Source organism: Rattus norvegicus, chromosome 4, assembly GCF_036323735.1.
Source record: "Rattus norvegicus strain BN/NHsdMcwi chromosome 4, GRCr8, whole genome shotgun sequence".
Classification (NCBI taxonomy): Eukaryota; Metazoa; Chordata; class Mammalia; order Rodentia; family Muridae; genus Rattus; species Rattus norvegicus.
This window is the reverse complement of record NC_086022.1, coordinates 27,294-99,382: the sequence shown is the minus strand read 5'-3', so window position 1 is coordinate 99,382 and position 72,089 is coordinate 27,294. Positions and strand designations below refer to the sequence as shown.

Genomic DNA, 72,089 nt, shown 5'->3' with positions numbered 1-72,089 from the left:
AATGTATATGATGGACACTTGTGTCAACTTGGATTTAGATGCCTCTAAATCTGGAGGGGTTTGTCTCCTATTGAGAAGGCAAAATGTTGTTCCCCTTCAGAAATTTGAAGTAGATTGAATAATTTTACCCTCTTTGTCCTAGTTAAAAAAAAATAAGGCCAGAAAATAATTTAAATTGTAAACATGTGTGTGTGGGGTATGTCTTTATTAAATTATGTGTGAATATTTGCATGCATAGGGTTGCCTGTGGAGGCTAGAAAAGGAAGGGTATTGGGTCCCTGAAACTGAAATTACCAGTGATTATGAATCATCTTGTTCTTTGAATCTAACATGGGTCTTCTTCAAAAGTAGTACATGTTCTTAACTTCTCCGTCATCTCTCCAGTCTCCTGTAAAAATAAGTTAAAAAAATGATTTCTGTTGCCTAAAGACAAGGAGGCTGAATGAATATAATGATTCTGAGGTTATTTTTAAAGATGAAATTCATTATGATAGACAATGGGCATAATATATCTAAAACTAAGAAAAGATAAAGTGCAAACAATAAGGAACAGTGTGCTGTATGAGAGATGTTGCAGGGTAAAAAATGACATGAAACTTTCGAAAGAGACTTGAATCTGCTTATAAGGTCGCAGTATTTTGTGTGTACATGTTTGTGTGGGTGTACATGTGTCTGCAGGTGCATGTCCACAGGTGGGAATAAGGAGGTCAAAGGTCAATACTGGGTATCATTCTCAGCCACTCTCTACTGTATTGAATTTGTGACATGGTCTCAAGCTGACCATGGAATTACCAATTTAGCTAGACTGGGGCTCTGTCAAGCAACAGAGTTTCTTTCTTTTCCATTGCACAGGCACCAGGATGATTAGCTTGGAACACAGTCCCATGACTTTTACATGTTCTCTGGAGACCGCACTCAGATCCTCATGCATGTATTAGAAATAATTTAAAAGAGGTGCTACCTCTTTCTGGCAGTGGCCATGTAGCTGCTGCAAGGAATAGCATATGAGTGCTTCAGTGACAGGATTCTACTGTGGTAAGTCCATTTAAACCACTTCTCATTGACAAGGTAAATTTGGTGGCCTTTATATTTAGTACCAAGTTGGCATGCCCTACAAGCTCTCCTTTCCTTCATTGTACTGCATATAGTCATTATCAAAATTGTAGCACTTCATCAGTCATGGACAAGGCCATCTGGAGTCACACAGGCTAAGTCACTATGGACGATTCTACATCTTTCTCAAAACTCTCTCAAGGGATAAAATGTTCTTCACCTCTTTTTGTATCTATCAATCCTCCAGATGTTACCATAAATCCTGGGAATTTGAGACTTATAATCATATCTTTAGAGAAGTACCCAGTCACACTGAGCAAGTCTGTGTCAGTTGTGGAGAGAGGTAGGTCCTGCTTACATAACTGTTTTTAAGGAGCTATATCTGACCAGTAGAGACATGGAAAATGCAGAGATTATGTGGGATTGATAGAGACTTGAAACTGGCTCTTAGAATGATTACATCTTACAAAGATCTATATATTAGAAAGATGTCTAGAAGATCTGCTTTGTAAAATGAACTTGTCTGTCTGCAATTAAAAGAGAATAATGATAGGAGATAATAACTAGGTATAATTTACCAACAAATGTTTAATTCGGCCTCTCACCATGCATAACTATGTAAGCATGTTTGGCACCAGACCACTATGTCTTCCTGTTTACAGCACAAGCCTGGCCAGACATCTCTTTTGTCTTGCTGAAATTGTGCTTTTTAATGCAAAATAAGTTTAGGTGGTGATTGATCCAAGGAATGGAAGAAGGAGGTAGGAGAACTATTGGGGACTTTGTGTAAAGATAGAGCTTTTGAAATGTGGATATTATGATTTCTTTTAATAATGTAAGCAATGATATCACTGCTTGGGTAAGCACAATTGTCATTGTATAAATATAGAAGGCTCAAGTTATTTGTGGCCACTTGCCTGAAAATCAAAAGGTGGTCAGTGTCTTCAATTTTGTTAACTCCCCTTCTCCATCTCAGGACCTAAACATTATAGCTAGAACTGGCATTGGCATCTTCTTGGTCCCTAATTTTTAATTTTTAAAAATTTTTATTAGATATATTTCTTTACTTACATTTCAAACATTATTCCCCTTCCCAGTTTCCTGTATATGAGCCCCATTCCCTCCCATCCCCCTCCCCTACACAGGTATTCCCCCTACACATCCACTTTATCCACCCCCCCCCCATATTTCCCTGCACTGGCGGTCCAACCTTGGCAAGACCAGGGGCTTCCCCTTCCCCTGGTGCCCCAACAAGTCTATTCTCTGCTATATATGCGGTTGGAGTCCTGGATTATTCCATGTATAGTCTTTCAGAACTGGTTTAGGCCCTGGAAGCTCTGTTTGGTTGGCATTGTTGTTTTGATGGGGTTGCATGCTCCTTCAACTCTTTCAATATTTTGTCTAATTCCCTCCAAGGGTCTTGTTCTCAGATCAGTGGTTTGCTGCTACCATTGACTTCTGTATTGGACATGCTCTGGATGTGTCTCTCAGGAGAGATCTATATCCGGTTCCTTTCAAGATGCATTTTATAACTTCATCAATCTTATCTAGTATACATATATATATATATACATATACATACATATATACATATACATATAATATACCCCCTTTTAAGAAGGAGTGGGAGCATCTGAACTTTGGTCATCTTTCTTCTTGAGCTTCCTGTGGTCTGTGGATTGCATCCTGGGTAATTCGACCTTTTTGGCTAATATTCACTTATCAATGAGTGCATACCAAGTGTGTTTTCATGTGATTGATAAACCTCACTCAGGATGATATTTTCTAGTTCATTCCATTTGCCTATGAATTTCATTACGTCATTGTTTTTGATAGCTGAGTAGTACTCCACTGTGTAGATGTACCATTTTTGGAATCCATTCCTCTGTTGAAGGGCATATGGGTTCATTCCAGCTTCTGGCTATTATAAACAAGGCTGATATGAACATAGTGGAGCATGTGTCTTTGTTGTATGTTGGAGTATCTTTTGGGTATATGCCCAAGAGAGGTATAGCTGGGTTCTCAGGTAGTGCAATCTCTAATTCTCTGAGGAAACTCCAGACTGATTTCCAAAGTGGTTGTACCAGTTTGCAATCCCACCAACAATGGAAGAGTGTTCCTCTTTCTCCCCATCCTCCTCAGCATCTGCTGTCAACTGAGTTTTTTATTTTAGCTTTTCTGAATGGTGTGAGTTAGAATTTCAGGGATGTTTTGATTTGCATTACTGTGTTGGTGCTGGCTCCAACAGATATCTTCTGTTCTAATGTGGTCTTTATCTGGGTGACTGTTTTAACAACTACCTCTAAGGAAAGATCTCCTTAGTTGGATGTGGGGAGGTGGAGTAAGGACAGAGGCAGGTGGAAGCTCCTTTGTTTTCTTAATGGAGTCCTGCCCTGGGGGGAGAGGAAGGAGCAGACAGTCTGTTTAGTGTCTCCTTTGAAGCCTTGGGAGTGTTCTGTATCAGCTCTGCCGCAGGGCACATCCCCTAGGTGATACAGGACTTAGAAGTTTGAGCACACTTACCCCACACTGCCACAGAGTGGGTGTAGGGCTGTGGAAAGCTGCAAGAACACTACCGGTGGGGGGGTGGGGGTGGGGGTGGGGGTGGGGGTGGGGGTGAGAGGTAGGGCGGGTGCAGGAACTGAGGAAATTTTTTTTAATATTGTGTTTTCCTGTGTGTCAGTGAACTGTCACAGGAAAGAGGAGAAACGGTTTGTCCAATGGGAACATTCCCTTGGCCTATCAGCTTTGGGGGATTCCACAGAAGTCCAAAACATTAAGCCTTTCTGCAGATTAAAGAACTAGGTGCCCTGTGGCTTTAAGTGTCTGCTGCTTTACCAGGTTAGATAGGGAGTCTGCCAAAACCAATTGCAGGCTGTTTTGCAGGCTGTCAGGATTTAGACAGGGGCTAGAGGGACCTTCAGCCAACCCCAGAGAGTAGCTTTGGCCAGGAGCCTTCGTGCCCCTTCAGCTTGACCTAAGCTTGAGATGGTGCTGACTGAAAACTCAGCAGGAAAAGATATGTTGCTAGTCTCCAGAGTTGGGGGAGGCGACTCACCTTCCTGCACTTCAGTTTTGTTGATCATTGTTCGAGCACTACATTTTAGGGCTCTGGTGCCCGAGTGCTCTCTGCAGTGATCTCTGACCAGGCTGGCTAGTTGTGTGGGTACAGGTAAAGGGAGAAAGATCTCAGGCAGGGAGGAGGAACATTTTTTTGCCACCTCAAGTGCCTGTCCTTCTCCTTACCCCCACTGCCTGCCACTTTGGGCTGAACCAGCAGGGGACTGACTAGCCAGTGAGGAGTGCAAGGGAGATTCTGGCAGTGATGATTTCCAGAGAGCAGATCTCATCTCCAAGTGGCTCTTATAACAGAAGCTCATAGACAATGGAATAATTCCTGCACGCCTTTCCTTGTGCTTAAATAGTTTAGTGAATGGGTCAGTGTCTGACAGAAGGTACTTCCTATTGGTTTGTCCTGAGAGCTTGGGAAGACCTCCTCATATACTTATTTGTAGGTGTGATCCTGGTTCTACCTCTGATCTGTCTTGAGCCTACATGACCTGTGGTGAAGGGGCTTGCAGCATTGCCCTACATGACTGGTCTGTCTCAAACCTCTGTAAAGGGGTCTTTGGGGGGAACTGATATCCTGGGAAATTGGGAAGGTACCAGCAGTCCCATTTAAGTGTCCTGGGGATTCAAGCTATCTCCGGCAGGAATCAGGGTACCTTTCATTGCCTGCCCCTCTAGTGAATTACATTGATGGATTTCCATATATTGAACCATCTCTGCATCCTTGGGATGAAATCTACTTCATCATGATGGATTATCATTTTGATGGTTGCTTGGATTTGGTTTGTAAGAATTTTATTGAGTATTTATGCTTTGATATTCATAAGGGAAATTGCTCTGAAGTTCTCTTTCTTTCTTGGTTTTTTGTGTGGTTTAGGTATAAGCATTGTTGGTATCAAGTGTTGCCTTTAGCTGTAACACCATACATTCCCAGAAGACCTTTTGGCTCAAGTCTCACCTCCACCTGGGCATCTTTACCTCACAGTACAAATAAAAGCAGACTCCCTCCACCCTCACTCTCTTTTCTGTTCTTTCTCTGGTCCCTTCCCCTTGTATTTAATAAGGGAATTATTAAATCTCACCACATGGAACCGTGTTGGTATTGGTTTGGTGTGCTCTTTCTGGTCGGGCGGAGCCAATATTTAATAGCAACAAGCATAATTATGGTTTCATAGAAGGAATTGGCTAGTGTTCCTTCTTTTTCTATTTTGTGGAATAGTTTGCATCATATTGGTATGACAACTTCTATGAAGGTCTCATAGAATTCTGCACTAAACACATCTGGTCCTGGGCTTTATTTGGTTGGGAGACTTTTAATAACCGCTTCTATTTCTTTAGTTGTTATGGGACTGTTTAGATGCTTTGTGTGATCCTGACTTGACTTTGGTACCTGGTATCTGTCTAGAAAATTATCCATTCAATACAGATTTTCCTGTATTGTTGAATAAAAGCTTTGTAGTAGGGTCTGATTATTTTCTGAATTTCCTCAGATTCTCTTGTTATGTCTTACTTTTCATTTCTGATTTGTTAATTTGGATACCCTGTGCCCTCCGGTTAGCCAGGCTAAGGGTTTATTATCTATCTTGTTGATTTTCTCAAAAAACCAGCTCCCACTTTTGTGGATTCTTTGTATATTCCTTTTTTTGTTTCTACTTGGTTGATTTCAGCCCTGAGTTTAATCCAATTTCCTGCCTTCTACTCTTCTTGGGTGCATTTGCTTCTTTTAGTTCTAGAGGTTTTAGGTGTTCTGTCAAGGTGCTAATGTATGCTCTCTCTCCAATTTCTTTTTGAGCTGTGAGTTTTCCTCTTAGCACTGCTTTCATTGTGTTCCATAAGTTTGGGTACATTGTACCTTTATTTTCATTAAATCCAAAAAAGTCTTTAATTTATTTCTTTATTTTTTCCATGACCAAGTTATCATTGAGTAGAATGTCATTCAGCTTCCATGTATACGTGAGCTTTCTGTCACTATTGTTGTTATTGAAAACAAGCCTTAGTCCATGGTAATCTGATAGGATGCATGCAATTATTTCAATCTTATATCTGTTGAGGTCTATTTTGTGATCAATTATATGGTCAGTTCTGGAGAAGGTACCATGAGGTTGTAAGAAGGTATATTCTTTTGTTTTAGGATGAAATGTTCTATTAATATCTGTTAAGTCCATTTGGTTCGTAACTTAGGTTAGTTTCTCTATGTCTCTGTTTAAGTTCTGTTTCTATGAGCTGTCCATTGATGAAAGTGGGGTGTTGAAATCTCCCACTGTTATTGTGTGACATGCAATATATGCTTTGAACTTTAGTAAGGTTTCTTTTATGAATGCAAGTGCCCTTGCATTTGGAGCATAGATATTCAGGACTGAGAGTTCATCTTGTTGGACTTTTCCTTCGATGAATATAAAGTGTCCTTCCTTATCTTTTCTGAAAACTTTTAGTTGAAAGTAGATTTTATTCGATATGAGAATGGCTACTCCAGCTTTTTTCTTTGGACCATTTGCTTGGGAAATTATTTTCCAGCAATTTACTCTGAGGTAATGTCTGTCATTGTCACTTATGCGGGTTTCCTGTTTGCAGCAAATGCTGAGTCCTCTTTAAGTATCCACTCTGTTTGTCCATGTCTTTTTATTAGAGAAGTGAGTCCATTGATATTAAGAGATATTAAAGAATAGGATTGTTGTTTCCTGTTATTTTTTGTTGTTTGAGGTGGAATTATATTTGTGTATTTCTCTTCCTTTGTTTGTTGCTTTTTCTGTGCTTTTCCTTGGGTTAGTTTTCCTCCTTGTGTTTGAGTTTTCAATCTATTATTCTTTGTAGGACATAAATACCTATCTTAAAGAAATACAGCACAACACAGGTAAGGAATAGAAGCCCTTAAGAAGGAAACACAGAAATCTCCTGAAGAACTACAGGAAAGCACAAACTAACAGGTAAAGGAATTGAACAAAGTCATCCAGGAATTAAAAATGGAAATGGAAACAATAAAGAAAGCACAAAGGGTGACAACCCTGGAGATGGAAAAAGAAGGAAGGAGATCAGGTGTCAGAAACACAAGTATTTTCAATCAGAAATCAAGAGATATAGGGGAGAATCTCATCGGCAGAAGATAACAGAAAACACTGACACAACCATCAAAGATAATGTAAAACGCAAAAAGCTCCTAACCCAAAACATTGAGGAAATCCAAGACACAATGAAAAGATCAACCCTAAGGATAGTAGGTATAGAAGAGAGCTAAGATTTCCAACATAAATGTCCAGTAAATGTCTTCAACAAAATTATAGAAGGAAACTTCCCTAAAGAAAAGAAAGCCATGCCCATAAACATACAAGAAGTTTACCGAACTCCAAATAGATTGACCAGAAAGGAAATCTGTGCCATCACATAACAGTCAAAATACCAAATGCACAAAACAAAGAAAGAATATTAAAGCAGTAAGGGAAAATATCAAGTAACATATAGGGAGACCTATCAGAATTACACCAGACTTCTCACCAGAGACTATTAAAGCCAGAAGATCCTTGGCAGATGTCATACAGACCCTAAGAGAACACAAATCCAGGCTACTCTATCCAGCAAAACTGTCAATTAACAAAGATGGAGAATCCAATATACTCCATGACAAAACCAAATATACAAAGAACCTATGCATTTATTATGTGTATCTAACTGTGTGTCAGACAGACATCTATATACACATGTAAATAAGTTACATATTTACTAAATTACTCAAAAACATTTTACAATATTCAAGTAGACATATGTACACACATGCCTACATATATACACATATACAAGTGTGGCTGGTATATACCCACGGGTTAGGTGTCTTTTTTGCACATCTGTCTTTATAAATGTGTGTGGTCTGTGTGTGTGTGTGTGTGTGTGTGGCATGTGTGTGTGTTTGTGTGTGTGTGTGTGTGGCATGTGTGTGATGTGTACATATTTATGTGTGAATGCACACCCTTTTGTGTGGAAACACATGTGAAAGTCAGAGGAAAAGTTCATGTGTAGGTTCTCACCCCTTACCTTGTCCTGGGTAGCCTCTATTGCTACTACCACTGAGTAGTCAAGGCTACCTTGATCAGAAGCATCCAAGACTTATCTTCTTTTCTCTTTCCACCTTACCATGTGACCTGTGGTATCCACATCAACCATGCCCATGCTTATTACATATGGATTAGTTTTTGATATGGTGGCTGTTTGCGGCAAGGTCTTTTCCTTAATGAATAAAGATTTCAGGGCACCAATCACTGGACATATACTTCCAGGTTAGACTTCCAGGTTGGAGGGAGAAAGAGAGGATGAGAAAAGGGACCTGTGGATTGTTGGATTGTGGGAGAACTTGGGGTAGGTGATATAATGAACGAGAGCCTCCCACTTAGATTTCCAATCAGTCAGGATCAGCCACTGAAGGATTTCATTTACTATGGCTTACTAATAAGGAATGTTAGTAGTTGTACTCAATATCCTGTTGATTCTAAACTAAGTTTGCGTTGTGTTTGCCTTCACACAGCTTCTCAACTGTTTTCCAGGGATAGGTACAGCCCCACTCCCACCCCCACCCCCCAGCCAGCCAATAAATTTGGATGCTCGAGTCTGGGGTTTGTCATGGTAGTGACTTTCTAAGGTGACATAGCTAATTGGGTGAAGAGATTTCTGGAGCTACAGGCCAGAAAGTCTGTCAAGATGAGAACAGCCCACCAGGGCCAAATGACCCATTGGTGCCATGTGACCTGCTGGTACATGGGGTAATATGGGATGGTGCCCTCTTCGGTATTTCACGCTGCAGGTGTTCAAATTCAGTTTGAACCAAAATGAGTACTTTAGTATTAAAGCCTAAGTTTTAACCAATAACAATATTCCAGCACTGACATTATATTTCATAGCATAAAGCATCCTATGGGATCTGTACGGTTCAGAATGAGTTCTCTGTATTTGATCTTTTCACAAGATTCAACCCAACTCCCAGCTCCTTTGGAGGTCACCAACTATACTATAGGCTGTTCTCCTATGGCACCAAACCTGGGCATAAAATGTAAAATGTTATCAGGTTGATTGAATTCCCATGAATCCATTTCCTTTCACTTTCTTCTTTGTTCAGCCACTGATGGCTTTTGGTTGTCTTTTTAAGTAACCATACACATACCACGTTTTACATTGTCTTTTACAGAGAGGCTCTATGGCTCATGTCTGGACAAACCACACCAGGCCAACAGGGCTCCACGTGGAGAGGTTTATTGGAATGGTAGAGACAAAGGCCAAGGGGTGAAGAGAGGTAGGAGAGAAAGAGAGGAGAAAAAGGGAAGAGAGGAGAGACAAGTGGAAGAGGGCAGAAAGGATCTGTCTTTTATGTGAAATGTGGTGTAACTGTAACATGAAATGTATGCCGGAAATGGATGACCGTTGCCTTGACAACAGATGCTCAGGTGACCAGATGACATCATTGCTGGAGGCAAAAGCAGTTCCTGATACCAACATTTGGAAATTTCGGTCACCAACTGGGACCCTCCTTTGTACCTGTAGCATACCTGTCAAAAAAACTAGATCTAACCATGCAGGGATGGCACCTTGTGTTTGTACCTTAGCAGCTGCTAAACTCCATATTCTAGAATAAGAAAAACTAACATTTGGGTTGCCTATAATGGTCTTCTCCTCTTATAACATGTCACAGCTCCTACCTTTCAAAGGTTTACAGAATCTACCTCCCTCCAAGGTTCTTTCTCTTCAGGTAGCACTAATAGAAGACTCCACACTAACCTTTCAATCACACCCACCTTTCCAATCTTCTTTCTCCACCAAATACTAACCACTCCTTATCTCACCCCTGCACTAAAAACTTAGAGGAATTATTACCTCACCCTTCACACATACAGGAGGGCAATTTGCCTCAGACCGTCTATACCTGGTATACAGATGGAAGCTCCTTTCTACATGAAGGAGCCATAAGAGCCAGCTACCCCATAGTGTCAGACACTGAGGCATAGGCCTTCCTGCTCATACCACCAATCAACAGGCTGAAGTAGTAGTCCTTACCCATGCCTTTCAACTGGCACAGGGACAAACCCTCAACATCTACACAGATTCTAAACATGCTTTCCATATCATCCTGACCCATGCCATTAACTGGAAGGAGCATGGGGTACTTATGACTAAAGGAGGATCAGTAACTAATGCAAACCAAATTATGGCCATGCTAAAGGCCTCCCATCTCCACACAGCTATTGGATTTGTCCACTGCAGATCCCACCTGACAAATGACTCTATTGTCTCCAAGGGAAACAAGGGAGCTGAAGAGGCAGCCAGAGCTGAGGCCCTTAGGGGCCTACACATGTAGCACTCTCCCCAGGACATTCTTATACTGCAACCCACATCCCCACTGTCACTCCCTAACACTCATCAAACTCTGTCCTATCTTCGCAACATCTTTCATCCTAATAGCAAGACATTGTCTTATTTTGTTAAAACCCACCTGAAGCCTACTCCTAAGGACTTAAGTTTCTTAAAATCCATCACTGCCTCTTCCAAAGTCTGTCAAGTGTCAGATTTCAACCTCTGGTATTGTAGCACCCCTTTTTCTACCCATCAGGCCAGAGGTTCCCTTCCTGGAACTGACTGGCAACTTGTCTTTACCCACATGCCAAATGTGCCAAGTACCTCCTAGTTTTGATTGACACATTCTCGGGGTGGGTGGAGGCATATCCCACAACTAACAAAAGGGTTCAGACAGTTTCTGAGCTCCTCTTCCAAGAGATCATCCTCAATTTTGTGTCTCAGCCTCCCTTCAGTGAGACAATGGTCCCGAATTTACTTCCCAAATTTCTCAAATTCTGTCTAAGGCCCTAGACACCACTTGGCATTTTCATATTCCATACCACCCTCAATCTTCAGGTAAGATAGAAAGTGAAAGATCCCACGCAGAGAGACCCTTACTCAAGTCTTGGGAAATCGCGGACCCAAGACACAGAGAGACCATTTTGGATGTAATAAGGAAAGGCAAGGTTTATTACAGAGACGTATTACAGAGATCTCCGGGCCGACACCTATCCCACGCAGGAGATAGAGGTGTCGACCCCGAAACTCAAAAGTCAGAGGGTTATATAGAGAAGGCTAGGGGGTTTTGGCGTGGTTACATACAATAGGCTCATTCAAACATAGCAGTGAGAACAAAGCAGAAAGAGTAGTGTTAGAAGTCAGGGGCTTATCAGGGTCTGGAAGATGGCCCTGAATGAGCTGGGGGGAGATGTCTTCCTGCCAGACGTCCCATGAATCAGTCCCATTAACCAGGCTGGTTCCTGCATTCCTTTTCTTTATGGCTTGCCAGTCCTGCCTGGACAGTGTTTCCTGTGCTCCTTTATCTTTATGGCCTGCTAGTCCTTGCTGCAGGGCTTAGCCCTGGGTCTGTGGCCTTTTGGGGTTTATTCTTTTAATTTTTATATTTCTAAACCTAGAATTCGTATAATTCTCTTTTCAAAAGAACTAACTGCTCCCTAAAAACCACTCTTGTCAAACTGTCACAGGAACTTCGATTGGGCAAAACTCCTACCTCTGGCTCATTTAAGGCTACAAGCTCTCCCCAAGTGACCTGTTTTGTCTCACCTTTCAAACTCATGTATGGATGTCAGTACTAACTCCTGGTCTTTCAAGTAAATGCGCTCCCCTCCTAGACCATTGACTTACCCCATTACTTTGTCACCCCCTTTCTCTCCTATGGAACTCTACTGACCACCACTGACTAAGGCCACACGCTGTCTCCTGTCCACTACCTATCAACATTTGAGACCAAGTTCTTCTGTCCCCTCCAGATCAGCAGCTCTTAGCTGTCTCTCCTAAATGGTAGGGCCCTTCATGGACCCTGCTCTCTTAAGCTCCACAAGATGTTGAGATCACCCACCTTGTCCCCAATCCCAGAAGAATGAGACTCCACTCTAGCATCTGCGTTCCACTCCACTGGATTAGACCTGGGCTTCTCATCTGATCGTTTCCATCCATGGTATCACTTACATCTAGAGATTCGAGGTTCAAGGAATCCCCACTGATAACAAACAGACTTTCCCAAGAGGATCAGGAAACCACTCCATGCTGGGAGCCAATCCAAATTGCTGTCATCCCTATATCTGTCATTCCTTCTACATATTATGTTCTCTTTGTCTGCTTCCTCTTTGACCAGACAAAAGATGATTGCATAAATGGCCAGACAAATATGGGGGCTGCCCATATTGGTCGTTCCAGATACATATGTTAGGATCAAGGACCAATCACTTCCGTCAGCAATGCAAGACCCTGTTCTTCTATATACCAGACCCATGGAATCCCAGGTAGAAAACAGGAGTTGTTGGTAAGCTCTAATGTGAAAACCAAGCAGGGTCTCCAGTGAGTACTATCCACATGCAGAGAAATTTTGTACAATTTCCCAAATCTAGATATTGGAAAAATAGGAGAAATAATCAAACACTCCTCCAGGATCCTTACGTCCTTGACATCCCCCCTCACAAATGGTACTAACTTGTCATTTAGCCTTTTGATTCAGACCCTGACCTTGGTGTACCAACTCCTTATGGCACCCAACCTGGTCACTTTAAAGACTGCTAGCTACGCAGTACCCCCCTGAAACTAATTCACAATTGCCAATTACAGCCTCTCTAGTGATCCTGCCCAATGACATTACCTCAGCTTTTATCAGCAGCCCTGACTCTGATGATGCCATCGCCCCATACTTTTTTATATCCCTCTTATTGGTTTGACAGTTTTATGACATCCAGGACATGTTCTGAAGGGAAACTCAGTTCCCTAGACTGCAATAGATCCACCATCCTTGATACCCCATCTCTGCTGCAGTGCCGTGCAGTCCAAAACACGTCAATTCGCTGTGTCACTGATATATATCATCACCTACCTGCCAGCTGGTCAGGAAGAGTTTGCACACTGGTGTTCCTTCCCTGAACTAGGAGTAATACATGGCAAAGAATCTCTACCAATTCCAGTTTTTGACATTCCTGTCCAGCATAAGAGGGCACTGCAGGTTGTGCCATTCCTGGTTGCTGCAGGAGTAGCTACAGGTGCTGGCACTGGAACAGCAGGGCCAAAGACTTCTCTAACCCTATACAAGAAGTTCTTATCCCAGCTTGACAACGGTTTCCAAGGAATGTATGAAACCATGCTCATCATCCAGAAAAAGATCGATTCGTTGGCAGCAGTTGTGCTTCAGAACTGACAGGGACTAGAATTCCTGACAGCTAAAGAAGGTGGTCTTTGTCTGTTTCACCAGGAAGAATGCTGTTTCTATGTCAACGAATCTGGGGCAGTAAGAAATACATTCCATCAGCTGCAATCAGACATCCAGAAATGCAGGGAACAGCATGGGGCCTCCAATTCCTGGGTTTTTCAAAACCCTAAATGGAAATAGCATACTGCCCTTCTTACTGCCTCTTCTCCCCATTTTCCTGGACCTACTATTTCCTCCCTGCCTCATTAATCTTGTTTCCACATTCCTTCAAAGACAAATTCAAAATATTATAACCAAAAAGTCAAACAGTTCCTTTTACAGAACTATCAAGTGGGCCTGGATGGTGAAAGTCAGCTACATCCCAAAACTGATAATGCTCCTAGACAGCAGGGAGCAGTTTAAGAGGTCTAAAGCCCCTATTTCCCTTTTAGCATTGGCTTCCCCTGTTTCCCTTTTTTCTTCTCTCTATGATAAGAAAAAGGGAGGTATGTTATCATCAGAAGTGGTTTACAGCTAGCCTCTGAATCCAGCAATGACATCATCCTTAGGTAACAAAGACTTGCTTGCTTCTGTTGCCACAGCAACCGCCACACTCTCAAGGCACATGCCTCACTCACATTAAAAGTACACACACACACACACACACACACACATATTCACACACACACACAAATGAGTATTTACAAACAGATAAGTAAGGTAGAGTACACTATTCTTTGTATTATTTTACACTATCATCTGTATTTATAACTATGCTCACATAAAGAAAAACTATTATAAGTAACTAAACATCATTTACAAGATGGTAAGAAGTAATACATATCTATATAAGCAATGGAAATGGAGAAAAGTACACAATTACAGTGAGAAATTATCTCTTTTTAAATTGTTTTAATGAGTTTTTAAATAACCATACTACTAACTTTCAATTTAAGTCCCTAGGAATTAAATTCCTAAAGCATATTGTACCATAACTGACATGGATAAATCCTACCTCATAGTAACTAGTACTTTTTTAAATAGGCAAAGACATATTTGTATCCATGAAAATACATTGTTTCAGGTAGCACAATTTAAATTTTCAATCTCCTCCTTCCTCTCCAGCCTGTCAACAGCCTTATTTTCAAATGTTTTCCTATTTCCCATCCTTTCCTTTTCACTTCCTCAGTCAGGTTCTTCCAATGAAATTTAGGTCTGATACACAGTATTCCTGCTTGGCATAATCTTCTATGAATATGTAAGAGATATACTCCTTTCCATGGTCCTTCCTCTTATGTTCATTAATGGACCTGGCGAAATTCAATAAAAACACACTAAGAAGTGAAATAAATGGTATAGTGACTTGTTTTCATATAAATCAAGGATGTAATTACAAAATATTAATTTTAAATTAATAGGCTAAATAACAGTTTTGTGTTACAACAAATAAAAGCAGTTTTTCAAAAAACAAAACAAAACAAACAAACAAAAAGCAAAAACAGGGTATGTTGCAAAACAAAGCAGGTGAGCCCTAAACTATGACATTTAGGAAGCAGATTTTGTTCTGAAAATATTTCTGCCTATAGTAATGGAACCAAGATCATACATGGTTCAGAACGAAGAAGTATACCTTTTAAGTGTGCACAGTATTGTACTCTGTATTGACAATAAATCAATATTACTTCCTGAATCCTATTTGAGCCAATATAAAGGTAGGGGAAGAAAAGTATGAAAAGGGCGGCCACCACATTCTCAAAGTTGAAAAGGTAAGATATTCCAAAAACAGTTAGAAAACATTTACTGGGAGTCTAATCCTGATGCTGAAACCAAAGAACCGGAAAAGAAAGTCATACACCAACATCTCTGATGACCATACGTGCACAAGGCATTAATAAAATACGTGTAAACGAAATGCAGTAACACAAACAGATTTCCCATTAGGCTTAAGGCAACTTCATCCCAGAGATGGAGGAAAGTGTCAATCCATGAGAATTAGCATAATCTACCACATAAGTACAAGTACCACCCTATTGCAAACATAAAAGACCTTTGATAAAATACAGCCTCCATTTGTGAGGAAAGTCTTGCAGAGAATAGTGATACAAGGGATTTATCTCAACTTAATAAAGGCAATATACAGCAAAAGTCTCCCAAAAGAGAGAATAATTCAAAGTATATGTGTTGGAATCAAGACCAAGACAAGGATGTTCACTCTTCTCACTTCTCAACATACTTCTTACAGTGTTACGTCAAGCAATTAAACAAGTCAAGGTAATGAAGCAAATACAAATGAGAAGGGAAGGAATCAATATATGTTTATTTTCAGGTTTTAAGATTCTATACATAAAAACTAAATCATAAAAAAAAACTCCTAGAGCTGATAAATATTGATAAAAGTTGAAAAACACAGAGTTAAAGCACAGGAATCAGTATCCTTTTTAATATACAAAAGACAAACACAGAAAGCAAGGGGACAATACTACTCTCAATAAACTAAATCAAAACAAAACAACAACAAAATACTTGAACTAAATATGACAAAGGAATGTGTGCCATGAAAACTGTAAAACACTAAAGAAATTCACTGAACATATTCCTGCTTAAGAAACAGCTACAGGTGTTTCCTGCCCTCTTGCTAAGAGCAGAAGAATAAATAATACTCTGTTAGTACTCAGTGGCTTCTGGGATTTTCTTAACATTCACATCACCACAGAGAACTACAAACAAATAAGAAACCTCTTAAGTTATTGAGAAGCAAATCCCAAGCTCCATGCATTTTTCATGTAAATAAAATAAACTATTTATCAACTTTAAAATGGAGATAGGATCTAGTATGCACCCTCTCCCTCACGCCCCCCTCCCCCCCCCATTTCCACAGTCATGTGTATGTTACTCAGTGTGACAGCTCCAAGGACTATGTGTCCTGAGAGCTATGTGTCCTGAGGACTTGATGCTGTTATGGAGTTCTGTTCTGTTCACTGCCAGCGTGTTCCTCATAATCTAAGAATTATGGGAAAACTTCAAGGTGCCTCAAATCACTCACTGGCTAACATCTCTGGCACTAACAATTGATTTCTTATGCACATTTTTGCCCTCAGCTTCCTGATGAGATTTATTAAGAATTGCTCTTGAATAGATACTCATTCTGAGGATTTAAAGTAGATATGACAGATTTTTATATAAGTGGTTAGATCTGTGAGTCTTCTAAGAATACTTTTTAAGGATAAATAATGAAATAATTACTCCTGCCTTTGTCTAGAAGAAAACTAAAACAATTACATTGCGACTTAATGATGCTTCAAAGATTTGGCTGGGACATATAAGTGATGGAACAAAGAATAAAGCACAACGGTTAGGGCATCCAAAAACTATGTGTATCTGTTAAGGCTTGTGTATTATGGGCTGGAACACTGTTCCTTCTACCATCAACTCTGTGTGTGTGGGGGGGGGGGTGTGTGCGTGTGTGTGAGTGTGTGTGTGTGTGTGTGTGTGTGTATGTGTGTGTGAATTTTCTCTCTTCCCTGGTCTTTCTCACTGACCCCAAGGAGTTAAGAGTTCATAGGTTTTTCGCTGATCAGAGAGAGTGCCAACCCCCCAGTAACTTAAGCTTTGCTCCCTCAGAAAACTGTCTGTTGAGTAACATCTCTGGTCGCCGGCTGCCTGTGGCAGCATCCCCATAGGTGTCTGGATCCACCCCAATCAATAGCTTTAAGCACTGACCCCCAAAGGCTGCAGGCCTCATTTTACCCACCACACAGATGCCAACATTGGTCATCAGCAATGGTAAAAAATCGTTTACTTTTAATTTAGAAGGAAATCAAGTTTCAGCTTAATTTTCTGTGTGTTTTCTTGAATGTATGTGACTGTGTCCGTGAGGAGACATACTGCCCAGAAGGGCAGTTATGAACAGTTGTGAGGCGAGTTTTTCTTATTTGTAAAGACTGACTAATAAGGCCTTGCCAATGCCATTCAAATAAAAAAAGAAAAAGAAAAAGACAAATGTAGCTTTCAATTTCTTACCATTTTATACCGGATGGAAGATAAACATGACAATGCCTATTCTTATTCTTCTTCTTATTGTTATTAATATAATTATTATTCTTATTTAGGATTTCACTGGAGGATCACTAGGGACTATTATGTTATTTAAAATTCTTTACATGGTAGTATAGATGAAAGACTCTGACTAAAATATTTCCTCTGTAATATATATTTCATAAGTGGAAATTGTAGAACTGACTTGCGAGGCTTTATCTTTCTAAAAATATAAAAAAAAAAAACAACTATCCATTAAGAAATAGAACTCACTTAGCTTCTCCATACCTGCCTTCATAACCACAAGAAGCAATTTCATCTCTTGAAAAAAACAGAATCAATTCAATTTCTTTGCGTAGAATCGGGATTCTTACTGATGAATCTGATATTAGGTCTGCATTAAAATAAGAGCACCAGTGGAAGGGGAAGCCCTGGGTCCTGCTAAGACTGAACCCCCAGTGAACTAGTCTATGGGGGGAGGGCGGCAATTGGGGGAGGGTTGGGAGGGGAACACCCATAAGGAAGGGGAGGGGGGAGGGGGATGTTTGCCCGGAAACCGGGAAAGGGAATAACACTTGAAATGTATATAAGAAATACTCAAGTTAATAAAAAAAAAAAAAAGAAATAGAACTCACTTAGCTTCTCCATACCTGCCTTCATAACCACAAGAAGCAATTTCATCTCTTGAAAAAAACAGAATCAATTCAATTTCTTTGCGTAGAATCGGGATTCTTACTCACTGATGAATCTGATATTAGGTCTGCATTAAAATAAGATTTAATCATTATGTTAAAATATATTTTCCTTAAATTTTATTAAGGAAATATGGTTTCTATTATTTTCAGGTGAAAATATTTAGGTTCCAAACACCTGCACGAATGGCCATTATTTCTATACTTAGTACAAAAACTAGTAAAATTGTTTTTTTATTCTTCAGCAGTGTTCAGACAAAAACGTGTCACAATAAACTCACGGTATCATGTTTTAATAAATGTAATCCATTCTGTTACCTTGTCAGACAGTCCCTGGGGTATGCAAGGGTGAAAGAGGTAAGGAGGATGAAGTCCACCTCCTTGCTTAGGAGAACTATGCAGCTCACTATAATAGGAAAAACAGAAAAGAAGTTTCTTGGAATGGTTATTTTTTCTTTCCTAAAAGAACTTTCTATAGAGCTTACAGCTAATATGTTAAAGAAATTTCAAGTTTCTGCCAGCCGTTTAATTAAACAAAAACTTACTAATCATTTTTAGAAAGTTTGGATTCCATCAAATGGAAAAAAGATAGCATTTTCAGCAAATGGTGCTGGTTCAACTGGAGGTCAACATGTAGAAGAATGCAGATCGATCCAGGCTTATCACCCTGTACAAAGCTTAAGTCAAGTGGATCAAGGACCTCCGCATCAAACCAGACACACTCAAAGTAACAGAAGAAAAACTAGGGAAGCATCTGGAACACATGGGCACTGGAAAAATTTCCTAAACAAAACACCAATGGCTTACGCTCTAAGATCAAGAATCAACAAATGGGATCTCATAAAACTGCAAAGCTTCTGTAAGGCAAAGGACACTGTGGTTAGGACAAAACGGCAACCAACAGATTGGGAAAAGATCTTTACCAATCCTACAACAGATAGAGGCCTTATATCCAAAATATACAAAGAACTCAAGAAGTTAGACCACAGGGAAACAAATAACCCTATTGAAAAATGGGGTTCAGAGCTAAACAAAGAATTCACAGCTGAGGAATGCCGAATGGCTGAGAAACACCTAAAGAAATGTTCAACATCTTTAGTCATAAGGGAAATCAAAACAACCCTGAGATTTCACCTCACACCAGTGAGAATGGCTAAGATCAAAAACTCAGGGAACAAAAGATGCTGGCGAGGATGTGGAGAAAGAGGAACACTCCTCCATTGTTGGTGGGATTGCATACTGGTACAACCATTCTGGAAATCAGTCTGGAGGATCCTCAGAAAATTGGACATTGAACTGCCTGAGGATCAAGCTATACCTCTCTTGGGCATATACCCAAAAGACGCCCCAACATATAAAAAAGACACGTGCTCCACTATGTTCATTGCAGCCTTATTTATAATAGCTTGAAGCTGGAAAGAACCCAGATGCCCTTCAACAGAGGAATGGATACAGAAAATGTGGTACATCTACACAATGGAATATTACTCAGCTATCAAAAAACAACGACTTTATGAAATTCGTAGGCAAATGGTTGGAACAGGAAAATATCATCCTGAGTGAGCTAACCCAATCACAGAAAGACATACATGGTATGCACTCATTGATAAGTGGCTATTAGCCAAAATGCTTGAATTACCCTAGATGCCTAGAACAAATAAAACTCAAGACGGATGATCAAAATGTGAATGCTTCACTCCTTCTTTAAAAGGGGAACAAGAATACCCTTGGCAGGGAAGAGAGAGGCAAAGTTTAAACAGAGACTGAAGGAACACCCATTCAGAGCCTGCCCCACATGTGGCCCATACATATACAGCCACCCAATTAGACAAGATGGATGAAGCAAAGAAGTGCAGACCGACAGGAGCTGGATGTAGATCGCTCCTGAAAGACCCAGCCAGAATACAGCAAATACAGAGGCGAATGCCAGCAGCAAACCACTGAACTGAGAATAGGTCCCCCGTTGAAGGAATCAGAGAAAGAACTGGAAGAGCTTGAAGGGGCTCGAGACCCCATATTTACAACAATGCCAAGCAACCAGAGCTTCCAGGGACTAAGCCACTACCTAAAGACTATACATGGACTGACCCTGGACTCTGACCTCATAGGTAGCAATGAATATCCTAGTAAGAGCACCAGTGGAAGGGGAAGCCCTGGGTCCTGCTAAGACTGAACCCCCAGTGAACTAGACTGGTGGGGGGAGGGCGGCAATGGGGGGAGGGTTGGGAGGGAAACACCCATTAGGAAGGGGAGGGGAGAGGGGGACGTTTGCCCGGATACCGGGAAAGGGAATAACACTCGAAATGTATATAAGAAATACTCAAGTTAATAAAAAAAAAAAAAAGAAAGGAAGTTTGGTTTCCTGTTTCCCATATCCAGAAACTAAGTCAGTGTAGCTTGATGATCTCATCTATACACTACATCCATACATACATGCGTGTATGCGCACACACACACACACACACACACACACACACACACAAATATATGCACATTATATAAACATTTTTATATACTATAATGACACTTTATCTTAAACATTAAAGTTTTTCTTTTACGCACAGGTAAAAACAGTCTAACAGCATTATTTTCTACTTGTCATGAAACAAGTGCACCTTCAACTAAAAAACCTGAGCTCAATATTTGTCAGTAGTAACTGCTTTACAGAACATAATTCCAGTATCGATAGAAAAACAGCTTACCAGCATTTGTAATATGCAAACCAAATTTGCAATCTCACCCAGATGTATAAATGTTCCCGGCACCTGAACCATAAAGAAGTCAATTAATAATGGATAAGTATATTAAAGAAATTGGCCATTGTCTCTGGATAATACTATTAGGTTAAGCATGATGTGTGCTGTTATAGAACTTTTTCTGCTACAAACAACACTGTTAGTAAAGCAAGACCCAAACATATCACTTTAGCGAATTCCAAACAAAGCTATTCTGTGTACACTGCAGTAGCACATAGTTTAAAAAACTACTCACTGCCTCTTTTTCACACATATTGAAACACCTCAATGCTCTATGAAAAACAGCAAAGTTATTGTACCACCAGAAATACACAGTACAATATCTAACTTCATTTCAGTAGAGCATGAGACTTAATCTCTGGGTCAAAGGAACCAATTATAAAAGGAAATAAACACTCTAACTAGTCCAAATAAAAGACACACAATCCAGGTACTTTATTTACAAGTCATAAGCCTAATTGGACAGGTATACCGCTATACTAACCTATTTCCATGCCATAATGCCCCTTGTTACTTGCTGTTTTTCCAGGCCATATGCTCAGGGTCCATCTCCTCACATGGTGGCTTCCTCCTCCCTTGGTCTCCTCTCTTGTTCACCCTTCTCCTCCCTCTTGAGACCCTCCACTCCATCCTCAATCCCACCTTTCTTCTTCTATTGCCTAATCACAGACTCTATCCATTTTTGATGAGTTAAACTAAGAAGCAAAGTTTACAAAGCATCACTTGGGGTACTTGAGGATCTGCTTCTCAGGGCTTCCAGGTCTTGGGAGCCAGTATGGAGGGAGCATTTAAATACAAGCAGCACCACGCCAACCTCACCAATAACTTTTCCTTATCTGACCAATAACCATCAACATCTTTACCTAATACACAGCCCATACAGATATTTTCAGATCCTAGCACCCATAGCTATGGCTTCTGGTAAAATGTAAGTACAGGTCACATTCTTACAAACTCAAGACAAACTGAGCAGATTATCCAGTGTTTTCACAACAGTCCCCTATTTAATCTGCAAGAATCTAAGGGTCATCAATAACAAACCAACAGAAAATGCCACTAAACGAAGACAACAGCCATGATATATTATATTCCAAAGTTACAACATGAATTAACCTTTAAAAGGAAGTTACATAACCTTTATATTTTAAAGACTTTTAAAATAAGAATCTCACTTGGAAATTATGCAAAGTTCATCTTTGAATATTGAGTGTGGGCCATGCACCCCCACTGCCCTGGCCTGAGAGGCAACACCAGAGTGTTCCTCTTCACTGGGCTAGCTGACCTGTTCCAAAGTGCAGCAGAGTACATGGGTCTCTCCACAAACAGAGTGAGCTACTCTATGTGAGATCCGTGGAAATGCAATGATATACAGTCTTCACTGGAGGGCAAACTAGACAAGCACATGGAGAAAGGATGTGGAGGAATAGTTGGAGATATCAAAGACACAAGATAGTGAAAGAGAAATAGCTGAGAGACAGTATGTGACTAATAGAATTTAAATTGTTGCTCTTGTAGAATGAAAAGTAAAGTTGCTAAAAGGGTAGAAAACATCTGCATCCTCAGAATCCAGGAAGGGTTTGTAAAAGGCCCCAAACATGTGCAGAGATTAAATAGCTCTAAACAGAATCATCAAAGAGATGATTCAGGAAACAGCACACAAAGGAAGTCACAGATGGATCAAATGCTCTGGTTACATTGACCTAATTTCTTAATATAAGGAACAAGAAATCAGTTTCCAAAAAACACGAAAGATGCTTCATCTAACAATACAAGTCAATATTAGACCTAATTTTTATAGAGCTAATGTGTAGAAGTCAAAGATACTAACTTCTAAAATGACTCTTAGTACGTTTAATTTTTGTGCAATGTCTAATAATGACTCAGAGAATGTGATATTGGAAAAAAGTAGAAGAAAGGCATTGGAAAAGGAGTTTTAGGCACAGGTTTGGCTGTAAATTTAGTAAAAGACAATCTAGTCATTTTATATCTAGCAAATACTTTTACAGGCTCCAAATGGGTCAAAGACCTTAAGATACAAAAATGAATGTCATAAAGTTAAAACAAGAATATAGTATCAAGGTATTATGACCACTTTTTTAAAGGAAAGGAATATTTCATTTTGTGGAACTTAAACATTTCCTCTAATATTTGACTTCTGGTGGCCCATCCAAAAGAAATGAAAAAGATATGAATTATAAAAGGATGTTAAATATTTTAAAAATCCAGTGGCTAATAAGATGCAGCTAATTAAGTAAGCAAAGAAAATATTCTGCTGCAAAACCATGCTTGGCCAGACAGTGATGGAAAGCAAGACAAAAGTAGATTAGTTTCCTGTTAATTTCAAAGAACAAGAACCTACCCAGGTCAAAATCTAGATGCAGACTACTAAAACAAGCAGCTGACTTGGCTTCCACCCACCAGACTGAGCGACAAAGGAACTTAGAAACACCACCAAACATGCACAACTGTTTTTTTCCCTCATTTTGACAGATGTTCACTCAGTATTTTCTTAGTTTTCAGCATGGGACACGTACTGTGTACTTCCTTCAGTTACACATCCCTTGCTTTCTAGAACTTAAATTTTTATCTATTTAATAATACAATGTAGGAAATTCAGAAAGAAAAGGCAACATGGTACACAAGTATGCTGAAGAAATTGACCACAAGCAATGAAACAAAGACTCAACAAGCTCAGGAAGTTATCCCAAGATCTACTGACACAAATCACTAATCTCAAAATTTTCTGAAAACATTTAACAGCTAATAATAACCCTAGAAAACTTGAAAAACTGATACACATATGAATTATAAATGTGTGTCTACAATCACCCTTCCTGGTGCACCGTGTAAGCAGATGATGGCAACTAAGAAAGACTAATTCCTGAAAAGAAATCCAGATGACCAGATTCTGTTTTGCCTCAACAGGGTCGTTTCTAAAATAACCATTGTTTTTTCTTAAATCTGACAAAACAGGAAACAGAAGAAACTGGGATAGAACCAAAATCTAGATCCTTTCTACTGTGCTATATGTCTTTCTTCTCATTTATGTGTTCCTAAAACAATGATTTTTTTTAATATTTGTGGTTTTACAATTTATTCTACAAGGAAACCAATGGGAAAGACTTGCCAATTTCTTTGGACTGTAATGCAGGGTAGTAAAACAAATGAAGATCTTGTGATTGTAAAGAGACTAATTTTCCAAGACAGTTATGGAAATATTTTTTCTAAGAATCCAACTCACTCAAATGAGGCAGATAGACTCTGGTTACAAGTGGTTGTGTCCTTCCTTGAGTCAGAGTTCCCTGCTCTGTAGCCTTCCCTTGAATGTTCTGTTCTCTTGATGTCATCTCCTGAAAGCCGAGCTTAGGTACAATGGTGTCTGCTTTTAAGTTCTAAAAAATACTGAAAAACATAAACTTCAGTGTCTGCACGGTGGCATAAGCCACATCGCTCATCTAGTTAATATGAAAAAACCATGCTTTCACTCCCAACCTAAGTTGGGATTGAGTTCCAGGTGAACATCATCCTCCAGTTTCAGAAATCAAAACTTATACACTGGTCATTGCTCAGATTTAGATTTTGTTTGGATTCATGTTGTCACTTGTAGAAGTTTGGACCTGGTTCTTCCTCCTAGACCCATGCTCCCAGAAATAAGACAGAGACTCAACATATATTAACAAATACCTTGGCCATAGAGCTAGACTCTTCTCTGACAAATTCTAACCCACTTACTCAAATCTACATTCCGCCCTGTGGCTCATTACCTGTGCTCAGGAACCACGAGTCTGTCTGGTCATATTTCCAGGGCAATTCTCTCTGACCTGGATCTATCCCAGAATTCTTTCTGCCTCCCGGATGCCCCACCTTCTATTCTATCCTTTCCTATAGGCCATAATTTTTTTTAACTGAAAGGTGATATATCCAAACAAATACACAAGATACTCTCTCTACAGTCACTAGCATTCTTAAAGTCTTCAAATAGCTAATTATTCCAATTCTACTTTTACTTCTAATGCACCAACACCAACACCAACATTCAGACGACATCCATGGGAGGACTATTGCTTTAAAGAACTTATGTGCACCTGCTTTTCCTTTCAGTTTATTCTGGTAATAATGCCACTCCAGCTGGGGGATAGCATCAGGATGAAAAGGTGTTCTATGTAGACCAGGCTGGCCGGGAACTCATAGAAGTTCACCTGCTAGGATTAAAAGCTTGCTCCACCAAACAAGGCTCTGATGAACTAACTCAATCTAACAGCAGCAGAGTCAGTTTTCTGTGGCCTTTGATTTCTTACAATGAAAAACAGGCAACTCAGATTCCAGGTTCAGATTGTAGGAGGAGAAAATGAGACAAAAAACTACAATAAGAATTTTGTAATTCTGGTATAAGTAGGTATAAATAGGTTTAGAGAGCAGGGGGCTCAGAACAAAGAGACATATAACACACAAGCTCTCCTGCCTCACTACATAAGCCAGACAAAAGTACACTACACCAGAAGGTAAGTGTCCCTACCCTAAAATCAATTCCTTTACATTCAAAAAATCCCTTTCAGAGCTGAGTCAAAACTACCTAGAACAAAAAAAAGCCTTGTTGGGAATCTAGAATTTTCTAGTATTTTCACATAAGAGAAAAACTGACTTTCAAACGAAACTGCAAATATAGCTATGTTGTCCAGAAAGAACTAAAGAAAAATGCTAAATAAATGCTTCTAATACTAGTAAGTAGTACACACATAAACCTGAAATTTCATTTGCAAAACAGACTACCCAGTTGACTCAACTCAATGATACAGAATTATCCAAAACCCAGAAGTTAGTATGTTTACCTACATTAAGGGAGGAGTTATTTGAACAGAAGAGAAAGTCTGAAGACACAGTATCGCAGAAATTTCCCTTAATGAGCAATAAAAAGATATAGAAAATATCCAGAAACTCTCATCTATGTGAGATAACAGAGTCCTCAATTTAACATACTCTTCTCTGTATATTTCAACGTACACTAAAGCAGTACTATTCTAATTTCTCAATACCTGTGATAATAAAGGGTAGCCAATTTGAACAAATGAATAAATTTAATTGAGAAAAAACAAAATACTTTCCAAAGAATATATTGTTATCATTTCTGATACACACACACAGACACACAGACTCTCTCTCTCTCTCTCTCTCTCTCTCTCTCTCTCTCATGTATCAATTTTTTTAAACAAACAAGAATACAGATCTTTAAGATCTGTAATACTTCTTACACACAGGAGACAAAGAAGAAAACAGCATCAACATGCCTTCCAGAGCTCTGATGTCTGGGTGACCTCAATACTGACATATTGCCTAAATGGAAAAAAAGAGCATTCAAACCCAAACTAATTCTTCTCATTAAAATATATTTAGTCAACTTTAAAAAATCACATTTAGGAATAATGTTGACATAATGTAGAATATATTATGGACTGCACACCACCTTAATAGTTGAATTTCCATTTCTTCACTTTTCTGATAGAATGTTAAATCACTTCTAACAATAGTATAGCATTATTTCCTATTCTACATTCTACCCTTCTTCCTTTAAGATTATAATTTTATAAGATAAATCTTATTATACAATTTAGTTATGTGTAGTTTCACCTATTTAGCTTTGATAAACTCCATTCTGCACAACTCTACAAATTTTATTTAATGAAACAATTACAATGGCTACTGCTACCCAATGTTGTTGATAAGTAATAAAACACAAGAGGTTTACAAGGAGTTAGATTAATTCTACAACACTATAGGGAAAAATTACTATCACCCACAACTTTTATATTAGTAATATAAGTTCAACAGCTGGTGAGTGCCCAAATTGGAATTTATTTCCAGTCAGTCTGATTTCCAAGCTCTTAAATTATCATACTTGTTGTTATTAAAATCTCGTTGTAATAAAGTACCCACCACACCCATCCAAATAGAGCACAAAAAACTAAAACAGTTGCACTTAGTGAGATTTAATGGGAGAACAAGACAAGGGAAAGGGGCAAGAGAAAGAAGAGAAAAGAACGAAGAGAAGAGAGAGCATGAGGGCAGAAGAAGTCTGCCTTTCATTTGGAATATGACATAACTACTCCCACGTGGAGTTGGGATTTGGACCAAAGGAATACTGGGAAAGTAGGGCTGTTGCCATGTCAACAGTTACCAAATGGTGTTGCTGCTCAAGGCCATTCCTGATACCAACAATACTGCTGTTATAATTCGACATATTTCAAAAAGTAGTTAACAAAAAAACAAAGTCTATATACACAGGGAATTGTTCTTTCATTATTAGCTGTTACTAGTTCTGCCCCATGACTATTATATTTATGGAGATGAAAGCAAATATTATCTCATAAGGAAAATTACTGACTTAGAATAACCAGAGATTGTTAATAAGGATCATTATAACCCAACTATTAGGATAACACTACGTTATAATAATAGTACTTCTAATAATCCCCCTGGTGTTCCAAAATATGATAGTACAAGTCCTAAAACTGCCACCCATTTCTACTTGTCTCAAGCTCTGGCCGAATCTTTCGTGCACTGTGACAGCCAATTCTGTGAAAAACTGACTCATAAAAGGCCAGTGAAAGAAGAACACAGACTGGAAACAATTAAAAAAAAGTCTATTCAGTCCCAAATCAAAGTACACCTGCCTGTTAAGATAAAGGACAGAGCAAGCACTGAAGATCCAGGTAAATATATTTAAAATGCAAATTATAACAGCCCTCAACAAACACCGAGAAGTGAACAAAATGATCCAAGTATTAAAAAGAAAAAACAAAACAAACAAACAAAAAAACCCAAAAACCCCAAACCACTCTTTCTCGTCAACAAGGTGGCCAAGTAGCAGATGCCAACATGCAGATCTTCATGTAGACCTGAATGGGAAAGACCATTACTCTTGAGATTGAGCCCAGTGACACCATCAATAATGATCCAAGACAAGGAAAGCATCCCACCGACCAGCAGAGCTGATATTTGCTGGCAAACATTTGGAGGATAGCCACACCCTGTCCAACTACAACATCCAGAAAGAGTCCACCTTGCACCTGGTGCTGTGTCTGCACAGTGGCATCATTGAGTCATCCCTTTGTCACCTTGTACAGAATTACAATTGTGACAAGATGATCTCCCACAAGTGCTACTCATGCCTGCACACAGTGTAGTCTACTGCTACAAGAAGTTCGGCCACTCCAACCACCTGAGCCCCAAAGAAGAAGGTCAAATAAGGCTGGGGCCATACCTGGCCTGTGACCCTGTAACCAAATAAAACCCATTGGCTGGGGCAAAAAAAAAAGAGAGAGAGAGAGAGGGAGAGAGAGAATATGACAAAGAAAAATATCAAGCTCGGCACAGGACTTAAACCCTAGCATTCAGAGACAGAGGGCAGGCACATCTCTGTAAGTCTGAAGGCAGCCTGGTCTACAAAGTGAGTTCCAGGCTATACAGAAAACCCTGACTCAAAAACAAAACAAAATTCTGACAATTAGCTTTCCTGTGTAAAACCATTATGACTCTTTAGCATATCCAACAAAAATTCATGTATTGGTGGCAAGAAAATACACTGTTAACTATGAATACTCTATGCTGGTACAGAACACCAGACAAACCCACAATTGGAAAACAGCTGTGTAAGAAATATAGTAAGGTCTCTGCTCCCAAACCCCGTGGGAGAGAGACCTCACCGCCTGATCAGGTGGGCACTCCTGAGCCTGCAGAGCCCAGGAGACCACCAACACTGCCCACCCCTGCCCACATCCCTGGCCCAAGAGGCAACTGTATAAGGCCTCTGGCATCCCGTAGGGGAGGGCGCAGGAGCGGCAGGACCCCTGTGCCTGAGACACCGCCGGAACCTGAAGGAAACAGACCGGATAAACAGTTCTCTGCACCCAAATCCCGTGGGAGGGAGAACTAAACCTTCAGAGAGCCAGACACGCCTGGGAAACCAGAAGAGACTGCACTCTGGGCACATCCAGACGCCAGAGGAAAACACCAAACGTCATCTGGAACCCTGGTGCACGGAGGCTCCCGGAAAGAGCGGCGCAGATCTTCCCGGTTGCTGCCGCCGCGGAGAGGACTTAGGCAGTACCCCACGAGCAAACTTGAGCCTTGGAACCACAGGTAGGACCAACTTTTCCCCTGCAAGAAACCTGCCTGGTGAACTCAAGACACAGGTCCACAGGAACAGCTAGATCTGTAGAGAGGAAAAACTACACGCCTGAAAGCAGAACACTCTGTCCCCATAACTGGCTGAAAGAAAACAGGAAAACAGGTCTACAGCACTCCTGACACACAGGCTTATAGGACAGTCTAGCCACGGTCAGAAATAGCAGAACAAAGTAACACTAGAGATAATCTGATGGCGAGAGGCAAGCGCAGGAACCCAAGCAACAGAAACCAAGACTACATGGCATCATCGGAGCCCAATTCTCCCACCAAAACAAACATGGAATATCCAAACACACCAGAAAAGCAAGATCTAGTTTCAAAATCATATTTGATCATGATGCTGGAGGACTTCAAGAAAGACATAAAAAACTCCCTTAGAGAACAAGTAGAAGCCTACAGAGAGGAATCGCAAAAATCCCTGAAAGAATTCCAGGAAAACACAATCAAACAGTTGAAGGAATTAAAAATGGAAATAGAAGCAATCAAGAAAGAACACATGGAAACAACCCTGGACATAGAAAATCAAAAGAAAAGACAAGGAGCTGTAGATACAAGCTTCACCAACAGAATAAAAGAGATGGAAGAGAGAATCTCGGGAGCAGAAGATTCCATAGAAATCATTGACTCAACTGTCAAAGATAATGTAAAGCGGAAAAAGCTACTGGTCCAAAACATACAGGAAATCCAGGACTCAATGAGAAGATCAAACCTAAGGAAAATAGGTATAGAAGAGAGTGAAGACTCCCAGCTCAAAGGACCAGTAAATATCTTCAACAAAATCATAGAAGAAAACTTCCCTAACCTAAAAAAAGACATACCCATAGGCATACAAGAAGCCTACAGAACTCCAAATAGATTGGACCAGAAAAGAAACACCTCCCGTCACATAATAGTCAAAACACCAAACGCACAAAATAAAGAAAGAATATTAAAAGCAGTAAGGGAAAAAGGTCAAGTAACATATAAAGGCAGACCTATCAGAATCACACCAGACTTTTCGCCAGAAACTATGAAGGCCAGAAGATCCTGGACAGATGTCATACAGACCCTAAGAGAACACAAATGCCAGCCCAGGTTACTGTATCCTGCAAAACTCTCAATTAACATAGATGGAGAACCCAAGATATTCCATGACAAAAACAAATTTACACAATATCTTTCTACAAATCCAGCACTGCAAAGGATAATAAAGGGTAAAGCCCAACATAAGGAGGCAAGCTATACCCTAGAAGAAGCAAGAAACTAATCATCTTGGCAACAAAACAAAGAGAAGAAAAGCACACAAACATAACCTCACATCCAAATATGAATATAACGGGAAGCAATAATCACTATTCCTTAATATCTCTCAACATCAATGGCCTCAACTCCCCAATAAAAAGACATAGATTAACAAACTGGATACGCAATGAGGACCCTGCATTCTGCTGCCTACAGGAAACACACCTCAGAGACAAAGACAGACACTACCTCAGAGTGAAAGGCTGGAAAACAACTTTCCAAGCAAATGGTCAGAAGAAGCAAGCTGGAGTAGCCATTCTAATATCAAATAAAATCAATTTTCAATTAAAAGTCATCAAAAAAGATAAGGAAGGACACTTCATATTCATCAAAGGAAAAATCCACCAAGATGAACTCTCAGTCCTCATCTTCGGTTGGTTTATATACAAGTGTGCAATTTCTAGGCTTGAAAGCAAAATGATGCTATCTGGTGCTGGATAGAGGAGCCTTATTTTTTATTATGGCAGCTTGCTATTTTTGTAACATGGTGATTTGGTTGAACACAATAAAGTACAGTAGTAACTGATCTCCCCTTCTTCCTGGATGAGTGAGGAGATGATTAAATGTTGATGTCAGCATCCTTGAGCATATTCAGATGAGCTTCTGCTTCTGTTGAAAAGGATGCTGTGTTTGATTGTGGTCCGAAGCTTTGAAGCACTACTTGGCATCTCCTTCCTTGGAGGTCTCACTGTTTAAACATAACAGATTTGATAGCTTGTTGGTAAGGTGAGGTCCAGCTTGTCTCCACTAGGTCATCTTCATGTGAATCCGGTGGTTATACGGTTTTGTTCTAGGGATATTTCATTTTTTTAATAACGGTTTTAGCTGACATTCATGGAGAGAATGAATCCTTAGAACTGTGCCACTAGTGAAAGGAAATCCTGTCTAGAGTATGTTTCTTTACAAAGCTGTGTCACACCATCCTTTGGGCCCTCTGCTGGAAAAGTAGAATCAAGTCTCAAATAATGCCTTTTAAATTGTATCCTCTAGTATTATAGATGTAGGACAGTACTGTATCATACCTCTGTGGATGTAAAATAGCTTGTACCTGCTTTATGATACGTAGTAGTGACCGTGCTTTATCAGAGCTGTTTTTAATGATGTTGCTCAGAATGTTTTCTTTCCAGATGATGATTGAGAAGCTAATTTAAAAAAAAAATGGTGCCAGGTACCACAAGAGTAACAGAACTGTGCTGTTTTTTCGGGTTTTGTTTGTTTTTTTACTTTTTTTTTTTTAATGGAGTGTGCTGGATGTCTCTACAGTTTTGTTCAGATGACTGCAGAACCTGGAAAAGCTGTTGCTGCTGTTGATGCATAACACACTGCTATTATTGGTCTTTTTATATAAATATAAATATATATATATGCAGATATATAATTTGAATTTTTTGAAACTTTAGCTGTGCTGTCAACTTTGGAAAAAAGTATCCTCGTTTACTGTGTTGAGTTGGCACTGTACAGAAATTAACAGCCATATTGGTCTAGAAATGTTGAACTTAAGTTTTTTCCATTTGTACAGGGGTAACACACTGTATTAAATATGTAAGGTCTTATCAACGTGGGTTTGATTACAAAAACTAATAAAGTATTCTCTGAAAAAAAAGAAATATAGTAAGACACACATTTAAACAACTAACATTATTGGATTTTGTACTAAAAACTGAGATCTTACGAGTAAACTGTAGTGGTTTGGCTTGATGCTGCTTGTATATTATTGTTCATATTGGTTCCTCAAGAGGGGTTGCCCCCACACCACAAGCAGAGCATCATGTACTTAGGTGATGCTATGTCAACCTTCTCTCCACTTTAATAGGTCAATAAAAGGTTAGAGCCTATGATTGGGTACTGGATAGGAAAGGTGGGACTGGAGTCTCAGGAGGCAGTGGCAAGTAGAAGGAGAAAAAGAATGAAGGAAGAGGAGAGAAGGAAGCCACTATGCACCAGAATCATGTGGCTGGGAGATACCAGAAGTAATAAGGCGTCTTAGAATTGGGAAATAAGTTCGTATTATATTAGATATGCCCAATCTAGGCATATAACTTATAATTAAAATATTTGGATTGTGTATCTTTTACATGGGCTGTTAGGGTTGGAAATTTTAGTAACAAATTGACAAACTCATGTCTGGCTTAGAACCAAAGTAACCCGATACGGAAATCCACCCCCATCCACTGAATATTAACAACTAGGGCTTCACTCTAAAGCTGCTTCAGGGTGGAAATTAAGCATGAGTCTAAAGGGTGTACAGAGACCTAACTGAGAGGCTCCCTGCCCAAGCCCCAAGCACACCTAGGCAACCAGAGGTACCACACCAGCCCTGAGCTGGGACACAAGGTGGCGCCAATGCCACAACATAGTTGGGGTTTCCTGAGTCTGAGATCTTTTCCCAATTTGTTGGTTGCCATTTTGTCCTTACAACTGTGTTCTTTGCCTTATAGAAGCTTTGCAGATTTTTGAGACCCCATTTGTTGATCGTTGATCTTAGAGCATAAGTTATTGGTGTTTTTTTCAGGAAATTTTCTCCAGTGCCTATGTGTTCGAGATTTTTCCCCACTTCTTCTTCTATAAGTTTGAGTTTATCTGGTTTGATGTGGAGGTCCTTGATCCACTTGGACTTAAGCTTTGTACAAAGTGATAAGAATGGATAGATCTGCATTCTTCTACATGCTTACCTCCATTTGAACCAGCACCATTTTCTGAAAATGCTATCTTTTTTCTTTGGTTCCTTTGTCAAAAATTAAGTGACCATAGGTGTGTGGGTTCATTTCTGGGTCTTCAATTCTATTCTACTGGTCTATCTGTATGTCTCTATACCAATACCATACAGTTTTTATCACTATTGCTCTGTAATACTGCTTGAGTTCAGGGATAATGATTTCCCCGGAAGTCTTTTTATTGTTGAGGATAGTTTTAGCTACCCTGGGCTTTTTTGTTATTCCGGACGAATTTGCAAATCTTTCTGTCTAACTCTATGAAGAATTCTCTTGGAATTTTGATGGGGATTGCACTGAATCTGAAGCAGTCATTACAAGTCTCCCAACCAAAAAGAGCCCAGGTTCAGATTGGTTCAGTGCAGAATTCTATCAGACCTTCATAGAAGACCTCATACCAATACTATCCAAACTATTCCATGAAATTGAAACAGGTGGAGCACTCCCGAATTCCTTCTATGAAGCCACAATTACTCTTATTCCTAAACCATACAAAGACCCAACAAAGAAAGAGAACTTCAGACCAATTTCCCTTATGAATATCAACAGAAAATACTCAATAAAATTCTTGCAAACCGAATCCAGGAGCATATCAAAACAATCACCCATCATCATCAAGTAGGCTTCATCCCAGGGATGCAGGGATGGTTTAACACACAGAAAACCATCAACGTAATCCACTATATAAACAAACTGAAAGATAAAAACCACATGATCATTTCATTAGAGGCTGAGAAAGACTTTGACAAAATACAACACCCCTTCGTGATAACGTTCCTGGAAAGAACAGGAATTCAAGGCCCATACCTAAAGATAGTAAAAGCCATATACAGCAAACCAGTAGCTAGTATTAAATTAAATGGAGAGCAACTTGAAGCAATCCCACTAAAATCAGGGACTAGATAAGGCTGCCCACTCTCTCCCTACTTATTCAATATAGTTCTTGAGAGTTCAATATAGTTCCAGAGCAATCAGACAACAAAAGGAGATCAAAGGGATACAGATTGGAAAAGAAGAAGTCAAAATATCACGATTTGCAGACAATATGATTGTATACTTAAGTGATCCCAAAAGTTCCACCAGAGAACTACAAAAGCCACTTAGGCCTGGTCTACAAATTGAGTTGCACAAGGTGAAAGAAACGTGTTCCCTTGATTCAGCACAATTTCTGTGTCCACCTCCTCCACAAAATATGACCAGAGTCTCTAGAAGACAGACACCAAAAGCACGTAGGATGCTGTTAAGAGGTGCAAGTCGCCCCCACCCTAATTTCCCTTTGTCTCTCTACTAACCCTCCGAGTTCCTGATGAAAGTGGCCAGAGACTCTCCTGGGAAGCTCTCCAGATGCTTTTGCTGCAGGTGTCCTCAAGGTCAATTTTCAAAATGACTGCTTTTTCCAAGGTTTTTCCCAAGTTACACTACTGGGGACAGCTGTTATCACTAATACTTGGCTAGGATTTTAACATCCTAGTGTTTTCATACGAACCCTAAGAAGGTCCCATCACTCATCTTCAATTCAGAGTTGGTTCAGTTCCAGAAAATCTTAGACCCTCACCCCTAGGCCCAGAGTAGCCAGGTCTCCCTATTCCTACCCTGACGCCACACCTCAGGCCAGCCAGGTAGAGACAAAGTCGCTCATGTACAGAGCGACCCCCTGGCACCAGGGTGGGGTACCCAGGTGCCCCAGCCCTCACTCACCTTACCTGTCTGGACCGGGATGGCCAAGGAGAAAACGAGGTAAAGGAGGAGAGCAGTGAGCCTAGCCACCATGGCTGGGAGCAAGTGCAGGGCCCCAGAGGAGGACAGCTATCCAAGGAGGGCCTGAGAGGTGGGTGGGGAGGAGGGGCGGGAGAGGAGGAGCCTATCACAGCTACAGGACCCCACCAACAGCTAGAACCACTTGAACAGCTTGGCAGCAGTCTGGGGGTGGGACATGGGGGAGAGGGCGGAGGCGGGGCTAACAGACACCCTTGGGTCGCCTAATCCAGATTGGGTGGTGTGTCTACTTGTTGCCCACAGAACCCTCCCCATCCTGCATTGCTATGGGAATGTCAGAAGCGGCCTGCGAGTATCAGAAGCCAGGGGGTGAGAAACAGCAGTGGAGATGGTGCTCAGAAATGGCTACCTGTGAGACCACCACACCCTGGCCCAGAGCTTGCGACCTTGGGCCACACCTTCCTCCTCTACTTCAGTTCTCCCAGCTGCGAGGACCCCAGCACCTCACCAGCGCTTGCTACTCCAGGTTGAAAGCTGCAACAAAATCCCTGCCCCAGACTAAAAGAACTGGTCTGTTTGTGCAGCTGCCTGGAACCAAGTGGAATCTGAGGATCAGGGCAGGCAACAGGGAGGGTGAGCTCAGTCCAGAGTAAAAGCTGTAGGGAACAGTTCCCGAAGCTTGAGTTAGGGATGGCCTTAGTGAAGGGAAAGTTCACAACTGCTCAATCTATTAAGACTAACAAATGCGCTGCAGTCTTTCCAAATGAATCTCTCTCTCTGCAAATGGAGTCTACCTCCCTGGCAGTGAGAATGCAGATACTCTCTGCTGAGACAACCAAAAACCCACTGCAGCCTGGAATTGAAAGCTCCCAATATGAGCAGGGCTGCAGCCAGCTCTCAGGACAAAGAAACACTGCTCAGGGTGGCAGCATGGAACCTGTCTATACCATCATGCTGCATAAGCTGGGCTGGGGCCACTTCAGAGCACCTCTCCTATTCCTATTCCTATGGGGCAGATACAACACATATACATATGCACAGGCAGGCAGGCAGGCAGGCATGCAGACACACACACAAACACACACACACACACACACACACACATACACACACACACACAAACACACACACACACACCCTAATGAAAACAATACTAAAAAGAAGAGAAATTTTTTGAGCCTTTAACAAAATCCTAATTCCCTGACTCAGCAAACCAAATCCTATATGCTTAAAGGGGAAGTTAAAACTTATTGAGAAGGGTGCTCTCTATTCAGAAAATAAGGTTCAAACAGCATCTGTCTTCAAACAAAACAACAGAGCTGTGGGGGAACTCAAGTCCATCCACTACCAGAAGCCGCGCATTTCCTACCTTGAGCTGGTACTAGAAGGTCTCAGCCCCATGTCAACAGCTGCCCAGAGTAAGCCCACAGCTGCTGGATAGACCTCCGGGACACCAGTGTTTCCTCTGAACATAAATAATAACAATTACATGTTTCTATGCTTCACACAGTTCACCAAACATTCTTTCTTAAGGGCTAGGCTTTCCCACACATGAACTTGTACACATGAACACACATAAATATTTTTTTAAATAAAATTTAAAAGTATTTTTCTCCTCTAAGACTTAAAAGCTTCCAGTTGGAAAATCTCTCCCTGAATGTCTTTTTCATAAGCATTCTAGCATTTAGATGTCAGCATTGATTACATTTGGCAGCTGATTAAATACCACAGATCATGTCCCTCCTGGGTTATGCTGTTACCCTCAGTTCCCAGTGACTGGTTCCATTTCAGGCCTTTCTGAGCTCTTAAACAACAATGCACAACCTTTGACACTGTGACACATTATCATCTACAAAGTTCACGCTTCAAGAACCATGACCGATTGCAAAAGAAAACTCTCTGAAGGTTTTAGATCACTTTACAGTTTTGTGCTGGGCCATAGCCCGCTCCTCACGTTTCAGACAACTGTACATACACCCACTTTCCAACAACTGTGTGCTCTTCCTGGGCCAGGAAAATACAACCCCCAACAAAAGGCCACTCAAAAACACATCTGTAACACAAAATCCCTTTGAGGAAACTTTTGATTCATGCCTTTAAATCTCTTTAGATAGAAAGAACTCACACTGAAAATTTTAAGAGATTGTTAGAAGAATTTGAAAGTTCTAGAACTTTTAAAAGAAATCCATGCCTTTGGCTTTAACAAAAACAAATGCTCATCAAACTTCATCAAGCAGAAAAGGAGCCAGGAGGCAAAGGCTTTTTAATGAGACTTTCTGTTTTCAGTTTCTCTGTTTTCCAACCCAGCTGTTCACTCCTCCCTCCCATCCTCCAGTTTGCTATGTTTTAAATCCTCTAAAGATTAGTAATGATGCTCTTAATTGTCTTCTGAGGAACAGACTAATGCAGGCACTCAAAACATAACATATACTAACAACAATTCCTGGCAATACGTTTATAAATGAAAATCAGAGACCTGAGGGTGAAATAAGTTGCCTTAGCATAGCCAAGATTCAAACTTGACAACAACGGTCCTACCCTAACTACTACTCTATACTCTGTTAAATACAAAGTGTTTTCTTCCCTCCTGAACTATTTCTCTAAACAACTCCTGAACCTGCAGAAAATGTCCCAGCAGAACCAGAAGGTCCTCTTTGCTAGGTTAATGTTTTGGCCAATAAACGGACAGAAAAACTGTGAAGTTGAAATGCTGTGAAGAGAGGTGTGACCTCTGACATGTCCTCCTGGCAGAGATCATTGAGCAGGGAGAGCGGGAGATAGGTGTGGGGGAGGATGAATCTAGGACCAGTTTCCCAGTCCATCAGGGTGGATGAAAAGTTGTTCCCTCTGGGCATTCCCCTGCCTTCTTCCTGCTACCTTTAGTGCTAGTGAGTCACAGAACCAGGTTAAGGTGGTTCAGGGGAGGTGAAGACCACAGCTGTGGGGACAAGAACCAGAACTAATAGCAGACACAGGTGTCTATACCATGTTCTCTCCCTAAGGCTCTTCAGAATGTTTGCCTAAGCATGCACAGCTAACTACCACAGTCAAAGCTAAATGGCTGTACCCTCCATCCTGCAATGCCTATGAAGCCTCAGCTTCTCTGAACTTGCAAACCGAAATTTTTCATTACACTTGGGAGGAGAGCTGGCTGTATAATCCAGGCTGGCCTAGAATTCTCTATATGGCCCAGGCTACTCTTGAACCAAGACAATCTTTCTGTCTCAGCCTGCCCCAGCCTTCCCCAGCCTTCCCTTGCCTGCCCTAGCGTGCTCCCACCTGTCCCAGCCTGCCCAGTACAGGGATGGGCCCAGGTGAATGACCATATCAAGTTTGTCAACTCTGCTATATTTACTTTAAACAAAACCTCAAATGCCCAGTTTTTCAATGCGCTTGCCTTGAGCTTTAGAACCCACGTGGTCCTCCAGTCCTACCATATACCTCCCTCCACTCAGGGGTGGTATGTACCAGAATCGGGGTAATTAGGAAGGATTTCTCCTTCCAAAGGAGCGACGGGAACATCTTACTGTGAAAGCACTGGCCATGCCTCTGGATAGGACCTGGTGTTTCTATTCCCAAGGTGTTTCCTGTCTGGAGTTAGGAAAGCTGCATCTGCCTGTGGAAGAGCTGGGGTTCTGGTGCCCACTGGTTCCAAAAGCAATGATGGGTCCTTGAAATCCAGGACCTCTACCTCTCCCACAGGTGGCCCCTGTTTGATTTGATGGACCAAAGAAGTCAATTCTGTTTCCCGGTAGGATGGCCAGTTACCAGGTGCTGGGTGTGGCAAAGGAGAAGCGTGATCAGAATCTGGAGACGTGGTGCCAACATCCACAAAGCTCGAATTAGCCTTTGATTTGAAAGATACATCAATACATCGATTCTGCTGTGGTCTTCCAGGGCCTTCCCCGGTTCAATTGGTGGGTATTCTACATCTTCTCCATTCTCCTTGTGATAATTGCAACTGTCCTCAGTACAGATCTCCAGGGCTGCAGCATGGTTGAAGGAGTGCTCCAGCGCTGAGGAGCAGGCTGTGGAATGGTCACCTCTGACCGTGACTGGCCAGACATTGTCGAGGGCCAGCCTGCTGCTGATGTGAAAAGCCCACGCCCCAAGAATCCCCGGGTTGCTTAGTCTAAGAACAGAGGAAAGAGTGGATTGTAACCAGTCCATTCATCCTCCTTCAGAATTCACATTGAAATCAAAAGACTTTAACGATCAAAGTCAAACTTTCCATGCTATGTCAAACAGAAGCAAAGCTTCTAAGTAACTGAGATAAATACCGTATAGGAACTTTGGTATAAGCTGCCTTTTGTCTGGCTTTGTGTATGGAAAGCCATCAGGTTATATGTCTGCTCCAGAAGCCCAAATCAAATATTCTGTCAAAAACCTGGCTGTCTTGAGACCAAACATGGAATGCAAGAATATTTTATGCTTTCTCGACGTGAATGAAAACTTAAATCAGACTCAAGCTTACTTAAGCTTAAAATTCCTAAAACAATTAAATAGTACTGATTTCTACAAGCCGAGCCTACACCAGTGCTTATCAGTCTTCACTGTGCTCTGCAAGATAGGGGTGGTAGCTGTGCTAGTTCTTAGTGAGGGAAAAGTTGGTTTTGAGAGGTTAGCTAATCTTCAGATCATACAGCCAAAAGTTGGCAAAGCCATGGCAAGAATTTCATGCTAACACGAAACTTTGTCTTCCAAACATCTCTGTGTACTCTGATTCACATGGACTAATATATTAATGACAGAGGATGATAGATCTATCAGTACTTTTTAATGACCAAGTCTAAAACAATTTTTGAGCAAAAGTTCAACATAGGTAAGATACAAATGTATTAATCAAAATGAGGCTCAGTATTTGGGAACACATCTTCATTTTCTTTGTAGAGTAGACCATGAAATCCTGTTAGTTCCCAAGAATCTCTTTTCTTAGAGGAGTCTCACCAGATAGTCCCAGCTATCCGGAAACTTAAGATCTTCTGCTCGGATGTGGCACTACTCTTGCCAGCTTAGTCACCTACTATCTCAGTGTCAATGGTATGCTTGCTGTGAAGAGGACAGCCATGAGTAAGATGACTCCTAACCCTAAGAGAAAGCTCGGGTTAGGAAGGCTCTGGAAGGATGAAGGAACGCCCATTCAGAGCCTGCCCCACATGTGGCCCATATATATACACCCACCGAACTAGATAAGATGGATGAAACAAAGAAGTACAGGCTGACAGGAACTGGATGTAGATCTCTCCTGAGAGACACAGCCAGAATATGGCAAATGCATAGGTGAAGGCCAGCAGCAAACCACTGAACCGAGAATGGGACCCCCATTGAAGGAATCAGAGAAAGGACTGAAAGAGCTTGAAGGGGCTTGAAACCCCATATGAACAACAATGCCAACCAATTAGAGCTTCAGGTGACTAAGTGACTACCCAAAGACTGACCCTGGGCTCCAACTGCATAGGTAACAATGAATAGCCTAGTAAGGGCACCAGTGGAAGGGGAAGCCCTTCATCCTGCCAAGACGGAACCTCCAGTGAACGAGATTGTTGGGGGGAGGGCGGTAATGGGGGGAGGGCGGTAATGGGGGGAGGGTGGGGAGGGGAACACCCATATAGAGTGGGAGGGGAAAGGTGTTAGGGGGATGTTGGCCTGGAAATCAGGAAAGGGAATAACAATTGAAATGTAAATAAAAAATACCCAATTTAATAAAGATGGAGAAAAAAATGACTCTGGAAAACGGGACCTAGCCAATGATATCAATCCTGTGTTTGCACAAAATACCAAAGCTCAAATTATCCCAGAATCTGTAATTTCCTCAAGAATCAACAATCAAGAATAAGAGGGAATGGCTAAAAAGAGGTATTAAGATTCCCTGAATCATATAACGAGATCTTTGTTCACTGGGGCAAGTATTCATCATTCTAGTCTAGGTTTCTACTGCAATAATGAAGAGAGTTGAGGTTTTCTTCAGTTCTCTATCTCTCTCTCATTCTGTGCACTGTCCACTAGCCACTACCTGTACCCAGGTGTATTCATGATACTCTGCTGCACTGGCTGGATTTCGTCACCTTGATGCAGACCTGAGAAGAGATTGCCTCAATCACACAGGCCTGAAGGCAAGTCTGGGGGAGGGGCATTTTCTTGGTTAATGATTGGTGGGAGGAAGAGCAGTTCACTATGGGTGATACCACCCTAGGGTACCATCTGTGGTTGTGTAAGAAATCAAGCTGAGTAAGACAGAGGAACCAAGCCAATAATAATGTTCCTCCATGGCTTCTGCTCCAGTTCCTACCTCCTTCTAGGTTCCTGTCTTGCTTTAGTTCCTGCCTTGGCTCCCCTAATGCACTGTGTGACCCAGGACAGTAAACTAAATAAACCCTCTCCTCCCCAATCAGATCAGTGTTCGTCCCTTCTGTGATTTGTTGTATTCAATTGCTAAGGTTTCTTTTCATTTTTTGAGACACAGTCTCATGTAGCTGATAATAACCTTGAGCTTCTATTCCTCCTGCCTGCACCTCCCAAACACTGGGATACCAGGAGTGATACTAAACCCTGTTTGTGTGGCACCAAAGTCAAAACTCTGGGCTTTGTGTCTGCAAGGCAATGTTCTACCAGCAGAGCTTCAACTCTTGCCCTCAGTTGGTGCTTATAGAAATTAGGGTTGCAAATAAAACACACCACAGAAGACAAAACTCCAGGCTGAAAAAATGACTTAGCAGGAAAGCCACTTACCTACAAGAGCTTAGAGCTATACCCAGAATCCACGTGGTAGGGGGAGAGCACAAACTCTGACAAACTGGATTCTGACCCAGACACCTCCCCACCAGCTGCCTCCAACCCCCAACTCCCACACAGTAATGTAATTTTAAAAACTGAACCCAATCAGTAAGAAGAGACCCTGGAGCCCCAGCCCATCCCACAGCAGGGTATTGCAGCTGGGAAACCTCTTGAGTTTGGAAGTGGACAGCTTCAAAGCTTCAAAGAGTAAGAAAATACAAATCATGCAAGAGTGGATCTAAATAAATGCCTTCTAATGAGACATAAATCAATATCCTGGCGTTTGCCACAGCGCCTGGTGGGAATCTAAACAGTTAATTTACCCTCCACACTGAGGTCGTTTATGAATGCTCACAGATAGAATTTGTCTCCTAGAAAGAAAAACTGTATCACAAAACAGAACAGACATGCTGGCCTACCTGTGACTAATCCCTTCCCAGGAACTACTCTCTTCCCTACCTGAATATGCATATGTTTCAGAAGAGGCCTGCAAACATGAATAATGTATGACCTCTGTTGGAGGAAGAGATTCCAGGACTAGGAAAATGTTCTTCTACTTGGAGAGGTACAGCAAAGCATCCAGAGGGAGCTAGGACCATGATCCTGAGCTACTTTAGTGTACAAATGTTGTCCTCAATGCTGGGCATGTGTGATGCAATGTTTCAACCCGTAAGACAAGGATACTGACAGAATCTGGAGGAAAGAAGCCTAGGAGACAGTGTTAAGTATGGAAACACTGAATGGGAGGCAAAGCCCACGCTGAAAGGGGAGGTAGCAGAGTTGTCACTCAGAGTAGTGGTAGGATAATTCTGACTTGAATTTTATGTTATTCCATTGTCTGTAGTTTGTCTCATTTTATTAAGCGTGAGGCACACCAAATATGTCAATCACTCTGGTCATGTCTCACGCTGCTCCTTTCTGGCACACGCCTGTGTCTTAAAAATTGTAGTATTTCAAGCACTCAGCCCTCCTTCCAAGGGGCTCTAGGTACAACCTGGGGAGAGAGAGTCTTTAAGCTAGAGGGTAAGAGGTTAGAGGAGAAAGGATAGAGGCCAACTGCTAAGTCTGTTCTAGAGTCTAGACTACACAGACTAGGGTGAGATGGAGACCAAGACCCGGTACGGATCACAGAACAGGAGGGGACACTTGTATGTAGAACCCTTGGAAATAAGGCTGAGTGCTTGAAATACTATGATTTTTAAAGGCAAAGCCCCTGGACACCAACAGGATCTGGGAAGGACCAAGAATCACAGAGTATTAGAATGAGAATTGGTACCTGCATAGCCATAAGAAGTTGCTGTGCGTGTGCATGTGTGTGCCCGTGTGTCTGTGCTTGTTCATGTGTGTGCAAAAAGCATGTGAGGAGAAAGTTGTGTTTCCCTACTAGAGCCATAAAGGCCTTCATACACGTGCTCACACACACATGCATGCACATGCACACACGCGCACGCGCGCTTACACACACACACACACAACCACTGTCATCCATTCACTCTGGTTCTTCACTGTCTCCTTTGATGCTTTCCAGAAATATCAAAATTGCAGGAGAGGGGCAGAGTGAGCTGTAACCGGAGTGACTGATAAAATGAACCAAAATACACACAACCAGGTAACATGAAATCCAAGTAAGAAACACCCTATCTACTCTGCATAAGAGATCACCCCTGTATCCATACGTCAGAGCTGTATTGACTATGGCTAGGCCATTTGACTCTGACATAAGCACCTTTCATAATTTCGGTAAGACTATTGGTAAAACTGGGAAGATAGTTATACTTACCGCCTATAAGTTGAGAGAGTTTTAATTAAGATAATATCTGCAAGGGTTTTATCACAATGCTCTGCAGATAAAGTGATCGGCAAATTTTTGCTCTGTCACTCTATCTGCCCATGATCTAGTTTGACTGAGAAGCAACTATGGGAAGCCACAAAGTAACTACTGTGGGCTAAGCTAGTATTGCAAAATACAAAGACAAAAGAGCCCACCTGAAGTCTATAGTCTCTTAGGAGCACCAACTGGACAGATATCTGCGGAATAGCCTATTGCAGCACTAGCAGAATAACCCACTGGGGAAACTAAGAAATGGATTTGTCTCTGGTAACGCTGTGGGTAAACCAGTCAGCATGATTTCTGGTGATGGTGCCAGGAGAACCCTGAGACGACTAAAATCCTCATCTACCTCCCCCCTCCATTATAGAACTCATAATTTAATCCTTAACAATACCTGTTTGAAAGACTGAATCATGATGCCTCCTCTCCAGAAAAGCGTCCACTGAGGCAGTTAGTTATGACTGGATATTTTTATGTAGCCCCAAGAACAATGTTTTTCACAGCAAGCCCCAGTAGTTCTGCAAAAACATATAATCACTGCTGGTTCTGGTTTCTATGCCTGACAGATAGTGCAGGAAAAAGAAAGAATCTTTTAAATCTTGGACAGCCTGAAGCTCCAGAGGTCCAGCTTAGCTCTTGGTTTTCAACCAGTGCCTTTCTTAGAAGCCACCAGAGGTTATTATCAAATGGTTTCTGGCCACTAGAGATAGTGTCCCTCCCAAATGTCCTTCCAGTGCATAGCACAGTCACACACTCCACATTACTCACTGGTAGAGATTCTTCACCGACTGCTCACTGTTAGTCAGGCTGAAATACAGGGCTTTTCTCTTCACATCATCTGCTTCCCCTTGGCAGAATCCCACCTTAGCAGGAAGCTGCGGCTGGACACTGTAGGATTCTTTGGGGTGAGTTCCAAAAACTGAAGACCATTGGGAGGATAGAGAAAGAGGGCATAGGAATCACATTCATCGGATGCCAGAACGGCCTGGAAAGTGTTCAGCTGTGGACAAAAAGGAATTGCAGACACCCATAAACAAAGAAATAAACAAAAGAAGAAAATCAGAACACAGGTAAGGTGTTCCAACAAGGGGGCGGAGGCCAGATCCTTTTTAGGATTTCCCCATGTTGGTTTTGAACATAATCGCCTTTAGAATTCCGTCTTCAAATTACAAATATAATTTTGTAAACCATGTGTTTTTTTTAATCTTTTCTACCAATTTAGATCAATAGTTAAATAATGCATAAATGAAACACTGGTTTAAAATCTTTAGGATTGCAGGGAAGAGGATGAAGAAGAACTAACTAACACTAAGGATATTTGAAAAAGCCATATGAAGGGCCAGAGAGACGGACAGTTAAGGGCACAGGCTGCTCTTCCAGAGGTCCTGGGTTCAATTCCCAGCACCTACTCGCCCATGGTAACTCACCCCTGCTTGTAACTTCAGTTGCAGGACTTCTGACAGCCTCACACAGACATACAAGTAGGTAAAACGTCCATGAACATTAAAATACAAAAGCCATATGAAAAGCTACTTGCCAACTTACAATGAACGTTACAAGGTGGGTAATTCTCCTTCCATTGGCTACAAGTTCTCAAAAAGTCCAGAGCTAGATGTAGGACACCTTGCTCTCAAGTTGTTGGTCGAGGATGTCACAGAGATGATACCAGAGTTGTCAATTCTCATTGCTCAGGGCTACCCATCAGAATGTGATGGTAAGATCCTATAGCTGATGACACCACACAAGTAGGTCAAAGAACTTGAAGAAATCACACAGACCTGCCTGCACAGTACTTAGCAGGAAGCTTCCACCCCTGCTAGCTTTATGATGCTAGAAGTTGCTATGCAGACTATTCTCACTCCACTGTGACTACTCAGGGCTACATAACAAAAGCCCTGGCAAGATGTACTCATGGGTGCTCCATAAATGGCAGGAATGCATTGAGGATGACCAATCATTTTCTGGGTGGATTCAAGGTCTGCACTAGAAGAGGAAACTTTTGCCTGGCATTGTAAATCTGGTCAGGAAACCATGGCAGAGAGGCTCATAAGCCCTGGGAGTGAACCATAACTACTATTTTCTTAAATGGATATATAGTATCAAACTATACCAGTTACAAGCTCAAAGATTAACACAGCTCTCGGTGGTCATTGGGGGAGCATCTTCATACAGTGGATGGTAGTTAATACACATTCGTAACTAGTCAGAGTATTGAGAATGAACTCTCTGTGGAGAGCTCAGCCACAGAAGCTCCCACCGTATCAAGTTACCTCAAGGCTCAGGGAATATTGGAAAGAAAAGAGGTGGAAAGAGTTTAAGAGCCAAAGGTCGGAAGGAGTTGGATCAAAACAATGACATGTTCTCATGATATGGTCGTTGAACTTACAAACTCAGTGCAGTTGGTGTCCAGCAGAAGAGCAAACCACTCAACATTCCCACACGGATGTGGTAGGGCACTGAAGCCCCTGCCTGCAGCTGAGAAGATTCTGTCACTTGAGAACTGCTAGGGGAGGGTTTTCTTTAGGGGTATGGTCCCTAGTGAGTGGACCATACTGCAGTAGTGGCCCCTCACTCATGAGTAGGCTTCTCTGTATTCAAGGGATTATTCAAGTGGATATACTGAAATATACTGTATCAATGTATGAAATTCTCAACAAATAACATTATAACAGTGTATTTAAAAGTGGTAAGGTTGTAAACATCTCCAGTCCAAACTCTTTGAGAGTTCTGGACAAGGGCCAAAATTGACTTGCTCATTCCTATACCCTCAGTTTTTATTTTGTGTCTGAATGGCTTTCACATCCATATATCATATTAGCACCCATGCATGCACCCACACATGCATCCAGCAAGCCATGCATCCATCTATCCATCCATGCATCCAACATCCATACATCCATCCATCTATGCATCCATCCAGCATGCATCCAGCAAGCCATGCATCCATCCATCTATGCATCCATCCAGCATGCATCTATCCATCCATCTATGCATCCATCCAGCATGCATCTATCCATCCATCTATGCATCCATCCAGCATGCATCCAGCCAGTCAGCAATGCATCCATCCATCCATCCATGAATCCAACATCCGTGCATCCAGCAAGACATGCATCCATCCATCTATGCATCCACCCATTGCCTACTGCAGGCAACACTCAGTAAGGAAGCAGCTGATCAAAAGGCATCCTTACTGATTTCACAGCCAAACTCCCTTTCCTTTTCAATCTCTTTACAACCAGAACTATCTTGTCACATTGCAGATGAAGAAAGAGACCCAGGGGCTTGCTTAAGGTCAGGCAAAGATTAATGGTGGAAGCCAGGCAGACCCAACAGCTCATCCCCTGCAATAGACAGTCATCTGAACTCTACCAAACAAGCCATTCCAGGACACCTGCTCTGACCCAATCTCCCTTCCCAGGCTCAGCTCCACTAAGCCCTCTACACAGTGTTTAAGGGTCCCCACTCCTACTAAGTGCTTTGATGCTGTGTCCATATTTCCCTGCCCCAAGAAAATCCCTACCAGCAAGCACTGCCTCCTGGGGGTTGAGGACTGTGATTCCCTGCGGAACCCCTTCCATCCTTCAGCACCCACTATGTTGGTTTTCCAGTATGTATTTGGCTCCTGTTGGTTGTCTGGTTTGGCTTTGGCCTCCACTCACTAACCCATCTGAATATTAATTCATTGGGGTTGGCTACCCGCTAAACCACATTATGTTTGATGCTGCAGTCAGGACAGAGCCAAAAAACTATGCCCCAAGAGCCTGAATTATAGGAGAGAGAAACAGCCTGGACTGGAATTTTAGGAGAGTGACTGGGGACAGGCATGGTGGCAGAGGCCACAGAAAAAGGAGAGTGTTCAGGACATCAGAGTGGGGTAGGGTAGCATCACAGTGGCAGCCAATGAATGAAGATAAACACTGTGGGAGCCAAAGCAGACGTAGATGAGAGTTGGAGTCTGAATTAACACCAGGGTGACTGTGCAATTACTCCCTGATATTTCATTTACTGAGTTTCAAAGGGACCTTTTCTGCCATTACCACCTTCTTCCACCAAAGAATTAGTTAAGGGATGCTCCACTGTCTTAGACTCTGTAGTTGGCTTCTCTCACTAGATCAAATATGCTTTACAATTTAATAGGGAACTGGGGAGACATTTCTCTTACGAATACTCGCTTTATAAAGAAGGTTGTTGACAAGAAGAAAAAGAAATCACTTATTGGTATCATTACCTCTTCATTTTGCTAAACAAGACAAACTGACACAGCAAGAACCTCAAAACTGAATACAAGGAACGAATGTGTCCTTGTGTTTTTTTCTGCCTTGTTCTAGAACATCTCAAATGTTACTTTTACCTTTCTGACACGTAATGCTAAAGTACAGCTTTGAGGTTTGGGTAATAAGACAAAGAAATGCAGATATTAATATGGTTTCAAGAAAAAAAACTCTGTAGCTCCTCTGTATTATCTAAATGGAAGAGTCTGCTTACCTTCCTTGTTTTTCAAAAAAAAAGTTCATGAATTCAGTCCCCACATTCTACATTTGTTGCAGCTGTAGTCCTCAAGTATGTCATCTGTGGGGCTTGACCCTCCCCCAGAAAGGTCAAAACCTCTAAGTTTCCAACTCAGGTACATGAAGAACATGCGTCATCCATCATCAGTCAGGGTAGGGCCAGAGGCTGCCAAAGCTTTATTTCAGTGACAACAAAGTTCAAGTAGGAGATAAAAAGCCGAACTAATAATCTCATCCTTAAATAACCAACTGTGGAAGCTCCTGGTATGGTGGCCACAATCAACTTCACAAGATAAGGGAGAACCAAGGCTCTAAATATAGAGAAATTCCATATGATAAGGGATGTCTACATGTGGAGATCAGAAGGCAGTGGGGAGGAGGTCTGGGGAGAAGTGAGGAGGCTGTGATGGGAGATCCTGACTTTTAACCTGGAGATCTGCACATGTAGTGCCTTATTTGCTCTATGTCTTTTCTGTGTCACCTTTTGGCGAAGCACTCACTTCAGATGGTGAGTTTTTAATTTCCTCATCCCCACTAAAAGAGGCAAGTAACAGGGGAGAAAACAACAAAAACTTCCTTTTAATATAGTTTATGATTCCAAAGTACATTCCGGAAGAGTTGAGCTGCTTGAAATCTGCCACACATGAACCCCTTGTCAGGGCTACAGAATTCCACACAGAATTACTAAGAGGCCACTTCATAGGCCCTGAAGAGCCTCTCCTTAGAGATCCCCTCTGTCTGACTCTTTTCCAAAGGGAAAGGCCCTCACATTCCCAGAGACAAGTTTTCCAAGAGTCCTCCACACTGGTTCTGAAGGTAAGCCCTCAGTTGCTGCCAAAACCTGTACAAGAGTCATGGCCTCCCAACCTCCCCAAAGAGAAAGAGAGAGTGCCAGCTAGGAGAGGATCTCTCCACAGGTTGGGGAGCAGTACAAAGAGGATCAGGTCAGTGTTGCCCAACTGCAAGGTCTCCAGTTTCCTGTTCAGACAGAAAACCAGAAGGCTTCTCAAACATACCATCCAACAAGGGTAAAACATCAACCAGCAGAATGATATCTTTACAACAAGGGATTTGACTATTCAGCCTTACCAAAATGATAACAAAATAAGAAATGAGGTGATTCCTTCCTGGGGGGACAAAGTTCAATGCTCAGTCTTCCTTAAGGATACATTCTCTGAAAGTGTAAGGCCACTGATTCTGGCCTCCGATGTTTGGTTGTATGTTACTTTTTCCCCATTCCCATGGGGACACTGATGTGCTTGGGGTATTCCAAATTCACCCCTGTACTGCAGAGTTAAGAGAATGCCTAATGCTTTCACGATGGCATAGTGTATCCTCCTTCATATGTAGTCTTCAAGGACACCTAAGCAGTTTTCTTCAACCCATTTTCATATATCTAGTTATTCTCTATCCTCGCTGTCTTCACTGACATGTGGTAAATTACACACGTACTGTTCCTGTGGACTCTAGCTCCATAAATTAAAAGCTCCAGCTAAATCCAAAGTTCTTGATCAACAACTGTCACCTCTGCACCAACTCAACACACACCATTCCATGTTAAAGCATCCAGGGACCAGCTGTGATGCATACTATTAGCTGTCAATCTGATGCTATCTATAACAATCCAGGAAACAGTCACCAGGCATGTCTCTGATAAAGTATCTTGATTAGATTAATTAAGGAGGGAAGACCCACCCTAAATATAGACACCACCATTCCCTGGGCTCAGGCTTGCACTGCATACAAAGAAGAAAGGAAGCTTAGAAGCAACACCCATCTTTCTCTGCTTCCTGGCTACAGATACAATGTTTCCATCCTTTTCTGAAGCAACTTCCACGCTCCCATCCCTCTCCCAGGATGCAGCCCAGACTAGGGCAAGCTCTCCTACCACTCACACTCAGTTTCCATTCCTGTGGTCCTTCCAACCCAAAGGAAATTCCTCATCAACAAAAACCTTCGACATACTATCTAACTCAGTTCTAGATAACACCCTCCTCCCCAGTGAGAACACAACAGCCTTCCCCTGACACCAAAAACACACAGAGCAACAACGACCACGATGAGGACAACAACAACCCTAACAACAGCAACAACAACAAAAAACGGTACCCATCATTACTCAGATCTTCCGGCCATAACCTCTTTGCTCTATGAAGTGACAGTTTAAGAAATCTCAGATTAACTAAATGTACATTTGTTCATTTTAGTAATGCAGTTGCACCATGCCATTCTTGCATGCCAGGTAGAACACTCTGTCACACCCAAAGTGAACATCCTGGAGGGAATGAAGAGAGCAGTAAAGATATTATTCCTCTGATATCATTTCCAGTGACTAATATTAAAATTACTATAACAGATGTAAGAAAACTATGTAGAGATCACAGAATCTTCCAGGCAAAGGAGATTGGTATGTGCCAAAATCTACCTCAAAAATAAAATAAAATCTATCAAAGCAAGAGTTCAATCCCAGGGTCTTCAAAGTATTCAGAAGAGCCTTCCACAGGAGTAACTGAAAACACATCTTGTGCTCAAAACGTCATCGAATGGAACAAGTCCTGAAGCCCATTAAGCCTATGGCAATATCTGAAGAACAATATGGATGTTTGGAAAAGTTAAAAAACAAGAAAGCTACAGAATTTTCCCCACCAAATTCCCCTAGAAAAAGATAAGAAAAACAAAGGGGAAAAAACCCAAAACAGTAATTTGGAAAACCCTCCATTTAAAAAGTACTTATAAAGAGGTCCAGAGAAGGCTCGAAAGGTAAATAAATCCCTTGCCTTGAAATCCAAGTTCAGTTTCAGGAACCCATGTAAAAGGAGAGAACTGGTACTGGGAGGATCTCCTCCCAATCTCTGCATGTGCACCCTGCTACGTGCACACATAAATCATACAAAAACACATACCATACATGTCCTACACACATACCATACACACACCCCACATAAATATCATGCACACACAAGTGGCCTCAATGCAGTATTCACATACCATACAAACACCACATACTCACACACAACATGCACACACCATATGCATATAAACACACCATACAGACACACACAAGCACACACATCATGCACATACACACATCATACACACATACCATACACAGACACACACATCACACACAAACACATACAAACACACACATAATGCGCAAATGCAGACATACATACACATCATGAACATGCAGACACACAATTTCATATACAGCATAAACATAGATTATTTACATACACACACACCATACATAGACATACATATTCACATGTAGCATGTAAACATATACGTACACATACATGCACACACAGAGAGAGAATAAAATGAAATAAAGCAACCAAGTCCTTACATAAAGGAGTTCTACCACAAGATCGTTACATGGCAGGAACAACACATCGCCTTGGTTAATTCTCATGACAACCCTAAAAAGTCAGCACTACCATGTCAATCTACAGCTTAGAAAATGAAGACCGAGGGCTTGTGTCTTCCAAGACCACTGCTGCAAGTGTTTTCTGCCTTGTTCCTGACTTCACAAGTACCTGGAAGGTGTAATGAAAGAATTACTGTGCCTATGGGTGTTGCTCATTCATGAAGGACTTACTTAGCTAACCTTCATGAGGACTTGTGTTCAAGTCCCAGAACTGCAAAATTGAAGGAAGAGCTGGGAATATGGTTCAGTGTGAGGAGTGGCTATTCAAGCATAAGCACCTGAGTTTGATCCCTAGAATGAATACACACTGAACAAAAACAGTCATGGTGTCTGTCAGTCCCAGATCTGTAGTCCCATAAGAAGGAAGGCAACTCCTCGAGCCTCGTCACCCAGCAATCAATCCTGGCTTAGCTGCTGAGTACTGGGTCAGGGGGAGGTGTGCCTGGACATGATTTGAAAGGGAGCTGGATAGAGTGCTCAGCAGGTTAAAGGCACATACTTCTGAAGCCTGATGACCAGAGCTCAATTCCCAGACCCCATCAAGGGGGATTAGCAGAGAGCTGACTCTGAATTTGTGTTCTGACTACCACAGTGTCAAAGCATGCACACGTAGGCAGAACAAATAAATAATTTTTAAAAGGTGGATAGTCCCTAAGGAATGACACTCAAAGTTCTTCTCTGGTCTGCACACACATGCATCTCCACACAATTGTGAGCCATGCATGAATGTCTGTGTGTGCCTGCACATGCTCACACATGCGCAGGCACACACAGAGACACAGGTACCGCATGCACGGACACCAAAAGGAAACTGTCAAAGACTGTTTCTAATGAAATGTTGCTAATGAAATGAGAATCCTAAGTAGTAAACTCATCTCTCTGGGGCTGTAACCTTCATGTCAAATAAACACTAAAACACTTGGGACCCACCGCAGCCTCAAGACCCCGGAGCCTCAGTGCAAATGCTTCTTGCTCTAATTTTTGTTTGTTTGTTTGTTTGTTTGTTTTTTCTGTTGCAAGTGGCTAGCTAATTCAGCTGAATTTTCCTTGGGAGCAGCAGAACAGTAATTTCATCGTGAGGTTATCATCAGAAGCATCCTTCACAGCAACTTCACTCCAGTTCACACTTCCTCTCAATATGGCTCCAAGAACTCTCCCAGCACCAAAGCCACAATGAACACTAAAACACTAACCTTATTTATTAGATGTCTTCAGAAAAAGCACAGCGATTGTTACTGTAACTACTTATATGATTCGTGTACAGAAAATGGGTCTTGCATGAAAAGTGTAAGAAAGGGGAAAAGTATGTCTTCTAAGGTGACTTTGCCTCACTTAAGGCAGATTTGGAAATTATTTTCTCTTCTGTGATATAAACAGTTATAACTGTACTTATCCTGTGGGACTGTGTCGAGAAGACAGTATAAAACACTCCTGCAAGAAGGTAAGGAGAGGGGGGCAGAGGGATGGCTCCCTGGTTGAGATCATTGGCTCTTCTTCCAGAGGACCCATGTTCATTTCCCAGCACTCACATGACAGCTCACAACTGCAGGTACTCGGGTCCAGGGTATTCCATGGGCACTGCATGCAACCATGTGTAGGCATATGACCCATGTGCATAAACACAATTTTAAAAATTTAAAGAGAAGTCTGATGGTGTGAACAAACAGACTATTTAACAGTTGTCTAAGTAGTTTGCCCTTCGACCCTTACTAACTAAGGTCACCAGAAAGACTGTGGCTCAGCTAGTAGAGTGCCTTGTCAGCCTGCACTCTCGGTTCAGTTCCCATCAAATGGGTAGGGTGTGATGCTGCACACCCACTATCTCAGCACAGGTCAGTCAGGTCAAAAGGATCAGAGATTCAAGACCATCCTCCATTATGAGGTTTGAGGCCAACCTGAGATGCATGGGGGGTGGGGGGGATCAAAAGCAAAACAAAAGGAACAACATAAACGTCAGACTCCCCACTTCAAATCATTCAAGGTGCCTACTTCCAGTAACCAACTGCAGTCCTCAGAGGGGACAACGTCTCTACCCTTGAGTGCTCCTGCATCAGATCCCAGAACCCTGCTCTTCTGAAAGACACTGTGCCTGCCATGCCCCTAGTACATTAACCTCCAGCGCACAGGCTGATACATGCTCTGCCTTCTATCCTGGAGAAATTGCTTGCTCACTGAAACCTACCCTAATGGAATCCCTGAATCAAGATGGGTTAGGAGGAAGCTCTAGCTGGAGAGTCTACCATATTACCACAACAAAAGGTTATCAATAGTGTTCCTACTAAATGTAAGTGAGGCCATTCAGAGTAAGAGCATTCCGATTAGAGTCTATGTCTATTTCAGTGCCGATATAAGGAAAATGTGTAAAAGTAGTTTCTGAATTAACAAATATCAACTATGTTCAGATAGAGATTATATATGATATATATGACTCTCAGCATATATAACCCTAACCCTAACCCCTTACTCCTAACCCTAAACCCTAGCTCCTAAACCTAACCCTGTGACATAGATTTTTTTTAACATTACAGGAGAAGCTGGGAAGGTAGCACAGCCTATGAAGTGCTTGCTGTGTGTGCATGAAGTCCTGATTTGAATGGCAGCACCCAGATCAAAAGCAAGACGTGGCAGCACACTTGTAATCTCTGCCCTGGAGAGAAAAACAAACAGATCCCTAGGGCTCACTGGCCAGCAAGCCTAGCCTAACTGGGGTGCCCCATGTCCCAGAGAGACCCTGAGTAGAAAGACAAGATGGCTCCCAAGCAAAGACATTTAAAGTTGACCTCTGGTTCACACATGCATATGCACACATGTGCATGCACACCCACACTCTCACTCATAAATTAAAAAGTTTTACAAAGACTGTAAGAAAATATAAATATTAGAATTGGCGACCTAGTTGCTTGTATTAGAAAAGTTTATTTTTTCCACTATAAGCTTGTTATACATGATATTAGATAAACGTTTTAAAAAGAATGTATGAATGAATGACTGAGCGAATAAAACTTAACAGTGGGGACTGTCTTCTCTAGCCCTCTAGCTGGCTGGCCTGTGCCAAGGAGGCAGTGTTTGAGTTGAAGGTTGAACTGTAATTGAGATGTCAAACCCAAGGCATTACAAGGCTAGTCAGTAAACAAAACTGGATGTTAACCTGTCAAGTAAGAAACTGAAACTTAAAACAATTTCTCCATCTCTGCTGGTGCAGGTTTTAGGAAAACATGTCTCTTCCTTTAAGTTCACAGAACAAACACAGGAACAATGGGCAAGCTCTTAGGGAAGACATCACTTCTGTAGCTCAGAGGCACTAGGGGAGAAGCAAACACAGATTTGCTCCAGGTCTATGGCATTTTACACCCAGGTGGAATTTCACAAGAGGACTCTGTCTCTACCTACAGGAGGAATGAGGCCATTTACCCTCACCCACCCATACCTGCTTCACATGTTGCCAAGACCAAAGCCAGAGCAGAGTTGGTGTTTTCTCCAGGGAGACTGCAAAGCAGGCTCCTGCAGACAGAAGTATGTAAACTGTTACAAAGGCAATGTGGAGAAAGCTACAAGGAACTTACTAAGAAGTTCATGGCATGCTTGCTCACTCTCCTGTGATGTCAGCTAAGGCTGTGCAGTGTTTTGACACTTTAAAAAGTGTTGGCTTTGAAGAGGTGGCTCAGCACCTAGTAGTCCTTTCAGCATGCTAGCTCAAATCTCTGTATCCATTGTCACTCAAGCAGTTCACAACTGCCTGTATGTAACAACTCCAGCTTCAGGGGGCCCAAGCCCTCTTCTGGCCCTACCAACACAAGCAGACACAGAGAAAGACAAACACACACACACACACACACACACACACACACACACACACACACGAATAAAATAAAAAACTTATAACGCGTTTTATACTATTGATTATAGTAAAAATGTCACGGGAGCAACATTAATGACCACAAGGAAGGGTGAGATTTTATACGGTTGTAATAAATGTTACAGAAATACACTGACCAGAGCATACTAAACAGCAGAACTAGCAAGTGAAACAATAATATGGGCACTGTGGACCCACTGTTGTCAACGGCAACAATATTAAAGAAATAACTAGAAATGTACACACGAACCTACGGGTTATTTTTGGTTTCTCCAGACAGGGTATCTCTGTATTTTGTCCTGGAACTCACTTTGTAGACCAGGCTAGCCTAGAACTCACAGAGATCTGTTTGCCTCTCTGACTCTGCTGGGATTGAAGGTGAGTGACACCACACCCAGCTCATACAAAAAAAAAAAAGTTGTTCCTTTTTAAATTTCCCAAATTTTTAATTTTTTGATGAATATATCATTAGAAATATTTGTGTACTTATAAGTGATTCCAGAAAAAAGAAAAAAAAACCTGTAAAGTGCCTTAAGTTCCCTCAGAGTCTTTGGTATCTGCACCTTAGTCCCTCATTTTACTAAGCGATTTTCATAGTGTTGAGGAGCAGAATCAAGGGAATGCCTCTTAGCCAATGTCTTAGTTTCCTGTTCAAGCCCAACCCTTCTGTTTATTCAGCAGGGTACCCCTTGCTTACCTCTCCAGACCATGCAGCCCCAAGCTTGTCCTCCTCCTAGGCGCCCACTTGCTCCCAGGTGGCCAGGAAGAAGTGGGTAGTGGGGAAGCTGGACCCGGTCAGCAGGAAGCCTGTGCACAGGTAGCAAGCAGCCAGACTCAGCACAGCCCAGGAGGTGTCCTCCATACAGGATCCAGCCACTGCTGTGACTAGAGTGGATGTCAGCCAGGAATGGGGCGATGGCTGGGAAGTCAGTAGGAAAATCATCAATGACATATTAAGTCTCCCTGGGTAAGTCCTGGGTGGAGATGATGCCATTGGTGCCCACCTACAATAAGACCACAGGGCGGTGAGACAGTTCAGCAGGTAAGGGCACTCTGCTGTCGAACCTGATGACTTGAGTTTTAGGACCCGACAGAGGGTGGGATAAAAAAAAAAAAAAAAAAAAAAAAAACTGGTTGTTCTCTGCTCTGCATGAGGTAGCACATGAATCCCTCCCCACATAAACATTTTTAAAGGGCAAAACGGTGGGGTGGTCGCTCAAACTGGTGGTGGGCAACCACCAGTCGAATTCACCCCACTCCCTCAAGAAGTTCTACTCCCTCAAGAAGACTCCCTCCTCTTTGCAGGTTGAGACACATCCAGGGTAACAAACTCAACTTTGGCGACAGTGCTCAAGTGCACTGCGACCCACAGGTGCGGCCACTCTTGAACCCGCTCATCTTTCTCCACCACTGCACACCTTGGGCGCCGTGTCCTTAATTAGATTGCTATGCCTGCGTGCACAGCCTCCCACCGCCCCTAAACACAAACCGCACTAGCAGATTCAACTTCATCTTCCTGCCTGGGAAGTCGAAGTAGAGGGGGACGGTTCCAACTCTCCCTTGAAATGATCCTTATTCCTCCACAGTAGGGATCAAGAAGCTGCAGCGCCACCGCTAAGCCCGGTCCCCACCGGCGATGACAGTTAAACATTGAGGTTAGTTGCTCCACACCCTGGGAAGAAACTACAACCCCACACCAAGCCACGCACCTCTGGGAGCTGGACTTATATAGAGGTTGCTGAACTGGTCACCATAGAAGCGTAGAGGTACTGCTAGCTTCACAGCCGGGGAGCTTTCAACGTCGCCCTCCCGTGGCAGCGGATCTCCCCACAACTCCCCGTAAGGAAAGAGCTCCACAGGACACAGAGCCCCGGCTCGTGACAGCAGCACGAGCACCAGGAGCAGCGATAGGCGGTGATGGCGCCTGGCTGTGGGGTCCCAAGACATGCTCATTCCTCCCTGGCTCTGCCCTCCACACCTCGAGTTTCTGCAGGCCACTGTGCCCGCCAGATGCCCACTCGGACCTTTGGTCCGCAATTCGGGCCCAAAAACCGCGCTGATTGGCTACAGCTCTCAGCCACTGACCAATCAGAGACTCTGAGAAAGTATGCCAGCGGCCACTACAACTGGTTCTCATTAGGTTTCCTAAGACTGTTCTAGTTTGGTGGAGCAGCCAGCCCGGGAAGGTGAGACTGTTGGCCAGATCTGGTCTGGGCTGTCCCAAGTACTCCTGGGCTACCCACGACTCTCCAGTATGGGTAATGACGCTGCAGCAGGTGACCTCCTGGGCTGGAGGGACACTCGGTGCGTGGGCAGCTGTAGGCTGTAAGCGACTGTGCGCTCTAGCTTGGCAGAGCGAGGGAGGGTAATAAGATTACACACTGGAGTTTTCTCCCTGCCCTGGCGTCCCAGGTACCCCTCTCACAAGAGGCCAGGCCTTCTGATAAAGATTCAAAGAAGCTTTGTCTCTATCAGGGGACTGCTCCGCCCCACCCACATTTCCTGCTGAGAAGCATGCCTTTGTGAAAGGCTGACTCCCAAGTTCTATCCCCAATCCCTGGCTAACCTTTGGGAGGACACTGCCACCCTCTGAAATGTCTTCCCCAGCTGTTTACTTCCCTGGGGCAAACCACCCCAGCGCAGACTGTGAATCCCACTTTGTGTGACACCATTCAATTGGAGCCTGGAGTGAAGCTGCCTGGCGCCAGGGCTGGACAACAGAGTGTTTTCTCCCAAAGTGAAGGAACTGCCCTAGCAGGAGGCCACAGAGTCCATAACCCCAGCTGCCCTGTAGGGCTGGAAACCTCACAACCTGTGAGGTGCACCTGTGTTGGGGAACCCCCTCCACCATAAACATCCCCTCTGCTCTAAGCCTTGGGAGCTGGATGAGATTTTATTACCATTTTAATATCAGGAGCGTGAAATTTCCCACGTATAGCCAATTTTCTCTCAGCTAAGCCCACCCGCCACGGGATCCTTAGAAGCAAAGGTAGTTTTTAAAAAAGCCTTAGACATACTTTAAAGGACTCCCAAAACCAGCTTTCTCGTTGTGTTTTTCCCAGCCATGTAATTCTTAATTATTTACGTATTATTTCATATATTTCTTTAATATTTGGCTCCAAGGGGCCAAATACTAAAATCCTTGAAGATACCAGACTGACAAACTCCTAATCAACACAACAGAAAAGGCCCAGAGCAGTTTGTCCCTGCAAGCTGGAGAGAGCTATGTTTTCTCCCTCTGAAAACAAACTGAAGCTTGCACTTTTTTTGCCTCATTTGCCCCCCTGTGACCAAGTATTTACATTTTGCTGAGGACAAAATGGTGTCTCAGAGGCAGGAGGCAATTTGACTTGTCCAAATTATTTACTCTTAGTTATTTATTTAACCTTATTTACTCTTCCACCCACCGTACATTCTGCCTCTGGCTCAACATTTCTCCTCTGGCTAAGCATTCCTCCATTCAGCATAACAATAGCTCTAACTTTGACTGGAGGTCTAGCCTACAAATTAGAGGCAAACCAAAATCAAAGATGGAATCCCCACAGCTTGATTTCCTAGTGTTCTCTTTCTTGTATAAATGCCCATCCTCCCATGCACTCCTACTCTCCAACAACCCACCCCTGCCAACCTGAGAAAGGTAGGCTAGCTTGTGAATTCTGACCAACAGAATGGGGCCATAGTGATCAGAATTCACTTCAATGGCCTTTCTGTCTTGCCAGTCAACACCATATCTCCACTGGTTCTGAGGAAGCTATATACTGCCTTAGGAGGGCAACACATAGTAAAGAACTCCAGAGAGTCTCTGGTCACCAGCCAGCAAGAACCAAACTCTGCCAAGAGATCTGTAAATGAGTTTCTGGAGTCTTGAGATAGCACCACAACCATGGTTGACTTTGGTTGCAGCCATGTGATAGACCCTTGAAGCAAGGGCCTCATTTAAGCCATAACACATTCTTAATTCATAATGACCCTGAGAATTACTAAATATGTGTTGTCTTAAGGCATTTCATTTGAGAAGAGTTGCTGGACATAAATAGATAACCAAATCAGGAGAACACTGTGCTAAGGAAACTAAACTTGAAGAGTGGTTTTTTTTTTTTTTGGTTTGTTTGTTTGTTTTTTAAGTGATTACTGTCACGTGACTGGTATATGTCAAAGCTTATCTTTAAACCCAGTTTTGTCTTGTCTCTAGACTTCTACCTTCAACTGCAAATTGTACTGACTCAATGGCATTTTTACTTTGCAACGTAACTTAGGTTAGATTCACCTCTGGCTATGCTACCAGCTGTCAAATGCCACCTCCTACATTTCATGATGCAGAATAACTCAAACACTAGTCCCGTTCCCTGTGGTGGGCAAATTTTTCCACCAGTCTACAAATGACCCTTTGTATCCCTCAAGGCATGAAGCAATAGTCTTCAGAATGCTTTCCTGGACAACAACTTGATTTAGAAGCCTCTTGCTCAGCACATACCCCACGTTTACTTACCAAGGTGGAATGTCTTCCCACATCTCTCTTGTGATCCAATTAGACACCTTCAGTATGTTTTGGGAGAAGAAAAGTTGTTTTATTCTGAGCCTGTCAAATGCCTAGAAATTCGAGGAGTATTTGTTGAGTGAGTAAAGCCAAGCAAGCCGTCCTGGGACTAGGACCCAGTTTTGCTGGCCCAGAACAGTGGTCTTTCTCACTGTCCACCCCACCTTTTCTACTAATGGGACCTAATTTGTAATCCTCTTTACCAGGCTGCTTAGCAACCCACCCACTACTGTACTCCAGTTTTCATCAGTCTCTCATTCATTTGGCAACATTCCTGCAAGCTTACCCAGGTGGGTAAGCTATGAGGGCTTTCATGACCTAGTCCTCGACCTCACCGGCCCATGATCACAATTAGGTTTGGAAACTGAAGCATAAGTACAAGGCTCTAACATACCATGTAGTCACCAGCAAAACAGGAAAACTGACTTTGAAAGTAAAGATAGTACTGGATTTGATTCCTACATAATCTGAGGATCAAGAAGTGAATCCAGCAGAGAGATGGCAGAAGTGAATGGTCTTGTGTCCCTGAATTACAGCTGTGCTTAAACAGACATTCTTTGGAGTTTCTACATTTATTTTTAAATGACTCCATGGCACCAAAAGAGAGGCTTCTCCTTTAATATGTCACTTTGTGTCTTTGGGAAAAGGCAATTTCTGTCATAGCTGTTCCACTAATCAGAGGGAAGAGCTGCTTCTCTGGTACCTATAGCTCCGTTTGCAAGGATAGAATTTCTGTGAGCTGCCCAGCTGGCTGAAGAGGTAGAGGCCCCTTTCAAGCTCAGATTATAAGGGGCTACAGAAGCGTTTAGTCCTCTTGGATTGGGTCCTTACGGTGACTGACACCATTTGAGAACTGAGATTATTTTATCTCCCTCAAGATAGGGACTGAACCAGACACCATGATTCCCAATAGATCTCACGTGACTCTCCACACATTCCTGTTATGAATACTGTGACCTCAAGAATGATGATACGTCCTGTTATTTTGCTTAGGAAAATGAAAGCACATCTGTTTCTCTGTGTGCAGATAGATGCAAGTTCTCAAGAGCACATTCTATGCATAGGTGGGGGAGCATGCTCCATGGTGAGTCAGATGAGCATGCTCAATGGTTAGTCAGTCGAGCATGCTCCAAGGGTAGCCCAGAAGTGTAAGCTCCTTGGATCATCAGACAAGCATGCACCATGCAAAGTCAGAGGAGCACACTCTCTGTGTAGACCAGCTCTTGTAGTACTCAGGGACTCTTTGCATAACTTTGCTATCCAACTATATTCCAAGGTTGGTGTGATGGCCTGTGAAAAAATAGAATAGGGCAAATTAGCACGTCTTCTCAGACTGAGGCTCACGTGGAATTATGTTGTGCCTAAGAAATACCACGCGCAAGATAGTATTTGATGTAAGATGTACAGTGTATAACGACTGTGAGTCTTGCAGTCTTGTCGTCTGTGTTACTGAGCATGTAGGTTTCCTATAATTTTAAATACAGAGATGGTATGGGGGGCATTCAGATTCTTTCTCAACAACCTTCCTCTTCTTTTCTTTAGACTCAAAAGCTTCATACTGTTCAGATTCTAAGTGCAGCAAAGCTAGGAATGGTGGCCCCCATTCTGACAGACAACTAAAATTGGTCCGGCAGTCATGATTACAGTTGCTACCTCTTCCATTGCAGAACACATCCCCTGGATTTCTGAAACTGAGTGTTAGGGCTTTTCCTATGCACCCCTAGGACAGCATTGAGTTGTTAATTAGGTGCAGCTGAAGGGGCTGGAGACTGCTCAGCAGTTAAAAGAATTTGCTGCTCTCATGGAGCCCCTGAGTTTGGTACTGAGCACCTACTTCATGCAACTCAGGACTGTCTCATACTCTAGGGAATGTGGAAACCAGAGACATGCAGAAACACATACCTACACGTAGTTAAAAATCATAATAAAAGTAGGCCCTAAAGGCATTAACAAAAACAGAATGGAACAAGATGCTTTAATAAGACTTACTGAAAAAGACCTATGCATTATTTATTTCTGGAAGTTTGGGGGCTGCAGGTAGTTGGCCATGAATAACTAAGGCAATAAAATACAAACCCATGGATAAAGGGTGATGCCTGAATGCCTTTTCTCATTCCTACAAGTGTCTCCTGTGTCTTCTACCATTCCCTTTCTATTGGCCTTTCTCCTAATCCCTAACTATACCCCAGTCAAGCCATTAATGTTTTTCTCTACTTCCTACTACATTGATTTCCTTCCTCTGCATTTTTAGAGTCTCCTCTGAGAAGGAATTTACACTAGCCAGCTGCCTTCCTTTACAATACAGGGAAATGGACTGTTCCATTTCCACCAATAGATGGCTCAGCTCGAGACCAGCTATGAAATCATATGACAAAATTCTCTATGCAATTTCCAGCCTTTTACCTTTAGACCTCTTTGGTATTTCTCGCCCTTCTGGAGTCTCTTTCTAGAAATTCTCTGCCCGGCTCTCCTCTCTGGTCATCTCCTTATATTCTTCCTTAAGGTCTTTGTTTTATGCCTCTGCTCTAAAAGCATGTCATTTCTGAGACCTGATTCTCTTTCTGCTCCATGCCATCCTGGAGTGTCCGGACTCTTCTAATGGCCCCTGCTCACAGCTAGAGTCTCAGACCCAGCCCTGAGCCTTTGGCTTTTAAACTCATATCGAGCCTTTTGCTGAGTTCCCCTGAGACTCCACATCAAGAACTAGAAGAATTTCTAAATTCCATGTTTCTTCTAAAGGCATGTATTGTTACCATTAGCCTGCTGCAGGTCCTCATTGTATCTCACTTGCTCCCTATGGTAGAAGAAATGGTAGCTTAACTTATTCATTGTTTATTCCCAGTTTCCCATGCCAAGACCTTTTATACAAGGAGAATTACTGCTTGCTTAGCTTTTACAGCCAAAGGTGGCCATTGGAGATGGTATGTACCTGACTTGCAGAAATCTACTGAGGCTGTTGGTCTCTGGAAGGGCCTTTATGATGGATGATAAAGTAACTGTTGGCTTATATGCCACTCTTGTATCATTAAACACAATTGCAAGGTCCTGTGCTCAACCAATCATCTTCTTATGGCAGAATGGCCTCTAGGAGAGCAAAGCATGACAAAGCCAAACTGCAGAGAGCAGAGTACCTGAATCAGTCACTGCCCTCCTGTCACCACCCCTTCACTGTGAGAGAAAACACACCGCTGCAGGCGTAAGATTTTCTTACGTGTAGGCATTCCTATGCCTTATTAATACACTCTACACTTACCTCTGCACTGTCCATAAAATTTAAACAAATCTATGGTATATCTCTGTCTGACATGCTTGGGTGGAGCTTCCCCACCTTCCTGGAAAGCTAATGCTGTTCTGTATCTCCTCTGATATATCCTGTTCTTTCCAGCCTTACATCATCAGAATACTGAACTGTTTCTCTCCAGTACCCCATCTGCAAAAACAGCTGGATCCTGGTATACCTCAGCGGATGCTGCTCCTTGCCTTTCCCACCTGCAGATGTTCCAAAGAACCTGCTCTTTCTGCATGCCTAATACTTGGGCATATGTTTCTCAGCCTTTCATCTAAACTCTCCAGTATTCTAGTTAGGTCTGTCGTTTCCAAGGCTCCAGGGTTTGAACTGTAGTTTCATGTCATGGTATATCTTTGACCCACTCTGTCTGTCTCAGTCTCTGTGCTCTCGTATCTACCTTATGTAGTCACTTAAGAATGCTTGTTTCTCTGATCACAGGAAAAGAGATAGCTTTACAAATGTATTCCTGGCTGGCTTTGCATAGTCATTGGAATGTGGTCAGCGATGCATAGTATCTCTTTATTTTATTTTTCACAGCACAGACCTGCTACACAGGGATGTTCAGTAAACCCTTGCTGACATGAATAGGAAAAAATACTTCTAGAATGGCTTTCCTAACTCCCACACTTTCTCCTGTATAATCCACTCCCTGATTCTTTGCATTCTTGCTACATTCTTGATTGTTACTAGGAATACATGAGACTTGAGTTAAAAAACAAGGAAAAACAAGAAGCAAACCCACACACAAATTATACTTAAGTATATTATATCAGTCTCTATGTCCTCCACACAGAAGTCTTCCCCTCCCCAGACTCTGTTTCCCTTAGGTTCTACTTTTCATTTCCTTTAAGACTTTCCCAGCTGCCCTAACACAGAGTTCTGTAAATAAATGCTGGTGTACTTCTGATGATGCAGAAAGAGCTCATGGCTGCCCAAATATAACATCAGTGTGAGCCGTCTCCACTGGGTAGTGAAAGCAGCCATGTTTCCAGTTGTCTTTGGCTTTCTTTGTGCTGTTTGCCCAGATATGCTGTGCTTTTCCCCAAATCAAATTGCCTGTTATTGTTACATGTGACCTGCTGGCCACCAGCACTTCCTCTAGAACTTGGTACTTGAGCCAGAACGATGTTCCTGAAGTCAATGATAGCAATAGCAAGCCTTAACTGAGCCATCTATAACGTACAGGGCTCGGCCTGGGCACTCTTTCCACTGTTTTGTTTATCCGGTAATCGTGCCTCATTTTCAGATACAGAAACGGAGTGTAGAGGGATTACCTGCCTTAACCAAGAACCCACTCAGCAAGAGTGAAAACCAAACTTCAAGCCCACGCTATCTGACCTCTGACCTCCCTCAAAACATGGGCAACAGCTGAACCTCTAATTCTGCCAGCCAGTTCTTGTGTTCCAGATTTTCATGAAGCTAGAATTATGTGTGCTCAACTGGACATACCTCATAAAATTAGAGGACTTTAAATATCTGAATTCTTTAGACTGAAAAAAATATGACACCATGCCCTTTAAAAGCTTGCAGTCTAGATTTCTTGATGGTGTTCTCATAATTTATTAAAAATTTATTACACAATAGACATTGCAATGGATTCGCAATCTTCATAACATCGTATGAGATAAGAAAATTGAGATTTTGAAATTTTAAGTGGCTTACTCGTGCTCCAACAGATAACAGTAGCTAAATGAAAATCTGAATGGCCCGAAAAGCAGCCTCACCCATAAATATATCTATGCTTCAGTAATCCAGCAGCAGGAACAGGGGTTGTAAGCCATCCAGAATTATGGCAAAGTTCTCAGAATTCTTCTGAGAATGAGCATCACACATTATACCACAACATAAAATACTAAATGAAGAGTGGGTTCCACTGAGATGCTATCGTTTACTGGTAGTAGAATGTCTTGTCACACACTGCATGTCTCTTCCTACTGAAGTACTATTGTCAAGATTATCCTGGGCAGTAGTGAGTTCTCACTTTCTCAGTGATGGAAAAGGGGGCTATATTCTAAGGCTGCTTTTCTTCTTTGTTTTGGTCATTTTGTTGGCTACTTTTAGCTGTCATTTTTACACAATCCAGAATCACCTGGGAAGAGAGTCTTACTTAGGAATTGTTTCGATCATGTTGGACTATAGGCACGTTTTGGTGGTTGTGGTGGTGGTGGTGGTGGTAGATATCTTTAATTTTTTTTTTAATCTCAGCACCCAACGACTATGTTACTCTTGGTACCAATTTTTGTTCTAGTCTTATTTGTCTTACTGTCATTACATATCCTGGCAAGAATCAACTTAGGGAACAAGGGATTATGGTGGCTTGAATGAGAGTGGCTGCCAAAGGTTCATATGTTTGAATACTTAGTAAGAAGTCCTAGCTCACTATGGGCAGCAGCAATCCCTAGGTTGGGCCCTGAACTATATATAGAAGTGAAAAAAGTTTCTAAGTAACTATCCGTGCAGATATGCTCTCTTTACTCTTGACTGTGAATATTCGTCAGCCATCTGCCTCAAATTCCTGCAATTCCTATGATTTTCCTGAAATAATGGATTGTTACCTGAAATTATAAGTCAAATAAACTCTGTGTTTGTCACTATTCTATTGCTATGAGGAGATACCATGACTAAAGCAACTCTTGTAAAAGAAAACATTTAATTGGGGGCTTGCTTACAGTTTTAGAAAATCAGTACACGTTATATTGGCCAGAAGCAAGTAAGAAGGTGCTGGGGCAGTATCTGAGAGCTGTACATCCTAATATATCCCAGAATGATACACTGGACTTTTAAACCTCGAAACCCACTCCTACAATAACATGCCTCCTCCAATAAGGCCATACATATTCCCAAAGGCCACACCTCCTAATCATTCTCAAATAATTCAACTCCCTGATGACTGAGTATTCAAACATATAAGCCTATTGGGGTTCATATACAAAAGAATGTAAATGACTAAACTAAATACTACACCAAGGACTGTGGAGAACCAACCCACACATTGGACATTCTGTGCATGTGATGGCTTGTACTGGGTAGGATTTCTCCTAAAAGAAAGAAACACACAATGTAAAACTATAAAATTATAGGATACCTCAAACTGTGCTTTCCTCTTTGTGAAACATTAACAGACTTTAAAAATTCGGTTTTTACAAAAATCACGAGCAACAGAATACTGAGGCAGCCACATGCCCCTCCCTCTATAAGAGGTCTGAAATGGCACTGTTGTTTTTTCCTGATCTTTGAGAAGAAACAATCAGACAATTTCAGTTGGGTTCTATTGAAAAGCCCTCATTAGGATCTAGAGGTGAGGTGGTCCATTCAGATATTTCGATGTTCAGAAGCCTACCTCCAAGAAGAAAACCAGACCAACCAACTTAGCCTCAACACAACCCTTTTCTTCTGGTCAACTTTAAATAGTGGGAGGGAAAAATAAAACAATAAAAGCCTAAAGCATAATAAGGTTATGAGGAGGTAAAGAGCTACTCTATTGATAAAAAACTCCACAAAGGTCTGCTGAGGTTATCCAAAGCTAGAACTGAAGCATATAGATTCACTGAATCCCAGACAGTTATATAACACAAGTGTCATGTATTTTACACGCTGCAGGACCCCTAAGAATTGCACCCTAAGCACCATCAACTGTGTCCTGTGTATTGAGGACTTACACATTCTGTTTAAGTAGTTTCTGACTACATGTGTTCTCTACTGTGTGGTGATATTTTGGTACTATCCCTCTAGGACCTTGCCCATCCTACAGGCTTGCCTTCTCTTGGGCATGCTTGAGGTTTTAGGCACAGTCAAAACAATAGGCCATTTCTTTCCATTCCCCCTCTGTACTGTTAAGTCAGCAGAAGATAAAGCAACTTGGATTGCACTAAAGGTACCTTGGCTGAATTATAATTATTTTGTTAGGTTTTCCGTTTTTAATTTTGATCGCATTTTTGTGTGTATGTATGTATATACATGTATGGGTGCAGAGGTCAGAGGCCAACTTGTGGGTGGTAGGTCCTTCTACCATATGTGATACAGGTATTGAATTCAAGTCATCAAGCTTTGTGGCAAAAGCCTTTTGCTGTGCCTTCATGCTGGTTCTCAATTTTTATAATAGTTCTTCATGAGGAAAATGGACTTGACAAACAGATATTATATTGAAGACTATTATTACTGTTGGCGAACTTTCCCATATTGATGTAAAAGGGTAAAAAAACCCTTCTAAACATTAATGATTGAACAAGGTGAGCTTTCAACTAAATGGGTGGCTCCTCAGCTAGGCTTTGAGAAATTAGAAATCTACAGAAATAGCCAAGCCCAGGAGTTTAATGTAGGCCTTGTTCTGTCTGAGAACAGAATTTCGACTAGATGTTGACCCTTCACACCATTGTGTTGAACATTGAGCGTCCTATTTCCCCAGTCCATCCCTCTCCTGTATCCTGCTGAAATCTGTGGCACTGCTCTGTGTAAGACGATGCGAGTCCGGGATAAGGCATACCCTATCATTGGATGAGAAGGAAGGGCAAGTGGGGAAATGTCTAGGAAGGAGGGAGGAGAAGGAGAGGTGAGGAAAATCAAGATGGAGACAACAGAGCAGGATGATTCAGGTCCAGGTGGATAGTTTTCCAAAGCATTGTTTAAATTTGGCTTATGAGAAAGGAACAGATTTGTTTGGTTCACATGGTATAAAAGAAATCAGTATGTTTACTTCCCTTTGACTCACTCTTTTTTGTGAGCTACATCTTAAAAGGACAAAGTTTTGCATTTTGCCATATATTCATAAGTTCATCCAAATTACTGGCAGTATTTCATTATTTTTGCCTAAGAAGATGTTGTCTGATTCCTGGCAGGTGTAGTGACTGGTGTTTGCAGGATGCTGGGATTTGGACTGCAGGCCTCATGATCGCACAGCAAGTTCTTTCAACCTGGGAAGTATCTGTCTAATCACCAGAGCTATAATTTATAAGGAGGCAAATATAGATTTAAACATGGACACTAAGGGAGGAGAAACAGACATGAAAGCATGACAGGCATGAGAGAAGGGGAGGCAGATGTGGGGAGTTGAGCTGTGTAAAGCAAAGACAGAGTGAGCTGGGGCCAAGAACAGATAATTAGAAAAACTTTTAATTAATCAATTAATTAATTAACTCATTAACGTATTCTGTGTCCATATGTCTATATATGTTAATGTGTGTATATGGAGACCAGAGGACAAATGAGTGGGGAGGTCGTCCTCCTACCCCATGGATTGCAGTGATAGAATTTGGATCCTCATAGGTGATGACAAGTTCATTTACCCCCTTTTAAAAGTGACAATTTTTATTTTTATTTTTTTGTGTGCGTGTGTATGGCAGGATTTGTATGTGTGAATGTTGTAGAAATTGTTTAATCCTCACACAGGGTTTCTCCCCTTCCTCTGACTACTTAGTTCCTAGATAAAAGACACCCACAAGCTTTATATTTACATTAATCAGCAAAGGAGCTGGGCAGATATGGATCCTCTTGCTGTTATGTCTGTTTCACAGCCAATAATCCCACTATAAAATTAAATTTCCTATGTCTGGGCTTCTCCTAACACCAATTAGCCAACCTACCTGACCCATGGAGGCTTCCTCCTCCCTTCACATTCTTTTCCCCTCATAGTTCTTCTCTGATGCCAGAAGTCCTGGAATGCTAAACCCTGACTCTGTGTCTTCTGCCCAGCTGTTGACTTTTGGCATCTTTATTCACTTATCAAAAATAATTTGGGGAAAAGATCACATCTCATCACTTGGGTCTACTTGTGGACTCTTGTCTCTGGTACAATCAGGCCTTGGGGGTCTGCAGTTAGCATTACAATGCAGAGCAACAGAGCAAACCACAAAACAAGGAGGTCAGGGGCATCTGGTGGGAGTCAGCTTTCAGTGTAGGTCTCAGGTTACATCAGGCTTGGCCACACAAGAACCTTTACCCTAAGGTTTTTTTTTTTTGTTTTTTTTTTTGGTTCTTTTTTTCGGAGCTGGGGACCGAACCCAGGGCCTTGGGCTTCCTAGGTAAGCGCTCTACCACTGAGCTAAATCCCCAGCACAAGAACCTTTACCCATTGAGCTATCTTATTGGCTCATGAAAAACCTTTTGCAGGCTCCTTTGGCCTGGTGGCTCTGCATATGTGAGCTCGCATGTGTGGAGGCCAGAGGACAACCTTGGGGTTTACTCTTCAGGTGCCATCAATAGGACAGGTCGACTTGGCCATCTGGCTAGGGAGGATATGGAGTCTCTGTCTCCCCAGCACAAGTGTGTGCCACCAAACCAGGTTGCTTTATTGTTGTTGTTATTTTAATTTGCTTCTTGTGTTTGGACTCAAGTTTATTATCTGAGTTTCTGGCCCCATGGCTTTCTATGTGTGCAGGAGAGGACAAAAAATGTCTGTGATAGATGCGTGTATTGTATATGATTGTTCTTGAGTCTAGCATAAAACTGAACAGAATGTTCCTTTCTGGCTTAGTCTTGTTTGATCACACTCAAGGTTTAAGAGGAACTTCTTTGTTTTTTTTTTAAATTTTTTATCAGGTATACTTTTTATTTACATTTCCATGTTATTCCCCTTCCCGGTTTCCTGTCCATTCGCTCTCCCACCCTTCCAAGAGGGTCTTCTTGCAGGTTTAATTATAGGACATGGGTTATATAATTCTCTAAACTTCATGATTCTTACATCTAAGACTACTAAGTGTGTACTTTGTTTCATTTTTTCCCTTTTGGCACAATCTCAATTATGTAGCTGAAATGTGGAATAAATTACTAATACTAAAATCATTAAGTGTTCTTAAGTTCACTAGGGCACAGGCCAAGAGATTGGAAAAGACTGGATCTGATGCAAATACTGAGACTTTTCTATTGCCTGTGCTGGCCCGAAGGTAGGCAGCAAATCCACAGAGGGCAGCATTTCTCTGGCTATTCAGGACCACAGGTCACTCTGTCTGCTTAGCCATTCTCTACGGATTTCATTTGACACTATTTTAGTCTACTGTAGTGAAATGACAGGAAGCGACTGCTCCTAGCTTGTCAGCTGCAGGGCATGCAAGGATGGTTTGGTCACTCCCAGCACACTGAGATACCAAGGAGGCACACTTCCTTAAGCAGAGGACTCTGGTGACTCTTACTGACAAGTAAGCTGCAAACCTGAGGACGTGGCCTTCATGATCATTCTCTCGTGAGAAAGTAACTTTGTTTATAGGTTAATTAGACAACAGCACATCTAACAGATCAAAGAGTTGGACTGCTGACAAGTTTCTCAGTTTGCAAAGAGGTTTGCATCACTTCGATCCAAGATATTCTATTGGTAGGGAAGCAGCAGCTGGTGAGAACTATAAATTGTGGGAAACTTTTATCCTGCTTTGCCTTTAAAAGAAGTTGAAACTGAATAAACTGTGCATTGGCTGACTGGGCTGTGAATCCCCCATATCCAGGTTAATGCAAACCTCACTTGAGACCTCAATGTACTAGACTGTAGCATTGAATCCATTTTTCTGCTTTGGCTCCATAGTTAGTCATGGAACTGCTCAAGAGTTCTCTGAATGAAACACACACGTGCCCAGATGTGCGCATGCACATGCACACGCACACGCACACGCACGCACACACACACACACACACACACACTCACACTTACGCACATGCACGCACATCAGTTAATTTTGATATGCCTCGAGTAAGCCCAATGGCTGGACATTTCTAATCCTCCTGACATCTAGCATACATTTCCCTCTGGTATCCCAGGAGGGATCTATGTTTAAATCTGTGTTTTATCTTTGTTGCTCTGTTACCTTCTGGGAAAGTCTCCACTTTCCCTATAGGGTCGTATTCCCTTCCACCTATATTGTAGGCTGCTTTCTCTCTTGCAGCTCTTAAATCTGATCCTTCTAAATATGGATCATGGTGATTCTCTTCATTCTCCCCTCTCTCAATCCCTTGCCCTGTCTTTCTGTCTTTCTACCCAGCCATTGCTTATATGGCAACTCTTTATTTTCAATTAAAGGACTCCAGGAGCCTCAGGCCTGGAAGTGTGGTTTCTTGGGGAGCCAAAATAAGACAATGCTCAACACCAGATGTTGACCCTTTACACATACATTCTAGATATTAAATTAAGCAACGTTCTTTAAGAATATTGGAATTTGATCCTCAGTACTAGGGAGGGTAAACATAAAGAAGGAAATGGCAGACATTTTGACTGTGGCCTCGGTTCATATGTTGCTGGATAGAACTTAGTCACATGCACACTCTTAATTTGATAGTCACCTAGGAAATATAATTCACAGTTCCCAACTCTGTACCCTATTAAAGATATAGGAAATGTGAAAGGAAGATAGAACATAACAGTACAGACTCACTCAAAATTCTCTTAGACCTCTGGGTTTGTATTCCATTTATTTAAGCATTCCTGAGTGCTCTGTATTCTTTTAGTGGCCACTCTCTGATCCACATTTTTATCTTTAAGCCATTAGCTACACCATTTAAAACTGTGCTGAAGTGCTAAAATGCTTAAAACATAAAAATGTAACATTTTGATGATCCTTTTTTAGTTATCGTTTTATGTGTAAAGGTATTTTTGCTTGCTTGTATGTCTCTAGACCACATTCTTGCCTGGCAACCACAGAGGCTAGAAGACAGCATTGGGTACTCCCAGTACTAGAGTTAAAGACAGCTGTGAATCACCATGTGGGTGCTGCCAGTGGAGCCCTCCATAGTCCTCTGAGAGAGAAGCCATTGCCCTTGGCTGCTCAGCCATCTCTTTGGTCCCAACCATTTTTACATGGGTTGTTCAGTAACATTAATACAGTGTGCAACAGACATTACCACCATTCGTCAGTAAATCCCTTTCAGCTTGACCTAAGATGCTCCTGTTATTACCCCAACCCCAAAACACACTCTCCTATTTTCAGTATCTCCTAAATACTTGAAGTATCTGGTCTGAGTGGGATGGTAGAGCAGTTTACCTTTACAAATGACTGCTTTTCTTAGCATCTTGTTTTCATGACTATGCTGTTGCACATCCTAAATTTCCTAAGTCTAAATAATATTTCATATGTGTATGTGGCATGTTTTGTTTTTTGATATTATATCAATGTATATTTGGGATTGTTTTCACCTTTTAGCTACTATGAATGCTGCTGTTGGGAATACAGGTGTACAGATAAATGTTTC

At 41.9% G+C, this 72,089-nt stretch overlaps 1 long non-coding RNA gene and 1 pseudogene across 2 annotated transcripts in view; both read right to left on the bottom strand.

Moving 5' to 3' along the window:
• The window catches only part of LOC134486523 (uncharacterized), an 18,788-nt gene extending 3,869 nt beyond the window's left edge, over positions 1-14,919 (bottom strand). Inside the window, exons 1-2 of one of the 2 annotated variants that reach the window (XR_010065711.1) lie at positions 13,013-14,919; positions 295-388 (exon numbers count right to left, since the gene is read on the bottom strand). This is a non-coding gene — a long non-coding RNA (uncharacterized LOC134486523). Of the gene's footprint in view, positions 1-186; positions 389-13,012 lie in introns of those variants that run through there. The other variant, XR_010065710.1, reaches the window with a different exon arrangement.
• A 20,012-nt stretch (positions 14,920-34,931) lies between these two features.
• Nid2-ps12 (nidogen 2, pseudogene 12) lies at positions 34,932-57,045 on the bottom strand (annotated as a pseudogene).
• Positions 57,046-72,089: the final 15,044 nt, after the last annotated feature.